Genomic DNA, 72,089 nt, shown 5'->3' with positions numbered 1-72,089 from the left:
TAAATGATAGTTTGTTAATGTTAATATAAAGATTTACAATTAGGCGTCCCTATAAATTACCATATACACTCGATCGGACACGATGGGCGGGGTATTTATATGTACGAATAATCGTTCATTTAACCGGACACGGGAATGGATTAATAGCCACTAGAATAATTAAAACAGGGGTGAAATTATGTACAAAGGACACTTGGTATAATTGATAACAAAATATTAAAACCTTGGGTTACACTCAGTCGACATCCTGGTGTAATTATTAAACAAAGTATTAAAATCTTGTTACAGTTTAAATCCCCAATTAGTTGGAATATTTAACTTCGGGTATAAGGATAATTTGACGAGGACACTCGCATTTTATATTTATGACCGATGGACTGTTATGGACAAAAACCAGACGGACATATTAAATAATCCAGGACAAAGGACAATTAACCCATGGGCATAAAACTAAAATCAACACGTCAACCATCATGGTTACGGAAGTTTAAATAAGCATAATATATTTTATTTCATATTTCCTCGTACTTTTATTTATTGTCATTTTAATTATTGTTATTTATTTTATTGTTATTTAAATATCATCATTTACTATACGCTTCGCTTAAAATATAAATCGACAAACCGGTCATTAAACGGTAAACCCCCTTTTATATATTATTATATATAATTATATATATTTTGTACAAATATAGTTGTTTAAAAATATAGTGTGCAATAAGCCCGCTCCCTGTGGAACGAACCGGACTTACTAAAAACTATACTACTCTACGATTAGGTACACTGCCTATAGTGTTGTAGCAAGGTTTAGGTATATCCCATTTGTAAATAAATAATTAAAACTTGTGTAATCTGTACCGCTTTTCGTATCAAAAATATAATACTATTTCGTACCCCCACGCTACATCATCAAATACATCGGAATAGTCACTAATAATTGGCACATCATCGATGTGCTTCTCATCGGACTCGACTTTCTTAACGTGAGCAAGGATCGCAAAACAACCCTTACGGAGTAGTTTTCTAACTTTAATACATGAAACGAGGTTGAGTCCGGTGCAACTCTTATCGCCATAGACGATCAAAGGTTCACCATTCTCGATAGGAATTCGGATTGCGTTAAGATCACAAAGGATGTGAGATTTCATTTTGGCTAGCCAATTCATACCGATTATTACATCGAAGCTTCCTAGTTCCATGGGTATCAAGTCAATTTCAAACTCATTACACAAAATGTTTAATGTACACCCCCGGTAATATGTGTCGGCACTCAATAGTTTTCTGTTGGCCACTTCAATGGTATAAGTGGTATCTAGTGGAAGTGGTAGAGTGTTAAAAGAATGAGTCAAAGTCTTGGATACAAAACTCTTATCGGCACCCGAATCAAATAAACAAGTAACATAAGTGTTGTTGAGGAGAAACGTACCCGTGACTAATTCATTGTCATCTCGGGCTTCCTCGGTGTTGATGTTGAAGGCTCGTCTGCGCGTGTTGGTGTTGGCTTTCTTCTTCGGACACGCATTTCTAAAATGACCCGTTTGGCCACATTCATAACAAGTACCCGGTTTTGGTGTATTGGGCACCTTTTGAGCGACGGGGGCGGCACTTCTACAATCGTTGGCCACATGACCACCCCTTTGGCACCGATGGCAAAATAGATTGCTACATTCACCATAGTGGTGTTTGTGGCATTTGTTGCAAAAGGGTTTATTTTCGCCATAACTTTTCTTGGCGTCGGAGGTGAAAGGCTTTTTGGTGAAGTTGTTATTGTAGTTGTTGCTTGATTGGGGGGCTTCCCATTTTCTTTTGTTGCCGCCCGATTTATCCTCAGCCTTAGGTGCCGGAACTATGATTTCGTCAACCGTTTCGATCAATTGGCGGGCCATGTTCAAAGCTTGTTGTAAGTTAGCGGGTTTGGATGACATCACTCCTTGTTTGATGCTCTTTGGTAGACCATCCATATAGAGTTCAACCTTTTGAGATTCGGGGTTCACGAGGTTGGGACACATCAAGGATAGCTCGGCGTATCATTGATTGTAGGCCTTGAGATCATTTCCGATCGCCTTCAAAGTTCTTAGCTCTTGTTCGAGCTTTCGGGTTTCTTCGCGAGGGAAAAATTCAACGAGCATCCTTTCCCTCAAATCGGCCCAAGAGAGGGCGTGAGCTTCATCGGTACCCACCGACTGTACATACGTGTTCCACCACATGAGGGCGATACCGGCAAAGGTGTGGGTGAAATATTTGACTTTATCTTGGTCTCGACAACCGCTTATGCTAAAAACGGCTTTCGTTTGTTCGAACCATCGAGTGAGTACAACCGGTCCCCCGGTTCCATCAAAAGTGTGAGGTTTGCACCCCATGAAGGCTTTGTAGGAGCACCCTTCGCTTGAGTTACCGGCCCCTTGATTGTTGTTGTGGTTGTTGTTATTGTTGGAGGAGTGATCGGCCATGGCCACTTCCACGGCGGTGGCTATCATTCGTTGTAGTGCTTGTTCGGGAGTCTCATGGCGTGGCACACGACGAGGAGGCATTGTTCCTTCAAAACACAAGAATACCGTTGATTAGTATTCTTAATAATACTAACCATGATATGGAATAAGGATAGAGAGAAATTTTCCTTGACTCGCCTTAAATTCTTTATGTCATAATGTCAGAATGGTCATATGAGTCACCGAAATATAATCCCGGAAATTATATTACCCTAATTCATATGTGCATTCGACACTAATTCATATAGTCAAGGTGGCGCGTCAATTAAATCAAGTAACGTGAGATTAAGATTGAATAAGAATTAGATATGATAGACGAGTTCGAGTATAATGAACAAGTAGTCAAGTAATTCCTACTTCAAGTCTATATGCCGGTTGTAGTCTAGACTCACCAATGTACCCTATGACTTGGGGTTGACACCAATGAACTCTAAATCCCTACAACCAACCCTCTGATACCATATGTAGCAACCCGACCAAATCATGTTTGACGGCGCCGACTACTTAGGTCCCATTACGTGGTCATAAGTCTTTAACATGACGTTTGACCAAAATATGTCGCATTCATTTCATAAGTATAAGGATGTTTCAAGTTTACAAATGTAGTTCAAAAGACTAGCTACATTACAAAGTTTAACGTACGAATGAAACCTATGCGACACAATTTAAGGTAGTCAAAAGACGCTCCAACTATGCATGTATACTCGACATCTAAGCAAGTATCAAAAAGAGTACGGAAGCATGTATCAAGTAGCTTTCAAGGACCTGAGAAAACATATAGAAAACTGTCAACGAAAACGTTGGTGAAATCATAGGTGTTTTAGTAAACGTTGCATTTGAACCACAAGATTTAATATAATATGATTATCTAAATCATTTGCATTCCAAAGTTGTTATTTGTTTCGTAGGCACCCAATTATCAAACTTAACTGTTTTGCACCCTTTGCGTAGTGTTAGAACATACACTAGACCCGAAAATATATTTCATCCGCTAACGGTAGCGAACCGTCCGAATGAGGCTCGTCAAGCCCATGTGATCACATAATATAAGTTCACGTTTACACCCTGCAAGTGTAACTAATGATAATTAAATTGGGGATTTTCGTTCAAACCCGTACGTGGAATGTTCGTTTTCGTACTTGTGTTCAATGTGTAAAAGTATGATACGTATATGTTTCTCATCCCATAGTTTAAAGCATAAAAGTTGTTTGAATGATGGGACTATGATCTCACCTTGAGTGCACGTATGAAAAGTACTTCACAAAGTAACGTTTGCGAAGGATAGTGCTAGTCTTGACCTAAACAAATAGGTCGTATCAATATCGGTAAACACGATAGGTCAAAGATGTTCAATTAGTCCTATGGCTCGTTACGACTCGATTATGTAGCATGTGAATCAAATTGTCAAGTTTCATGCAAGATACAAGTATAGAAACAAGTTAGGAAGGTTGCATAATCATTTGGTTAAGTTTGACAAAAAGTCAAACTTTGGTCGGTCAAAGTCAACGAAAAGTCAACACGTTCGGGTCGAGTCCCGAACTATTTTTCTGAGGTTTTTATTCATATATAAACATGTTAGAACAAGTCTCATGTGAATCGGAGGTCCATAGGTTGCCAAACATTTTTCATAATTTGACCAAAGAGGTCAGAACCTGGACACGGCTTAGGCCGCGCCGCGACCCAGGATTGTCGCGCCGCGACAATACACGGGAGCTGGTACCTGGTCAGTCTCAAATGTCCAAGTCTCAATTCCAAACACTTTCAAGTATAACTCGCAAACCGCTAATACCTAGAACTCGTATCTTATATCGTTAGAAAGGTAATTTGACAAAGAACACACCTAAACACATTTCATCAACCAAAAACGTCATTTGCAATAACCGACTTTCCAACATCTAATGCTCAATTAATACACAAGTTCATAAATGCACAAAATAGGATTCGGGAATTAAATGCATACATATGGCACGCCGTTTCGTAGGTAATCAAGCATACAATCTAACTAACCACTTACCAACCACAATTCATGGCATTCAATACATTAAATGTTCACATTCAATTCTATCAAACCCTAACCAACAACATCAAAATCACTAATCATGTTTATGAAGTTTTCTAAAACAACCTACACATCAAATTGAAGCTAGTGATGTTAGGAACACATTTAATACATGCATTTATAACATTTAACAACATTCAAATAACCAAATCACCAAACCAAACACACCAAAGTTCATACTCAAGCTAGTTACTTCAAATAACGAAATCGAGCATATAAATCATATATTCATGTTAGACTTGAGCCATAGTCACTAATTAACAACTTTATAAGTTAAAAACATCAAGAACACAAAATCTAGTGATTTTAGAAAGTTACCCAAACTTGATGAAATCGGTATGGAATCGAAGAGAAAGTTGCAAGGATTCCAAATATGTAATTTGTTTTGCAAGACACCCACTAGCTTGGATTTAGATGATGATTCTTTGATATGGAGTTTGAGAAAAAAATGGAAAGTAGTATAGAAAAAGAGAAAGTGAATTGAAAAAGGTGGGAGGAAGGGGTTAACTAGTCAAATGCTAGTCACCTCTTTGGCACTTTGGCGAAACTTGTCCCTCAAGTTCGGTTGCGGGTACGTGAATTACCTAAACGAGATATTTTAAAACGCGTATTAACGAGGGATGTCATAATCATATAACGGACTTTAAATAGTTAAACGGAAAAGTAAACGAAAAAAGGCGGGATGTTACACCGGTCTCACATCCTCAATCATTACCTCCTACACATCTAAAGGATGTGGATTGTAAGTCAACTTTAACCGATAATGAAAATATTGATGTTAAACTCCATTGGCGGAGGTGGTTGAGAATATGCCCAACTATGGGAAATTTTTGAAGACACTCATGGCCAAAAAGGGAGATGTTGAGAAAGCATCCACCACTTTCTTAAAAAAGGAGTGTGATGGTATTTTGAAGAAATGTAACCTACCACCAAAAATGGGTGATCCCGGACCTTTCCTTATACCATGTAATGTAAACGGGTCAGAGATGCTTACATCTTTAGCCGACTCGGGGATGAGTATCAAATTCATGCCCTACTCCGTTTACAAAAGGTTAGGCCTAAGTGACCTTTCACCCACCACAATGAGAGTTAAACAATTTATCAATCAATTAACTCTAGTGTGGGAATTGCCGAGGATTTAATTATTAAGGTAGGGGACATGGAATTTCCCATTGATTTTGTTATTGTTGATATAAAGGAAGACCCGGGTGTACCTCTTGTTTTGGGATGAGTTTTGTTACTAACACATTTTGATTTTTGTAAATGATGTTTTTAATTAATGAAAGGTGTTTAGTTGTGTTCCTCATTAAATTACCTTTCAAACGATATAAGATACGCATTTTAAGTGTTTACGGTTCATAAATTATGCTTGTTTGAAGTTTGGATCATTTTGGACACTTGAAAACTGCCAGAATTGCTGAACAGATACCTGGAGCGGCACTCCAAACCCTTGAGTGGCGCTCCAAACCCGGCTGTCCAAAATTTCACTTTTTCGTTTAATTCTAACTATGCTACGCACCTCCGATTAACATGAAACTTGGCCAACATGCTTATATATGATTAAAAACCTCAGAAAAATAGTTCGGGACCCGACCCGAACGTGTTGACTTTTTCATTGACTTTGACTTGACCAAAGTTGACTTTCATTCAAACTTAACCAAACACTTATGCAATCGTTCTAACATGCTTTTATACTTATATCTTGCATGAAACTTGACAATTTGATTCACATGCTATATAATCGAGTTGTAACGAGCCATATGACTAATTGAACAACTTTGACCAATTGTGTTTACCGTTATTGATACAACCTACTTATTTAGGTCAAGACTAGCAATTGTCCTTGCACACGTTTACTTGTGAAGTACTTTATTACTCGTGCACACAAGGTGAGATCATAGTCCCACTTTTACTCTTTTAAACTTACATTTGGGATGAGAAAACATAAACATTTCGTTTTACAAAGTGAACACAAGTACGAAAACAAACATTCTACATACGAGTTTGAACAAAAATCCTCAATTCGATTATCATTAGTTACACTTTCCGGGTGTAAGGCAGAACTTATGTTGTATGGCGATATGGGTTTGACAAACCCTCATTCAGACGGTTCGCTACCATTTTTGGATGAAATATATTTTCGAGAAACAGTGTATGTTCTAACACTATTGTGATGGGGTTCTATGGATGGAAAGTTAAGCCTTGATAATTGGGTGCTCGTGATAACAAATTTTAGAATGGTTTACTATTATTTCAATGTTATAAATCTTGTGGTTCATTTGTACTTACTTACTTACTTAAACCTATGATTTCACCAACGTTTTCGTTGACAGATTTCTATGTTTTTCTCAGATCCTTGAATGTTTTGTGATACATGCTTCCGCTCATTATTTTGATACTTCCATTGGATGTCGAGTATATATGCATACATGGAGCGTCTTTTGGCTACTTTTAAATTGTGTCGCATAGGTTTCATTTGTACTTTTAACGTTGTAACGTAACTTGTGGTTGAACTATTCTTGTAAACTTTGAAACCATCTTTACATTTGAAATGAATGCGACATATTTTTTTTGGTCAAACGTTATTTTAAAGACTTACGACCACGTAATGGGACCTAAGTAGACGGTGCCGTCAATGACGATTTTGTCGGGTCGCTACAAATACCTCACCGGATGAAGAATCAAGATATTGCCTCGTTAAAGTATGACAACCTCGATAAAATGTATTGATGTACTCCTTCTTCGTCAAACCGTGCGGTGGGCAAGCTCTTAGTAGCTTCTTGAAGCATACCCATGCATCATACAAACTTTCATCACCCCATTGGGTGAACCCATTAATCTCCATTCTAAGTCGCTCTACTTTTGACAGTGGGAAGAAGTGATTGATAAAATCATTTGTTAATTCTTGAAAAGACCTTATGGAATCGGATGACAAACTTCTCATCCAAGCTTTTGCATCTCCTTGAAGTGTAAAGGGGAATGCCCTTAACTTAAAAGCATCATCGGTGACATTTTTGGTTTTGTAAATATCACAAAGATCATTAAAGTGTTGAATGTGTTCAAACAGATTCTCATCTATCAACCCATGAAAGTATGTATCCTTGATCAACGTGAAAAAGTTACCCTCGATCTTCCAATTATCCGCTTCAATTGGTGGTTTTGTAATAGCCGGTGCTATCAACGTTGGTGCAACCAATCTAGCGTTCAACATTGGTGTGTCATATGGATCATTCAATAACTCTTTATTAACCGGAGGACCATTAGGATTGCCCTCTCATTGAGAATCAGTTGACTGTTAGGATCCATGTTTCTAAACAAAATGGCAAAGCTTCAAAATTCTTTCTTAATACCCTTGCTTCTCTATGATTATAAACACCGTGCACGTGTTTTTTCGGATCAGAGAATGGATGTGTGAACTCTTAATCCTTGCGAGACCTTGTTTTCATACACCAAAGGCACCTATCCTTCAATCACAACGCAAACACAAGCGGTTTTTCCAAACAAAAATAATATATAAAATGCAAAAAGTAACTTCCGTAAAGGTAAACCCTTACGAAAGGATCGAACAATTAAAAGTTTAAACCAAACACCTAATTTAACGCCTTGATTCGAGTAAAATTTTTTTTTTTTTTTTTTTTTTTTAAAGTTAAGTTACTGGCCGGACAAGGCATTTGCCGCGGCGCGGCCTGCCTTGTCGCGGCGCGACACAACACATAAAATTTTTATCTCCTTAACCCAACTTCTGTTTTGAACCTTAGTTCATTGCCGCGGCGCGGAGCCCTTGGCCGCGGCGCGACATAACACTGGTCCGGGTGCCTGACCTGCAACATTTTACTTAAACCAACTTTTGCACATTTCATCATTCTCAAACACATTTAAAACAGCATAATTCATCCACCAACATAAAGATTCAGTTTCTAATATCTTAGACCATCCATAAACAACATTTAGACTTCAAAACATGTTTTCATACTCCAACCATCATTAGGTCCCAAGTTTGACAACAACAAACATGACTCATACCAAAACACTAGGCGTTGATAAGCGGTAACCATGGAGCGTGTTTACAATAAGGGACTTGCAATACCACTTACTCTAATGCCAATGCTCCTCAAGTGCTTCACACGGGTTCCTTACCTTCACGATGGACTTTAGTACCTAAAACATAAAACATCATGGGGGTAAGTTTTTACACTTAGTGAGTTATAGGAAAGTAATAAAACACAAAACACAAAACATTTGGGCACAAATCATAACACTTATCCTTCAACCCATTGGTTGCTTGCATACATTCGGATCCAATTCATTCATACCATAGACATGACTTACTAGGCCGAACCTAGTAATCATGCCTAAGCTAACCATAGACATACTAAATATGCCTAAGCTATCATCATCTCATACATAGACACTTAATGTGTCTAAGCTAACACAAACCATAGGCAAGATTACTAGCAATGTAATAACCTTGCCTAAGCTAAACATCAACCATAGATACAACTATTAGGTTAACCCAATAGTTCTATCTAAGCTACATAACTAGTGCACTTAGTCGTTTCTCTCTTGCACGGATGCAATCCGAGAACACTAAGCCACTCTTGACCCGCCCATATTACCCCCTATGAACTCACCTTGCTTAATTGAATTTCCTTGATCACTTGAAATCTCTTTTCCTTGATTAGCACCTATACATGAGCTAATCCCATTAATCACATAACTCAATCAAAACACAACTTTCTTGAATCATTACATCTTTTCATACTTACACACACATTTAACCCCCTAATCACAACAAGCATACAAGTAGCCTTAAAATCTCATTTTTCCTAAGATGACAATGTTACCAATTCAACATCACATTTTAATCATGTACATTACTAACTCATCCCTTTTAGCTCTATCATGCAACTTTTTCTTTAATCCTTTCATTAATCATCAAATGTGCATAGTAATCCAATTTCATTACTAACACCATTAAATTATCAAATTATCAATTTCTATAACTTACAACTATAACAAAAGTTCATACATGAACATCCTTCATCACAATTTCTAGCTAGAACACATAATCATCTCTTTGAGACATTTTAACAAACACTTGGTGTGCATGACTAGAAACTTAACTAGAACATCACCAAATTCACCATATTCATAACAAAAAAATCCATCATGCAAGTCTATACATAATTCCTCTTCCAAAATCAATAACAATTACATTCTAACTCAAACAATTGTGCACAATTCAACAACTAGCAACTATTTAAGCATAAAACTCATCATAAACACACCATATAAGCAATACTTGGACACAAAATCCATACCTTGACTTTTAGAGTTTAAGAACCCTAATTGTGCACAAAGAGAGTGAAATTGGAAGATTAGAGCTTGCTAAAGTGATTAGGGTGTCTTAGATTTCACTAATTCAAGATTGCATGAGTTTAATTTTAACAATTGATGGATCCTCCTCTTCCCTTTGCAAATGTCGACACTCACAAGAACTCCAGGAAGGTTTTCTGTATTTTGCACTTAATAATTTATTTTTCCAGCATTTTAATCCCTTTTATATAAAATAACTTTGGCTTATTAGCAATTTCTACCCTCCCCACCACAACTATGGTTAGAGAAGTCCTTATTCTTAACTTTTCACCCTTAGTCCTTCCTAACTTAACCAATAAACTTAACTTTTATCCATTTAACATAAAATAACCTTTACCATTTAATTTCTTAGCAATAAAAAATTTACATAAAATAATACCTTAAATATTTGGGATGTTACAACTCTCCCCCTCTTGGATCGTTCGCGTCCTCGCGAACCATTCTTGATGCAACGACGGATAATACTTCAAGAGCCATTCTTCGGGTTCCCATGTACACTCGGAACCTTTTCTAAATTGCCATAATACCTTCAATAATATTACCGACTTATTCCTCAAGTGCTTAACCTTTTGATCCATAATTTTTATCGGCTTTTCCGCATACCTTAACTTATTATCGACCTCAATTTCATTCAAAGGAACATAGGTTGATTCATCCGCCAAACATTTCCTCAATTGTGACACGTGAAACGTGTCATGTATATTACTCAATTCATCGGGTAGAGCCAAACGGTAGGCTACCTTCCCAACTTTCGCCACTATCTCAAATGGTCCCACGAACCTTGGACCCAATTTTCCCCTCTTTCTAAAACGAATGATGCCTTTCCATGGAGAAACTTTTAGCATCACTTTATCACCTACTTGAAATTCTATCGGTTTTCTCCTTTTATCTACATAAGACTTTTGTCGATCTTGTGCCGCCTTTATTCTTTCACGAATTTGGTCAATCATCTCGGTGGTTTGTTGTACTATTTCCGTGCTTCCTAATTCCCGTTGACCTACTTCGCCCCAACAAATCGGGGTTCTACACCTCCTTCCATACAACATCTCATATGGTGCCATTCCAATTGTAGAGTGATAACTATTGTTGTATGAAAATTCAACTAATGGTAAATGAGCATCCCAACTACCACCAAAATCGATAACACATGCTCTTAACATATCCTCGAGAGTTTGTATAGTCCGCTCACTTTGACCATCCGTTTGCGGGTGAAACGCGGTACTTACATGTAACTTAGTACCCATTTCCTCTTGAAACTTTCTCCAATATCGCGATGTAAATCGGGTGTCTCGATCCGAAACAATAGAAACCGGCACTCCATGCCTTGCAACAACTTCTTTCATATATAACTTTGACATTGCTTCCGACGACGAAGCTTCTCTTATTGCCAAAAATAATGCACTCTTAGTCAATCTATCAACAATAACCCAAATTGCATCGTGTTGTCTAGGGGTCTTAGGCAACTTAGTCACTAAATCCATCGTAATATGCTCCCATTTCCACACCGGTACCTCTAAAGGTTGCATTTTACCGTAGGGCATTTGATGATCGGCTTTCACTTGAAGACAAGTAAGACACTTGTGCACATACTTAACTATATCCCTCTTCATTCCCGGCCACCAATAGTCTTTCCTTAAATCTCTATACATTTTCGTAGCACCGGGGTGAATCGAATACTTAGACTTGTGAGCTAAGTCAAGGAGCTCACTTCTAACATCACTTTGCAAAGGTACCCAAATTCTCCCATATCTAAGCCTTAAACCACGAGAATCTACCACAAAATCGTCAACTTGCCCCTTGATTCTTTCTTTTCTCACGTTTTCGGGCGATAATGCTTCACCTTATGCAACACGAATATCATCAAATATTTGAGGTGATATTACCATAGCCAAGCTTGTTATCTTAATCGGTTGATGACTTGACTTCCTACTAAGAGCATCCGCTACTACATTCGCTTTTCCGGGGTGATATAAGATCTCACAATCATAATCTTTCACCAAATCGAGACCTCTCCTTTGCCTATCGTTCAAATCCCTTTGATCAAACAAATACTTTAAGTTCTTATGATCGGTATAAATGGAAAACTTAACACCATAAAGATAATGACGCCAAATCTTTAGAGCAAAAACCACGGCCGTCAATTCTAAATCATGCGTAGGATAGCGTTTCTCGTGTTCCTTCAATTGTCGGGAAGCATAAGCTATGACCTTCCCATTTTGCATCAATACACACCCTAAGCCTTTCTTAGAAGCATCACAATAAACCGTCATGTTCTCATTCCCTTCCGGTAAAACCAATATGGGAGCTTGAACGAGCTTCTCCTTAAGGAGTTGAAACGCTTGTTCTTGCTTTTCTTCCCATCTCCATGGCACACTTTTACGAGTCAACTTGGTGAGTGGGGTGGCTATTCTAGAAAAATCTTGTATAAATCGCCGATAATACCCCGCTAAACCTAGAAAACTCCTAACCTCGGTAGGATTCGTAGGTGGTTCCCATCTCATAATTGCCTCTATCTTCACCGGATCAACACAAATACCCTTCTTGTTAATGACATGGCCCAAAAATTGAACTTCACGAAGCCAAAACTCGCACTTAGAGAACTTAGCAAACAATCTTTCTCTTCTTAAAGTCTCTAATACTTGTCTTAAATGTACCGTATGTTCCTCTTCACTCTTAGAATATACCAAAATGTCATCAATGAACACAATTACAAACCTATCAAGCATCGGTCGACAAACTCTATTCATCAAATCCATAAACGCGGCCGGAGCATTTGTTAATCCAAACGGCATAACCACAAACTCATAATGACCATACCTTGTTCGAAAAGCCGTTTTAGGGACATCTTCTTCCCTCACCTTCAATTGATGGTAACCCGACCTTAAATCTATCTTTGAAAAGAAACTAGCACCTTGTAGTTGATCAAACAAATCGTCTATCCTTGGCAACGGGTACTTGTTCTTAATAGTGACTTTATTCAATTCTCGATAATCAATACACATTCTCATAGTTCCATCCTTCTTTTTCACAAATAAAACCGGAGCTCCCCAAGGTGAACTACTAGGACGTATAAAACCTTTATCTATCAAATCTTGTAATTGAGTCATCATTTCTCTCATTTCCGACGGGGCTAATCGATAGGGAGCTTTGGCAATTGGCGTGGCCCCGGGTATCAAATCTATTCTAAACTCTACCTCTCGCTCGGGAGGTACACCGGGCAATTCACTTGGAAACACATCCGGAAACTCGTTAACTATTGGTACATCATCTAATTCAACAACCTTTTTCGAATCATCAACAACATGTGCCAAAAACGCACAACACCCATGAGACAAAAATCTTTTAGCCTTAGCATATGTGCATATAGGAATTGCACGCCTAGCTCGTTCCCCATAAATCCATATAACTTTTCCACTTGGTGATTGAACTAACACTATTTTCTTACGACACAAAATTATCCCCTCATTGTCATCTAGCCAATCCATGCCCACAATTACTTGAAATTCCCCCATTTGCATGGGTATTAAATCAATGACAAACTTTTCATCATCCAAAATAATTTCACACCCCTTAATGATACTATACACCATCACGGTCTTATTATCCGCTATTTCAACCTCTAATGGGTGTTCTAACATACTTGGGGTCATATTAAAATGCTTACAAAAAGAATATGATACAAACGACCGCGTAGCACCGGAATCAAACAAAACATGCGCAGGTAAAGAGTTTACAATAAAGGTACCTGACACCACATTTTGGGACTCCTTCGCTTCGAGTGCGGTAATCTGATGAGCTCGGGCCCTTGGTCGGCTATCACTAGTCTTCGGTTCCGTCTTAACCTCTTTCTTAACACTACCACTAGCTAAATCCTTCTTGTATTCCGGACATTCGGCTTGAAAGTGACCTTTCTCAAAACAATAATAACATTGCTTACCTTTCTTAGGACATTCGGCGGCCCTATGTCCCGGCTTTCCACAAGAGTAACAATCGGAGGTACCCGCTTTACATTCACCCGTATGATTTTTACCACATCTAGTACACAACTTGGCTTCTTTCCCACCGCTCTTACCCGACACAAAACCCCCTTTTGACTTGTGCGGGGATTCGGAACCAAACTTACCCTTCTTCGGACTAACATTATGCATCGCCTTAGAGTCTTGATCTAACTTCCGTTTAAACGCCGCCTTCTTCCTAAGTTCATGCTCTCTAACAAGTGCTCTATTCATCATCTCGGCTAAGGTCTTATAAGTGCTCTTGTCGATAAATTCACTTATCTCGGGATTTAACTTTTCATGATAATGATCCATCATCAACTTGGGACTTGACACGAAGTCCGGACAAAAACGAGACTTGTCATTGAACTCAGCATTAAACTCGGTCACCGACTTACTTCCATGCTCTATATTCATAAACTCGGATTTCAACCTACTAACCTCGGCGGGCGGAGCAAATTGAGTCATAAACATTTCACGGAATTTGTCCCATGAGAAACTTGTAGCCACGTCTCGCCCATGAGACTTAACTATAAAATTCCACCACTCATAACCACTACCCTTCATTTGATGTGCCGCGTAAATTACCTTTAAATGCTCGGGGCATTCACATAACATAAAAGTTTCTTCAATTTCATCTATCCACCTTTGACTAACGATTGGGTCAACCTTACCATGAAACTCGGGGGGATGGCAATTTGCAAAGTTCTTGTATTCAAAACGATCATCCTTCTTCTTTGGGGCTTCTACCTCTTCTTGTCTTACCCCACTACCGCCTTCACCTCTTAAGGTAGGGTTATTAGCAATAAGAGTCTTTAACTTCTCATCTAATTGATCATTGATCAATGTCTTGATCTTTTCTAACAAGGTTGGGGTATAACGTATCAAGGCTTGCCCTATTTGCCCCGAAATGTCATTTGGCATGTTAACTTCTTCCGATTCGTTTTGAGAGTCTTCTATAGACTCCGTGGATGGGGTGCGGACGTACTCATCATCCTCATCTTGACCTCGGTTTGGTGATACAATAGCCATTCTGAAAATTACATTCAACTCATTAGTTCAAATACCGGTAACACCATTATTCATCAAAACCAAACAATCTGAAAGAATTCCTAACTCGATTCACCATGACCATAGTAGACGTCCATGTGTACTAGAATGAAGTAATAGCAATGGCCTGTTGTTATTACACCATTTCATTACACATCTAGTCTACCACGACATCATGGCTAGCGAGTATCAAACTCCTTACATAAACCAATTCGTAATCTTATTCATTATTCTATGGGTCTTCTCAATGACTCTACCCTATGGAGCATGGCACAACTATACGACTTAAACACTTATGCAAGTCCTAAACCGCTTATCCTTTCACAACAATGGTTTAAGCCTAGATAATCCCTATCGTGGGTTATCCAAGTCCCTTAAACCTCAGCTCTGATACCAACTTTTAACGCCTTGATTCGAGTAAAAATTTTTTTTTTTTTTTTTTTTTTTGAAAAGTTAAGTTACTGGCCAGACAAGGCATTTGCCGCGGCGCGACACAACACATAAAATTTTTATCTCCTTAACCCAACTTCTGTTTTGAACCTTAGTTCATTGCCGCGGAGCGGAGCCCTTGGCCGCGGCGCGACATAACACTGGTCCGGGTGCCTGACCTGCAACATTTTACTTAAACCAACTTTTGCACATTTAATCATTCTCAAACACATTTAAAACAGCATAATTCATCCACCAACATAAAGATTCAGTTTCTAATATCTTAGACCATCCATAAACAACATTTAGACTTCAAAACATGTTTTCATACTCCAACCATCATTAGGTCCCAAGTTTGACAACAACAAACATGACTCATACCAAAACACTAGGCGTTGATAAGCGGTAACCATGGAGCGTGTTTACAATAAGGGACTTGCAATACCACTTACTCTAATGCCAATGCTCCTCAAGTGCTTCACACGGGTTCCTTACCTTCACGATGGACTTTAGTACCTAAAACATAAAACATCATGGGGGTAAGTTTTTACACTTAGTGAGTTATAGGAAAGTAATAAAACACAAAACACAAAACATTTGGGCACAAATCATAACACTTATCCTTCAACCCATTGGTTGCTTGCATACATTCGGATCCAATTCATTCATACCATAGACATGACTTACTAGGCCGAACCTAGTAATCATGCCTAAGCTAACCATAGACATACTAAATATGCCTAAGCTATCATCATCTCATACATAGACACTTAATGTGTCTAAGCTAACACAAACCATAGGCAAGATTACTAGCAATGTAATAACCTTGCCTAAGCTAAACATCAACCATAGATACAACTATTAGGTTAACCCAATAGTTCTATCTAAGCTACATAACTAGTGCACTTAGTCGTTTCTCTCTTGCACGGATGCAATCCGAGAACACTAAGCCACTCTTGACCCGCCCATATTACCCCCTATGAACTCACCTTGCTTAATTGAATTTCCTTGATCACTTGAAATCTCTTTTCCTTGATTAGCACCTATACATGAGCTAATCCCATTAATCACATAACTCAATCAAAACACAACTTTCTTGAATCATTACATCTTTTCATACTTACACACACATTTAACCCCCTAATCACAACAAGCATACAAGTAGCCTTAAAATCTCATTTTTCCTAAGATGACAATGTTACCAATTCAACATCACATTTTAATCATGTACATTACTAACTCATCCCTTTTAGCTCTATCATGCAACTTTTTCTTTAATCCTTTCATTAATCATCAAATGTGCATAGTAATCCAATTTCATTACTGACACCATTAAATTATCAAATTATCAATTTCTATAACTTACAACTATAACAAAAGTTCATACATGAACATCCTTCATCACAATTTCTAGCTAGAACACATAATCATCTCTTTGAGACATTTTAACAAACACTTGGTGTGCATGACTAGAAACTTAACTAGAACATCACCAAATTCACCATATTCATAACAAAAAAATCCATCATGCAAGTCTATACATAATTCCTCTTCCAAAATCAATAACAATTACATTCTAACTCAAACAATTGTGCACAATTCAACAACTAGCAACTATTTAAGCATAAAAATCATCATAAACACACCATATAAGCAATACTTGGACACAAAATCCATACCTTGACTTTTAGAGTTTAAGAACCCTAATTGTGCACAAAGAGAGTGAAATTGGAAGATTAGAGCTTGCTAAAGTGATTAGGGTGTCTTAGATTTCACTAATTCAAGATTGCATGAGTTTAATTTTAACAATTGATGGATCCTCCTCTTCCCTTTGCAAATGTCGACACTCACAAGAACTCCAGGAAGGTTTTCTGTATTTTGCACTTAATAATTTATTTTTCCAGCATTTTAATCCCTTTTATATAAAATAACTTTGGCTTATTAGCAATTTCTACCCTCCCCACCACAACTATGGTTAGAGAAGTCCTTATTCTTAACTTTTCACCCTTAGTCCTTCCTAACTTAACCAATAAACATAACTTTTATCCATTTAACATAAAATAACCTTTACCATTTAATTTCTTAGCAATAAAAAATTTACATAAAATAATACCTTAAATATTTGGGATGTTACACCTAATTAGGCTAACCACTCCCCGGTAGCGGCACCAAGAAAGTGATGATGTGTTTGCATGATACTATGTATAACTTTTACCCTCTATATTTATATTTGATTCAAACAATAACAAATAAGCACACACAACTAACGAGCACTTAGAACCCAATTATTATAGCACTTCAATATAAGTATTCTTATCAAGTTCGTCCCAAGGGAGCGGTACAAGTCAAGTGTTTGAAAATATCGATTGTCCTAGAAGTTGTTTGATTTGGGGGTTTCGATTAATATTAACTAACAACTAAAACTTGTTCAATTAAACAAACTTAAACTAAACGAGTAAACTAGTAGCAAGAAACAAGTGGCAAAGTATTAAGACTTAAATCAAATTAACTAAGAAGCGTTCACTTATCTAATCCTCTCTATGCTTGGCTTTCCCCGTTTTGCCTATTTTGCTTTCTCATTAGTTGTTGAACTATTAAATGTTTAGAATCACTTCCAAACCTCAAATCAAATGACACCCCGTGAATTCACATAAGCATTGTATCCTAAGATCGAGTTAAGCATGATTTGGTCATTAAGATTGAGCTTGAGTTAAAATCACTTAAAACCCCCAACTATCGAAATCACTTAAGATAATCGGCACTACTATGTTGACTAAAGGCCAATTGAAAACCAACCTAGATCAAGAACACAATCACTTGCAATTCCCTAGATAGTTGTCTAGATCACCAAAGGTGTTGAAGCACACATTGATTAACTTCTCAAATCACTAAGCGAGCTACTCAACATATGTAATCAAAGTCAAACCTAAAACAAACTTATAGCAATGGATCTTTAGCTAACTCAACAACACATGATCATGTAATTCATTTAAAAACAATATTCAATTGGTTAGGGGCAAATACTAGCATTAGAGATTCATAGATAAGATCAAACTAATAATAAGCAAAGAAACATAAACAATCATCATCTTTAAGCTATTACAAATAATCAATGCAAAATATATAAAATTAAAGTGATGATTACAACCCAAAATGTAAAGAAGATGAATATCTAAGCTAAACAATGATGGATCTTGAGCAAACTTCCTTGAATCCTCCCTTAAACACCAATGGATGATGAAATTAGGGTTTTGTGTGTGAAATTCGGACCCTAAGCACCTTATCTCTAAAGATACATAAGAAAATGACTTAATCTCATTCCTTTTATAGTGCTGAAAATCTGCGCTAAAACAGCGACAGAAGCGCCGCTTCTGGCTCAGGAGTGGTGTGATATGATCGAAACGGACGGTTTTATTTTGTGCAGTGTCGTTAAGTCGCAGCGCGTCAGAGTCAGCCACCAAGAGGGAGGTACTTGTTTTAAATTTATATTTAGCGGGGACTAAATCATACTACTCCTTATTATGAGTAAGGGAAGTATGACCTAGAGTCGTATTTTTGAGATATCAGTAGAATCGAACCTATATCTAAAACTTAAGATAATTCTAAGGTGCAGGAGTAGTGGGTGATTACCTAATTTTGGATTTTCTAGAGTAAATAAGTAAAGTAAAGTAAATACGATAAAATTTGTAATTCATATAAGGCTAAAACAAGTGCATGTTACGATTTCATCAGTTACTTTTCCAATATTATAGAATAATGGCTCATAGATAGGCAGTGACCTTGTATTTACTATACTAGTCCTAAACGCCCCTGTCATAAGACATATCACCGGGTAATGCAATAGGCTTGTCGATTCTGAATAGACAGCAACATCCCTTACCCCCGACGCCCGTGCAATCTGACTACAGGCGTACACGTTCAAACGGCTCATCCAATTGAGAGACTCGGTTGGGTGACGTATTAACATTCCAAAATGGTCTAAACTTTCTTAAGTATAAGAGAATACATGTTTTTCCATATCCGAGAGACGTGATGGGTCTCGATGCTTTTGTTAATGATTGGTTTAAACGGTAGTTAGGCCCTTAAAAGAATTCAACCATAAAGAACACCATGGCCAAGTCAGGCTGACTTCCATGAATACGTTCGGTTATCCTAACGGTCTAATCCTTTATGTGTTCGAACAAACAGTTCCATAATTAACCAATCCCTTAAGCGGGGTACAATGCTTGAGACCGCGTTATGGTGAAGTGTACTAGTCAACACTAACCGTGTTCCATAGCCCTACTTAGCAGAGGTGCAGCTTACAACAACCGTTGTGCTTTAGCATGCACGTACGAAGTTTATATGCTTGGTGACTAAACCAGCATGGTCTTAAGACCGACAATGTACTAGGGGTCTAGTTACATGTTTCACTATGAAAGAGTCCTCGGTCGGAATCCAAGGCTCGGTGGACTTACTACAACCGGTGTACCTCAGTTAAACTCATGTTGTATCCGATAGACTTCTCTTACCAAGGGGTGACACAGATAGTGTACTCTGAATCGGGGTTCGCGACTTCCCAATAACAGAGCCAATAACTACGTTCTATTAGTTGGAAAAATGATTGAGTTCAAAGCATAATCGGAAAGCATTTTGACAACATACACAAACCATAACATAACTTCGGCATTATAACTGATTACGTCATAACATACACTAAAGATAACTACTAGCTAATCATGGCAACAATATCACAAAGCATAATAATGGAAGACATTATATAAAGACAAGGGATAGAAGTACCAGTAGATTAAACGAGCTCTGAATACAAAAGTGACAACTTAAAGACTCCTGACCACTCATAATACAATCTTCAGCGTTCTTCTCAGGGTACTAGGTTTCTCGCACGAAGTCAAAGACCTTGAAAGTATGACTAATATTGTACAAGAGAGAGAAGAAGTGAATTGAAGTGTGTGTTGAAAATGAATGACAAATTCCCTTTAAATAAACCTAATTTTTGCCTGCAAACGGCTGGCAGGCCGTTTGCCAAGCCAGCCCGTTTGCTGGGGCCGTTTGCTGAGCCCGTTTGCTGAGCCCGTTTGGCAGGCCGTTTCTAAGCCAGGCAAGCCATTTGGCATGCCTGGTCAGCCTGATTTACTGGATCGCAACTTGATTTCTTGTCTTTCACCGTTTTCGCTCTAGAATCTTCGTTTTAGCTCCGATTCTCTTGATTCTTTTTGCATCCTCTTCGTATTACTTGTTCTTCAATTCTAACCGACGAAGTAGGTATTTTGCCGATAAATTTCAAATCTTTCTTGTTTTTGGGCCTTAATACCGGGGTCAAAACGTGACTTTTTAGCCGATATCAAATATCTCACACTTAGACTTTGCTTGTCCTCAAGCAAACTTCTCATTTTTACATCAAGAAATCTTTTCGGAGTTTTTTTCTAATAGCCTAAGCGGTTTGCTTTTTATTATAAGAGCGAAAGATAAGGTGAGTCATCTATGTTAGGGTTGAAACTATCTCTGCAAGCATGCGAGGAGGTTACATGACTTAGGCTAGCTTTCACGGGTCACTCAAATCACTCAAGTGTTTAGGGTTCCCTATGAATCTAAGAAATGAATTTCGCTCATAGCCAGTCATGTTGTACTCTTCGTCATAGGCTTGATAAAGACTCAAATCCTTGCTACTAATGTGAAATCAGTAGTAACCATTGCCTCTAGGTTATTTGCAGTGATGGAAAGGAATTTTGGAGTGGTGATGAAGTTGTTTTAAGGGGTGAAAAAGAGGAACATAGTCTCAAAAGACTTTTATTTCAGAAAATTTTAGATAGATAGGAGTGCTGGTATTTTTGAGAAGCATTTTTGAACTATTCTTCCTTGAAGTGATAGGCATTTGTGGTTAAGTTCTTCTTCGGCGTTTCTCTTTATAAGTTCTGCTCCTTTTCTCAGAACTTTGAAAACAACAATTTTTTTTTTTAGAGATTTCATCTCGAGAAACTTTTTGCCGGTAAACTTTTTCAAGACCTTTGCCGTGATACTTGACAAGTTCATAACGTTGGGTTTACGGAGGGAATCTCATTTTTCTGGGTTTTCGGGTGATAGTAAAGATGACATGGATGAGGTGGTGTGGTAGAAGTAGCAGAAGTGTGAGAGGATTGTTTGATAAATGGCTAGCTCTTCTGATTATAATCGAATCACATTTCGTTACTTCGAAATACAGATCTAAAGCAAGTTCTGATTTCGAGCACAGACATCGACACTCTCAACGGAAAATAGTGAAGCATTAAAGATGAATGATGGTCTTATTTGGGTGCCTCACCATAATCAATTTAGGTCGATAATGCCTAGTCATGCAATGCTCTTTTAGAGATTTGGTTCGTCCTAACAAGATTTCCACCTTATTTAAGCCTTATTTTTATTTACAAACATTTCAGGTTTTCAAAAATACTTTTTCGAAAAGGCTTTCTTTTGTTAAAAATTTGAAATTTGGCTTAAAAACTTGGAATCTTTGTAATGGTCTTTTTTAATACAGCATAAAAGGATTATACCAACATCCCACACTTAAACGAACATTGTCCTCAATGTTCCTAGTGTATCCCACACTTAGGAGTTTTAGTTGAAGATTTGGGATTATTCGTTTAGTGTTCATTCGGGTTGGAATCCCACACTTAGTGATAAGCTTAGGATGTGGCATAAAAATTTGAACTAGTAGCGGAAAGTAAGGGTACCCCCAGTAGACGTGGTTGCTTGTGAAGAGCTTGGCTGTCCTGGAAGTTCCGTCCTTAATTCATCGGCTTACTTGTCATCCTTTATTTTTCTAACTACTTTATTGCACGGGTTGCCTCCCGAGAAGCGCTTTTGTTTAAGGTCGTTGGCTTGACCATAATGATGCTCAAAAAGTCATCATTCCCCTCTGGTAGTTGTGATCTTGGTCTTCTCGAGGGAATGTGAGTCTTGGTGGATAAATCCTGAGAAAGTGTCGGACCAAAAGTGGTAACAGGTCCGGTACTTCTCTTGAAGATCTTCTGAAAGAAAGATAATGTGCGGTTTCAGCTCGTGACAAATCTTGAAGTCCGATAAGAATATGATCCACTGCTCTGCTGATTGATCCATGAATGTCAATCATCGAAGCAGTGCTGGTGGTGATTATTTCTATGTTAGGATGCTCATTTCGGAGATGTTCAAATAGTGTCGAAAATTGTATCTTCAGTATTTCAAAATCTTCTGATCGGTGTTCTCCACATTAGGAGTCTGTAGCTTTGCACAGAGTAGTCAAAAAGCGAAGCTGAAAAGAAGTGAAGAACAGCCCTGACCCAAGCATTAATGTCATCGTATTTGAGTATATCTCCCTACATCCGGCTTTGAATGTGAAACTAGGATCCGTGGATTCTTGGAAGATACGTGCTATCTGTTTTATAACGTGGGTGGCAATGTTGACTCGGTCTGGTTCAAGGTGAGAAAACGAATTGTTGCGTCTTACTTCCTCTGTGACTGCATCTTGTAACTCTTTGATAATTAGATCGGCGTGGTGATCAATTGTTACGTAAATTACTAGCCTCTCTGGTGTGCTTTCAAAATTATCCCTCTCCAAGAGGGCGAAAAAGCTGTGAATATCCTCGATCATTTGCAAGTCGGAGTGATAAGTCGGGCGTCCGGTGGAAAGATCCATATGCTTCCGGATGAGAGTCAGTAGTGCTTTGGTTTGCTGAGAACGGAAGTGCAGATCTGACCAAGGCATTGTAAACCTTAGAGTAAATGATCCTCTGATCTCGACAAAATCTCGTTTCTAGAATAGTGCGAACTACTGAGTCGTGCTCTCGTTGCCTTTCTTCGCGGTAGATATGATCGTGAAGGGTGTTTATAAAGTCTTGAATGCGTTCTTCTAGGATTTCAACATTAATGTCTTCTCTCTAGAGATAACGATCGTATTCGTTCCTAATAGCCGTGATTCTCTCAGTTAAGTGTAGCATGTAGTTAATTGTTGATTTATGGATGGCTTTGAGAATCACTTCAAATTCATCGGTGTCATTGATGAAGGTTATCATGTCGGCATGAGTGGATATGATCGGAATTAGATCTGAAGAAGAGTCTGGCTCCTCCTGATCTGATTCGGATGGAGAATATGAGTTATCTAAAATGTCTTTGTGTTGCTCTTCCTCGTCACCATTGGTAGAGTAATCGTCTGAAGATTCGTCCGATGAACGGGTCTCTATAGTATCCTTTACTTTGACACTTTCGGGATCAATTTCTATGTCCTTAACGTCAACCTTATCAGTCTTCTTCTTGAAGCGAATGATTAAACTGAGATCTTTAGTCTCAAGCCTCATTAATTCTTCATGACGCTCCGGGCTTGGAGATGGTATTATCGCAGTTTCTTTTACATCTTCCATTTCCTCTTCCTCCTCAGATTCTTCCTCTTCCTCTATTTCTTCGATGGGATCCTCTTCTTCCATTTCTGGGTCGTCAACAGACTGTGATTCGACACCCATCTCGATATCTTCGGCTGGTGGTGGGGACTCATCATCGGAAGCGATCCGTCTGGTGGAAATTGCAAACATCTCTGCCTGTCCAGAAAGATCGGTAGGTTGGTCAATTTTGAATGTAATGCTCTCCCCATGTGATCGTAAGATCAGGGTTTGATTGTACACATCAATGACTGTCCTAGCCGTATTCATGAAAGGTCTTCCTAACACTATTGGTGTGTGTAGGTCTTCCTGAATGTCCATCACTACGAAATCCGTAGGGTACAAGAATTTGTCGACTTTCACCAAGACGTTATCAACTATGCTTTTAGGATATCGAATTGTATGATCGGCAAGTTTGATTGTCATTTTATTTGGTGACAAGTCTCCTAACTCTAATCTCTTGTAGAGAGAGTAGGGGATTAGGTTGATACTTGCTCCTGAATCTGCTAGTGCATGAATGGTTCCAGATTGGTAGATTGAACATGGGAAAATGAAGCGGCCCGTATCTCCTAGCTTCCGTGGTAGAGAGTTTCTGAGTACTGCTGAGCAGTCTTCACCCAGTGGAATTTTGTTAGAATCTGATATCTTTTCCTTTGTAGAGAGAAGCCTTCGGATATATCTCTTTTGATTAGGCACTTTGGACACGGTGTCCAGGAATCTTCCATCAAGTTTGAAAGAATCAAGCTTAGGTGGTTCCTCCTGTAACCTTCCAGGGTAGGGTACATGAACCGGTGTTGCGGTGGACAACTGCTGAGTATACGTTGATTTGTTTTTTATTCTAGCTGACCTTCTCCGTGGTTCTTCTCCTGGGATTACTAAGCCCATTTTCTTAGCTTCCTCTATGTGGAGATTTTGGATAGTATCACTAGGTAACCTTCCTTGTGGTCGGGTTTCAAGGCATTGTGATAACTGTCTGAGCTGCGTTTCTAGAATTTTGAGCAGAGCCAGTTGATTTCTCATCAGGATTTCTTTCTGGTCTTGTCTAGATGCGGTTCTCTGATTTAGCTGTTGTTGTCCTTGAATGAACTGTGTCAACTAATCATCAGTCTGAGAGTAGGGTTGGCTACTTTTGTAATTTGGGTGGTTGGGAAATTTTCCTCAGCTGGTGGACCAGTGAGTGGAAGTGGTTGATCGTAGGTCAATTGAGATTGTTGGGATGGATAAGGTGGGTAACGATAGTGAAAAGGTTGGTTGTTTCTTTGGAATTGGTTAACCCTAGGTTGTTGATTGAAGTCGGGATTTGATTGGCGAGCTGGGTATTGAACGTAACAGACTTAATCGTCAGGGTTTTCGTACTCAACTTGTATTCTTCAGTGAGTTGCGGGTTGGTACAATTAACACAGGCCTGGACCTGGTTAACTTGCTACGGCTGTGTCTTCAATTCTCCGAGTTGTTTGGCAAGAGACTCCATCTTGTCTGTGAGAGATTTGATGGCCTCTGTTTGATTATTGAGTGCGGAGAGTGGTGCAGATGATGAAGTTGTTTCACCACTGTTCCAGTCATGATGATGCAATGCCATGTTTTCGAGCAACTCCCATGCATCGTCTGCAGTTTGGTTCATTAGATTTCCTTGAGCGGCGGCATCGATCGTTGTCCTATGATTTACCGTAAGACCATTGTAGAAGGTGTAGATTTGGGCTGACTGTTCTAACTGGTGGTTAGGGCATTTCTTCAGCAGGGTTTTGAATCGCTCCCATCCAGTGTAAAGAGATTCATCATAACTTTGTTTGAAGTTAATGATTTCCTTCTTAAGCTTGGTTTGTTTAGAAGGAGGAAAATATTTGGTTAAGAATTTAGTAGCCATCTCCGTCCAAGACATGATGGAGTCTTTTTCCAGTCCTTCGAACCATGTTTGTGCATGATGAGTAAGAGAATAGGGGAACAAGTATAGCCAGACTATATCTTGTCCTATCCCTGGCTGCTTGTAGGATTTCAAAAGAGATATGAATTTATCGAGGTGAGAATTAGGATCGTCATTTGGTAATCCATGGAATTGACAGCCATTTTGGATGAGTTGAATGATATGATGTTTTAACTCGAACGAGTGTCCTTGAATCTCTGGGAATCTGATCGGTCCTCCTCGACCTTCAATCGAGGGTTTAGTGTTTTCTGCTAAAGTAACGCGTAACGCCATTTGTTTTCTGATTCTTGCTTCCTTGCGTGCTTTAGAGATTATGGCGTCTGGATCAGGTACGAATAACAACGGCCCTGGTCTAGATCGAGTTTGGGTCATACTGGGTATGCCTCTTTTTGTTGTTTTAAATTTTAAACGGATAAACTAGGTTCCTAATTATCCTAAGGGAATCTAAGATTTAATCTAAGGTAATCTAAGTGAGGTATTGTAATGACCCAGAATTTTTCGACCAAATTATACTTATGAGATTAATATTTACATAAATTAAACCATACCAACATGATAAGCAATCCAAATTGTTGAGACTTTTGTTTTTGAAAAGAGTTTTACACAACGTTTGACCGTCCAATATGACCGATGATATCACGAACTATATAACATACGAGAATTATACGTTTGTGTATATATATATGTATTTATATATATTTAACATGATCTAAGGATGGTTTAACATCTCATTGTGTACTAATGACAATGAGTTATAAGTATATTTTGAAACTACTAACTTAAGTTTTCAAAACGATAACTATACGTAACATTCTTTGATATATATACTTATAATATATAATGCTTATACACGTATCGTATATATAATATATTTAATCACTTTTTAAGGACTTAAATACATAAAACAATATAAGTATATTCACAAAAGATAGCTATATTTGAATTCTCGTTCCGTTTCCTCAAGATTTCTATACGTATATCTAGGGTATATGTACCCGTATCATACCCAGCTTCTATACGTATTTACTATTGGTATATACATATCAAATAAACATCCTAATCAACATTATTACTGCCCTAGATATGAGGTAACTAAGATTTGTCAAGTAGTATGAATTATTAGTAAGAAAACAAAATTAGGAATCCTTTTCTTTCTTTATAAACTAAAAACGTTTTTATAAATGAACACCATTTCTTCAATCCATTTTCTCATACCTACACCCTCATTTCTCTCTCAAAATACTCCTAACTTCATACTTGATCATCTCAAAGCATTTTTCCCATCATTTAGCTTCAATTACAAGCCTTAAACACCATAAGAAAACTCTTTCAAGAACATATCAAAATAACCACCCATTTGAAGAAGTTTACTTCCAACCTTTTGATCTAACTCCACCACTCTTTGAATCCAAGATTATTTCTTATCTTTTGTAGTAACTTTGTCCAAGTAACTTGAGGTAGTAACCTTGTTCATAATCTTATTCAATTCATATTCATATAGCTATCTTATTTTGTGGTATAAAATTTTAACAACAAGAACATAGTTTGAATGATTTCAAACTTGTTCGCAAACTAAATAGATCCTTCTAACTTGACTTTTAAAACACTTCAAGACCTGTAATATATCATAATTATATGCTAACCTAACAAGATATAACTTGGTTTTACAAAGAACATCTTAAAAACTGAATCTACGTCGTCGGAGTGCAACCGGGGGCTGTTTTGGGTTGGATAATTAAAAACCATCTTGAACTTGAATTGGAAGTTCATGTTCTGGAAAAATGATATTTCTTATGAATATGTTGACACATAAAAATTTCATGGTTTAACTCAAAGTGCAAGTATTTTTAGAAAAATGATCATTAAATGTTGTTTTTATGATGGAAAATGATCACTTTCATAAGTTTCACCAAAGTTTGACCTATAACCTATGATTTCGAATACAAACTAAGGTATTTTCAGTTCATATTCTTAAAATTTGACTCGATCCAAGGAAGTGGCAAGTTGAACCAACAAAAACGGAGTTGTAATGAAGAAACTACGACTAAAACAAGATTGGGTATCCGAAGCTAGTTTAGCTACGAAAATATTTGGAGAAAAAGTAAATTAATCATATCTTTTCTAATTAATATGATATTTTATATATAATTACTTATGATTTGATTTTATATATTTCAGGACCACCCGTAAACAACACGAGAAGATTAATCATAAGACCTCATGATTGTACGCAACACGTCATTTGACAACACGGTACTTTATGTACGCAACACGTCATTTGACAACATGGTACCATGGGTTGAGATTAATTCTGATCAATACAAATACAATGGGGTCTTTATTTATTTTATTTAAGCAACTAATTGTGGACCACTAACATCGGACTGCTAACTATGGACTAAGAAAATATTAAAAGTATTAAAAGTATATATATATGTAACGATTACTTAAAAAAGAAAATATGTTGATATATTATATATATGGTTAGATTCGTGATATCTATCGGAGACCAAGTCGAATTAAATACCTTCAAGGCAAAAGTGAGTTTCATTACTCCCTTTTTATATATATTTTTGGGCTGAGAATACATGCGCTGTTTTATAAATGTTTTACGAAATAGGCACAAGTACTAAAACTAATTCTATGTGGGTTTAAACCAGAAATATATCCTTAGCTTGGTAACATTAAACTACTTGTCTATGTACGGTAGGCGCGAATCCTAAAGATAGATCTATTGGGCCTGACAAACCCCATCCTGACTATGGGATGCTTTAGTACTTCGAGGTTATTTTAAACACACCCGATCTGGTGTACTTCAGAGGGTAAAACATGAATGTTAAGACTTGTTACCGGGTGCCTACAACTTATAGAATACTTTTATACACTTGCGAGTGTACATATATTTATAAACGGAAATCTTGTGGTCTATTAATATATTGAAATGATTGATATGATAAACCTATGAACTCACCAACCTTTTGGTTGACACTTTTAAGCATGTTTATTCTCAGGTATTAAAGAAATCTTCCGCTGTGCATTAGCTCATTTTAAGGATATTACCTGGAGTCATTCATGACATACTTTGAAAGACGTTGCATTCAAGTCATTGAGTTCATCAAGATTAATATTAAGTCAATTATAGTTGTATGTAATATGAAATGGTATGCATGCCGTCAATTTTTTATGTAAAGAAAGTTTGTCTTTTAAAAATGAATGCAATGTTTGTAAAACGTATCATATAGAGGTCAAATACCTCGCGATGTAATCAACTATTGTGAATCATTTATAATGTATATGAACGGGTCCTTTCAGTTGGTATCAGAGCGGTGGTCGTAGCGAACCAGGTCTTGCATTAGTGTGTCTAACTAGTAGTTGTTAGTATACATTAATGAGTCTGGACTTCGACCGTGTCTACATGTCAAAAGTTTTGCTTATCATTTCTAGTCGTAAATCATCTGCTTATCATCCTTAGGAAATTACCTGCTTATCATTCATAAGTCTAGACACGTTTTACTGCATTTACTGCATTGATAGTGTATAGACGAATTCTTATCTTAGCATATCTGTATTGCGAACTTTGACTGATATCTTTTCAAAGATTTTCCGTAATTTACGGGATTTTGGTATTATATATACATATGTAAATTATGTATTGAAGAGTACCAAATCTAACTCCTATAATCTATTCCATATAAAAAAAATTCATTTTCCCCATTATACAAGATGGATTCCGCATCTAGTTCGAATTCTTCAGATTCCGACAGTTATGCCGATATGGATTTCCATTCAGGCTCCGAAAGCAGCGTCACCGGAATGGATCAACCAATTTCCCATCATCTATTCTGGATGAATTGGGGATGGGTTCGTAATCTACTTAACCATTGGAGATAAGAAGAAGGTGATCCCTTTCATCCACCACATTGCCCTCTTGGCAATGAACCTGAATAACTTACCGGCGAACCTGTCCGAAACACCATTTTCTCTCTCATTTCCAGAGTATCTCGTCATGATTATATACTACACCAAATTCTAGATCTTATTTATCCGCTCGTCCGAACCGACAATCACCCCGGTGTAATAGAAGAAGTCAACGAGCTTCGCGCTCGGGTAGTGGCTTTGGAGAATATGGTGCAAAGGTTACAAACACCAGCAGCAGCACCAGCAGCATAACCAGTACCACCATCAACAACATCAATAGTACCATTACAACCACCAACAACAACCGCATCGCAAACCTCAACTTCACAATCTGTCCCACGAGCATCGACGTCATATGCCATGTAGATACCAAGGAATACCACAACGATGAAGTATTGATTCATAACTTCATTGGGGAAACATTCTACGGCTATTATGTAATTTTTAAAGTTTAAAAATTATCTATCCTAGCCTTAACCATAAATCAAATGAGTTTAATTTAATATTAACTCATTAAATCTATATTACATCTGAAGAAATATACACATATATATTTCCATAAAGACTGTAATAAAATTCTTTTGTACAAAATATTAATTGTGAAATTTTTTTTTAACGGGTAGGTAATACCCGAGAGATATATAAATTCACAATTAATATGTTACATTCTTCGAATCTGATTCAGCAAGTCATCCATTATACTCCCTACTTTCACAACAATATACATTCTTTTATAGAAATCAAAACAACCATACTCATTCAAAATCTAATTACATATTCTGATTTTGAAATCTCAGAATTCGATTCAAGATATAACCAAAATCATCACTCTTAGATTCATACATCTTTCAAAACTATACTTTGACTTCAAAACTGTCCTAGAACCTCATTTCTATTCATGGAACTCACAAAAATATTTGTATCATTCAAAATCTTAGAACATCATATGTATATTAACAATTACAATATGTGTTCAAACACTTCGAAATTCCTAAAGACATGCGAGATGATGATCCAACCACACATTACCCACTGTCATGCACCTGAAAAGCTCTCAAAACCAAAGTTATAGTTTAACACGTATCCGTGTCAGATCCTTTGATATTTATTACCAAATATAATTTTTCAATCTCTTTCCAAAATAGACAGTTTTGTCTCAGCTCCAGCAAATCACCTTCATTTGTTTATACGAATAAACCCTTCATCATGGTTACTGGGGAACCTTTCATATCTCGCCACATTAGCAGTAAACTTATCAACAACTTCATTAACCTTCGACTTAAGCCTCTCCGAAAAGCCACTATACTTATTCATTAAAACCCCATCATGTACTCACCTACATCCTGTAACAATATTTGTCACACCAACTACTGGGAATTAGCAATCAGTATTTTGAATTTCGCGACAATTTTACGTCAAAAGTTATATGTATACATATAACGTCTATCTCCTAGACTTACATACTTCGAATGTGAATTTTCTGAAAAACATCCCAGACTATGAACTAGTTCTCCGAAATTGGAAAAATGCTGATGAAGCAGCAAAAACTGTAAACGACTTTAACAGTCAAAAGTTTGATGATAAAGAATAGTATGATGGTAAAGCTGAAAAAAAAGAAGGTTTGAAACTGGAAAACGGATTGAGCAGACCATGAAGGAGGCTGTGGACAAATCACAAAGACTAAACCTGCCTTCAAAGGATCCAAATGATTCAGTGTCTACTGAAATCGTTAGCAAACACCTTACTTCTTATTCTAAACCTTCACAAAAAATCTTCTTCATCATCCATCTATGTTAAGAATTCTAAGATATTATCGTATCTTTTATTATAAATATCTTCGATATTCCAGAAGATATTTTCACAACTATTCTTATCCAAAATCTTTTATCTCTTCGCAATATCTGCGTTACAACATAAAAAGAAACTGTGTTAGTTTTTAAATTCTGAAAAGAAAAAAAATTCGAATTTAAAATAGGAATGTTTTTAAAGTAGTGTTGGGAACTGAAGCATGAGTTAGTATAATATAATGACACTTGATCAACGTGATTATATTACAGTAAGTCATGCTGCGTTTCTAATGAAGCATGATGATTCACAGTACCATCATCATGTGCCATTTACATGACTCTTACATTCTATCTAATCTCTAAACATATCAAGAGAATATTTTTCTGGATGACTCGGTCTTCTCCAGGGTATTCTGGTAATTTAACAAATCAAAATCATTCTATTACCATTTTCTTCTTAGAGCATTAGCTATGTTCATTCTGAATTTCATATCTACGAATTCCGGACCATTACTCGCTTGACTCGAAGTCGGGAAGAGAAAACAAAAGCATGAAGCTCCGAAAAATAATGAAGAATATAAAATCTGATAATAACCCCGAAATTACAAACCGTGTATATCGATGCAGATAGCAATATAGAGACACGGGAGAATTAGAAACACTATAAACACAAGAGTATAGTAGAAGTAAATAGATTCTTCTGGTGGTAGATGAAAAAGAAGAATGACAAATATAAAATTTAGGAGTATATCAAGAATCAGGACTGGATGGAGCATATTGATGAATGCTTTAAAGTAAGAATCAAGGGAGAAAGAATAGAAGGTGTGAGTCATGGAAAATAAGGAAACGAATGGGTGAATTTATAGTGAAATATCCGACAGAGCAATCGAAACAGATTATTGCATATAATCAAAGAAGATCCTAATTTCCTTAATCACCAAAGAACCAAATCTTATTACGTAAGATTCTCTTTAAATCCCTTAAATCCCGGAAATCAATCATAACTACGTCATCGGTTAAGACGAATATATTTTACTCATCTCACTCTTTTACGGTAGTCTCATTTATATTCTTCGCATAATCGAATCGTTTTATCTACATTACTCAATGATGATAAAACTTCATTATCACCTTATATTTGTCATGAAAACCTTCTTATTGTTATCCATAACAACCTCTATCAAATTTCGGGGACGAAATTTCTTTAACGGGTAGGTACTGTAATGACCCGGAATTTTTCAACCAAATTATACTTATGAGATTAATATTTGCATAAATTAAACCATACCAACATGATAAGCAATTCAAATTGTTGAGACTTGTATTTTTGAAAAGAGTTTTACACAACGTTTGACCGTCCAATATGACCGATGATATCACGAACTATATAACATACGATAATTATACGTTTGTGTATATATATGTATTTATATATATTTAACATGATCTAAGGATGGTTTAACATCTCATTGTGTACTAATGACAATGAGTTATAAGTATATTTTGAAACTACTAACTTAAGTTTTCAAAACGATAACTATACGTAACATTCTTTGATATATATACTTATAATATATAATGCTTATACACGTATCATATATATAATGTATTTAATCACTTTTTAAGGACTTAAATACATAAAACAATATAAGTATATTCACAAAAGATAGCTATATTTGAATTCTCGTTCCGTTTCCTCAAGATTTCTATACGTATATCTAGGGTATATGTACCCGTATCATACCCAGCTTCTATACGTATTTACTATTGGTATATACACATCAAATCAACATCCTAATCAACATTATTACTGCCCTAGATATGAGGTAACTAAGATTTGTCAAGTAGTATGAATTATTAGTAAGAAAACAAAATTAGGAATCCTTTTCTTTCCTTATAAACTAAAAACGTTTTTATAAATGAACACCATTTCTTCACTCCATTTTCTCATACCTACACCCTCAGTTCTCTCTCAAAATACTCCTAACTTCATACTTGATCATCTCCAAGCATTTTTCCCATCATTTAGCTTCAATTACAAGCCTTAAACACCATAAGAAAACTCTTTCAAGAACATATCAAAATAACCACCCATTTGAAGAAGTTTACTTCCAACCTTTTGATCTAACTCCACCACTCTTTGATTTCAAGATTATTTCTTATCTTTTGTAGTAACTTTGTCCAAGTAACTTGAGGTAGTAACCTTGTTCATAATCTTATTCAATTCATATTCATATAGCTATCTTATTTTGTGGTATAAAATTTTAACAACAAGAACATAGTTTGAATGATTTCAAACTTGTTCGCAAACTAAATAGATCCTTCTAACTTGACTTTTAAAAAACTTCAAGACCTGTAATATATCATAATAATATGCTAACCTAACAAGATATAACTTGGTTTTACAAAGAACATCTTAAAAACTGAATCTACGTCGTCGGAGTGCAACCGGGGGCTGTTTTGGGTTGGATAATTAAAAACCATCTTGAACTTTGAATTGGAAGTTCATGTTCTGGAAAAATGATATTTCTTATGAATATGGTAACACATAAAAATTTCATGGTTTAACTCAAAGTGTAAGTATTTTTAGAAAAATGATCATTAAATGTTGTTTTTATGATGGAAAATGATCACTTTCATAAGTTTCACCAAATTTTAACCTATAACCTATGATTTTGAATACAAACTAAGGTATTTTCAATTCATATTCTTAAAATTTGACTCGATCCAAGGAAGTGGCAAGTTGAACCAACAAAAACGGAGTTGTAATGAAGAAACTACGACTAAAACAAGATTGGGTATCCGAAGCTAGTTTAGCTACGAAAATATTTGGAGAAAAAGTAAATTAATCATATCTTTTCTAATTAATATGATATTTTATATATAATTACTTATGATTTGATTTTATATATTTCAGGACCACCCGTAAACAACACGAGAAGATTAATCATAAGACCTCATGATTGTACGCAACACGTCATTTGACAACACGGTACTTTATGTACACAACACGTCATTTGACAACATGGTACCATGGGTCGAGATTAATTCTGATCAATACAAATACGATGGGGTCTTTATTTATTTTATTTAAGCAACTAATTGTGGACCACTAACATCGGACTGTTAACTACGGACTAAGAAAATATTAAAAGTATTAAAAGTATATATATATGTAACGATTACTTAAAAAAGAAAATATGTTGATATATTATATATATGGTTAGGTTCGTGATATCTATCGGAGACCAAGTCGAATTAAATACCTTCAAGGCAAAAGTGAGTTTCATTACTCCCTTTTTATATATATTTTTGGGCTGAGAATACATGCGCTGTTTTATAAATGTTTTACGAAATAGGCACAAGTACTAAAACTAATTCTATGTGGGTTTAAACCAGAAATATACCCTTAGCTTGGTAACATTAAACTACTTGTCTATGTACGGTAGGCGCGAATCCTAAAGATAGATCTATTGGGCCTGACAAACCCCATCCTGACTATGGGATGCTTTAAACACACCTGATCTGGTGTACTTCAGAGGGTAAAACATGAATGTTAAGGCTTGTTACCGGGTGCCTACAACTTATAGAATACTTTTATACACTTGCGAGTGTACATATATTTATAAACGGAAATCTTGTGGTCTATTAATATATTGAAATGATTGATATGATAAACCTATGAACTCACCAACCTTTTCGTTGACACTTTTAAGCATGTTTATTCTCAGGTATTAAAGAAATCTTCCACTGTGCATTAGCTCATTTTAAGGATATTACCTGGAGTCATTCATGACATACTTTGAAAGACGTTGCATTCAAGTCGTTGAGTTCATCAAGATTAATATTAAGTCAATTATAGTTGTATGTAATATGAAATGGTATGCATGCCGTCAATTTTTGATGTAAAGAAAGTTTGTCTTTTAAAAACGAATGCAATGTTTGTAAAACGTATCATATAGAGGTCAAATACCTCGCGATGTAATCAACTATTGTGAATCGTTTATAATGTATATGAATGGGTCCTTTTAGGTATTCTAAGCTAAGGTATTCTAATTATCCTAATTATAGATATGTTTTTGTTTCTTGCTACTGATTCCCTGGTATTTCGATAACAGAGCTTTGCACGAACTATTCAACAAACCAAGTGGCCAGGCCGACTACAGAGAGGCAGGATCCTTTTGGTTCCAATATAATTGGAGACTATTCGGAAAATCCAACAACCAAGTCTGTGTATAATTGTCTTTCTTAGACACCACTTAAATGTTTGTGAATGAGTTTCATAGAGAGCGGTATTGTCTGATACCAGTTCTCCAGCAGCGGCGCCAAAAACTAGGTTCCCTCTTGATATGACTGAAACGGACGGTTTTATTTTGTGCGGTGTTGTTAGGTCGCAGCGCGTCAGAGTCAGCCACCAAGAGGGAGGTACTTGTTTTAAATTTATATTTAGCGGGGCCTAAATCGTACTTCTCCTTATTATGAGTAAGGGAAGTATGACCTAGAGTCGTATTTTTGAGATATCAGTAGAATCGAACCTATATCTAAAACTTAAGATAATTCTAAGGTGCAGGAGTAGTGGGTGATTACCTAGTTTTGGATTTTCTAGAGTAAATAAGTAAAGTAAAGTAAATACGATAAAATTTGTAATTCAGATAAGGCTAAAACAAGTGCATGTTACGATTTCATCAGTTACTTTGCCGATATTATGGAATGCTAGCTAATGGATAGGTAGTGACCTTGTATTTACTATACTAGTCCTAAACGCCCCTGTCATAAGACATGTCACTGGATAATGCGATAGGCTTGAAGATTCTGAATAGACAGCAACGTCCCTTACCCCGACGCACGTGCAGTCTGACTACAGGCATACACGTTCAGACGGCTCATCCAATTGAGCGACTCGGTTGGGTGACATATTAACATTTCAAAATGGTCTAAACTTTCTTAAGTATAATAGAATACATGGTTTTCCATATTCGAGAGATGTGATGGGTCTCGATGCTTTCGTTAATGATTGGTTTAAACGGTAGTTAGGCCCTTAAAAGAGTTCAACCATAAAGAACACCATGGCCAAGTCAGGCTGACTTCCATGAATAAGTTCGGTTTTTCTAACAGTCCAATCCTTTATGTGTTTGAACAAAGAGTTCCTTAATTAACCAAGAATCCCTCAAGCGGGGTGCAATGCTTGAGACCGCGTTATGGTGAAGTGTACTAGTCAACACTAACTGTGTTCCATGGCCCTACTTAGCAGAGGTGCATCTTACAACAACCGTTGTGCTTTAGCATGCACGTACGAAGTTTATATGCTTGGTGACTACACCAGCATGGTCTTAAGACCAACAATGTACTAGGGGTCTAGTTAGATGTTTCACTACGAAAGAGTCCTCAGTCGGAATCCAAGGCTCGGTGGACTTACTACAACTGGTGTGCCTCAGTCAAACTCACGTTGTATCCGATAGACTTCTCTTACCAAGGGGTGAAACAGATAGTGTACTCTGATTCGGGGTTCGCGACTTCCCAATAACAGAGCCAATAACTACGTTATATTAGTTGGAAAAGCGATTGAGTTCAAAGCATAATCGGAAATCATTTTGACAACATACATAAACCATAACATAATTTCGGCATTATAACTGATTACGCCATAACATACACTAAAGATAACTACTCACTAATCATGGCAACAATATCACAAATCATAATAATGGAAGACATTATATAAAGACAAGGGATAGAAGTACCAATAGATTAAACGAGTTCTGAATACAAAAGTGACAACTTCAAGACTCCAGACTACTCCTAATACAATCTTCGATGTTCTTCTCCGGGTACTGGGTTTCCCGCACGGAGTCGAAGACCTTGAAAGTATGACTAACATTGTACAAGAGAGAGAAAGAAGTGAATTGAAGTGTGTGTTGAAAATGAATGATAAATGCCCTTTAAATAAACCTAATTTTTGCCTGTAATGGCTGGCAGGCCGTTTGGCAGGCCGTTTGCCAAGCCAACCCGTTTGCTGGGGCCGTTTGCTGAGCCCGTTTCGCAGGCTGTTTCTGAGCCAGGTAAGCCATTTGGCAGGCAATTTGGCAGGCCGTTTTGCTTGCCTGGTCAGCCTGATTTCCTGGATCGTAACTTGATTTCTTGTCTTTCGCCGTTTTCGCTCTAGAATCTTCGTTTTAGCTCCGATTCTCTTGATTCTTTTTGCATCATCTTCGTAATTACTTGTTCTTCAATTCTAACCAACGAAGTGGGTATTTTGCCAATAAAGTTCGAATCTTTCTTGTTTTTGGGCCTTAATACTGGGGTGAAAACGTGACTTTTTAACCGATATCACGGTGCTTTTGGCTTTAATGAAGAGCGGCGATTTTGATGAAGAACAGCGCTTTTGGCTCAAATCAGGGATGACACTTTTGTTGTAGGAGCGACGCTTTTGACCAGATAGGAGCGGCGCTTTTGCTGTAGGAACGGCGCTTTTGCTCACTTATGAAGAATGGAGCAGAAATGTGCATGAGAACGTCGCTTTCTCAATAGGTGCGACGCTTTTACTCCCCAGGAGCGGCGCTCTAGGATGAGGAGCGGCGCTTTTGATGCTGATTCTGCACTTTTTACTTCCTTAGCCAATTTTGCCCAGGATTTGGTCAATTTTATACCAAATTAACTCCTTAGCCCTTAATTTACCATTTAGCTCGATAGCACACAAAATAGGCCCCGAGATAGTCAAAAACCGAACAAAGTGAGGTAGATATCACGAAATAAAACATATATAAATGGAACGATATCAACCGGTTAGATAATACCTCTTAAAAGTTACAATTAGTAACTGTAAAATTACTCGGTGGAGTTGTATCTTCAAGTAACTCGTGAAATTAATTAGATTCATTACTATAAAATCTGGAATTAGCTAGGGATACGACCAAGAATTCCGTCCCAAAATACCAACGATTTTTCGATGACTATCCAACGAACATACAAATTATTAACTTGATACATATTTGCGACGGTTTAACGAATGATTAGCTACGGCAACACGTCCGTCGGTGATCCGTCCCTAAATTTGATCGTTTATGACTGTTTAGTGATGGATTAGCTACTACCACACACCCGTCGATAATCCATCCTTAATTTAATCTTTTATGACGGTTTGGTGGCGGATTGTTGGATGTGTGAAGGATATCAAAACAACAAGAAAAAGTGCATTTTAGTGTCAAGGCCCGTTGTGGCTCATTAAGGCGCTTCATGGCTCAACACATGGATTGAGGTTTGAAGGTTACAATTTTGTCAGTTTCAAAATCATGCTTTAAGCCACGGCGTGGCTCTCTAGCAGCGGCGTGGCTTAAGCCTATCTGGGAGCCTGACGAGGAAAAACGCATTTTCTTGCTCTTTAAGTTGTTTCCTTTTTTAGATTTTCCTATATAAACACCCTATTGTAACCCTACCATGTGTACACCAATATAATAAAGAAAAATCTCTAGTTTGCGCCCGTAGAGTAAACCCTTCTCTATGTTTTGGAGTTGGGATATTACCACGTTAATTTCCGTGTTGTTTTATGCTTTTATTTATCGTTATGCTTTATTATTCGTTTGTCATTCGTGGGTATGGTGATTAGTATAAATCACCTGTCATGTTTGGGTCCTAAATCCTAACAAGTGGTATCAAGAGCTCAAGGTTTCGACTTTCGGAGCGATGGCGAATTTGAAAGCAAGTTTCTTCGATATGGTTGATGATTCAGTTTTTTCATCAAAGTTAGATCAAACGACGGGCTGAGGGGTTTTGTTTGCAACATATATCGAGACTAGGTAACTTAGTTGGTTGCGATGAACTCATAGATATGTCTATGTATCCGGGAGAGTTGATCACACAAAATTCGGGTGACGGTTCTTGAAAGTTATTTTGTAATCGGGACGCTAATTGCCTCATGATGGTGATTTTTTTCACGAAGGGTTACGGAGTCAAGGTAGGGTCAATGGGTTCGTTGCGAAGAGATTTTTTGGGAGATCTGGGTGTCAGATCTGAGGTCTCTTTCTTTGCGATCTCGTGCGAAAGAATGATTGAACTTTCAAATTCGAAGTTCCAAGAGCTGCTGTAGTAGACAATTTGTGGCAGGTTCGTTAACCGTTGGATCGACTTTATTATTTGTGTGTTGATAGTATACTTACTAATCTACACGTGGTAACAATTTGAGGTTGATCTGACCGTTGAATCTTGAGATATGATTTTTCGAATCCGAGCAGTTTTCAGGATGAAGTTTTTCAGGTTTGAAGATGTGAGTGCGAGATGATTTTTTCTCGGAAACTTCGAGCGATGCGAGCTATGTTGTCAGAGATGTGAGTTTGTTATGGAAGCTCAGGAGGGTGTTTTTCTCTCTGGTTAGAGCGGTTGAATAACGAACAAGATGCATCGGGTTGAAAGTTGATAGTTGGAGTATCGGGGAAGTTTGGTGCTTGCGGGGTTTGGAAATGAGATGACCAATGGTGTTGGTCATTATTCTAGTGTTTATGGAATATGCGGGTGGATTAGAGTTCCTAGTCACCAAGGAAAATTGATTGTCGAAGGGTATCGGATAGAACGGGTTCAACGCTTTTTCGGGCTTGGTTGATGTTTTAACAAAGGGAGCGGTTCTTCTTCAAGGGTGATCAATTAAAAGTCTTTAGGTGATGGAAGAGGGGTGTATAATCTTGTAAGTCCCAGAACTTGAGCTTTCTAGGATCATTGGGGTGTTGGGAACTTGGTGTGAGTTTGGTAACCGATGGAAGTTATCGAGCTAGTGGGATTTAGTCGACTAGTGGAGTTGTGGAGATGATAATGCGACGTTGTTCTCTAATGTTCACAAAATTAATGTGATGATTTCGGGTAACACTAGGGCTTCGAGTACTTATTTTACTCTCCGATGGGAAAGAAATTTGTGACTGACTGGTGGTTCGCACCAAGTTTCTTCTCGAGTAGCCGCAGTTTTATTTCTTACTCGTACAGTGTGAGCGTGCTTGGGATGAGAAGATGAGTTTGTGAAATTCTTAGCTATGAGGAGGTCAGTGTACCAGCGAGAAAGCGGAACGTTGAAAAGTTAGTAGATTTTGAGGTTGTGACTGCGTTCTCACTGGAGTCTTGATGAAGAGTCTACGAAGGCGTCTGTTGGATTTTCTGATTGCTGGAAAGGAAAATCATAGATAGACGGTGAAATCCTGTACGAGGGTGACATTGACATGTGTGTTCGGGATTGGACATGTCTATAGTGATCGGTGAGGCGATGTAGTCTCATAAAGAATCCTATAATTGAAAAGTCGCATACTTCAATTGGTATTCTGGTGTAAGAAGGTGATCTTTGTGTTAGAAGATGGTGGCGATAGAGACCGAGATGGCCCAAGCTAGTAACTATGAAATTGGAGTATCACTCAACGGTGTTTTTGGTGTCGAAAAACTTCACTTGCTTGTAGGCTAACGAGTGAAGTGCAGCGTGATTCGGGTATCTCATCCGGCGGTATTAAAAGGAATTGGTAATCGACTAGTCTAGATTTATTGTGGGTTTTGTTTAAACAAAGAGATGGGTTGATAAAATGGGTTGTGTTTAGATCATCCTTCAAGTGGGAGATTGTTAGATGTGTGAAGGATATCAAAACAACAAGAAAAAGTGTGTTTTAGTGTTAAGGCGCGCCGTGGCTCATTAAGGCGCGTCATGGCTCAACACTTGGATTGAGGTTCGAAGGTTGCAATGCTGTCAGTTTCAAAATCATGCTTTAAGCCATAGCGCGGCTCTCCAGCCGCGGCGCGGCTTAAGCCTATCCGGGAGCCTGACGAGGAAAAACGTGTTTTCTTGCTCTTTAAGTTGTTTTATTGTTTAGATTTGCCTATATAAACACCCTATTATAACCCTAACATGTGTGCACGAATATAATAAAGAAAAATCTCTGGTTTGCGCCCGTGGAGTAAACCCTTCTCCGTGTTTTGAAGTTGGGATATAACCACGTTAAATCTCGTGTCGTTTTATGCTTTTATTTATCGTTATGCTTTATTATTCGTTTGTCGTTCGTTGGTATGGTGATTAGTATAATTCACCTGTCTTGTTTGGGTCCTAAATCCTAACATGGATTAGCTACGGCAACGCACCCATCGATGATCCGTCCCTAAATGTAAAGTTTTTTGACCGATTTACAACGGACGATTATACTAATAATTATAATGTTAAATACATATTATTGTTTTATTGTCATCCCTAATCCGTCAAAAAATAGGGACGTAGTTCCATGAATTTTTTAAGTCACTTAACATTTTATGTATAATCAATATAAGGTCATCAAAAATGCGTCAGTAAATATGAGATTTAGGGACAGAATTTGGACGAACTGTTTTGTAATTGTCGTTTTATTAAGTTTTCGACACATATAAGTACCGATATATCTTGGTATATATATATTCTATCAACTATAAGATGCATTTAGGAATGGGTTTCCAATCTGTTGGTTTATTTTTGATAGAAAATGATATGGTTACTTGTCCCACATTAGTAGATGGAAGAAAAGAGGTGTAACCTCTTTGAATATAAAATGATGTTGTCCTACATCGGTGGGAGGAAGAAGTTAGAGGTGGAAGACTTGGTTATAAAAGGAGCTCATGGGATTCATTTCAACTTGCACCAATTAATACACTTTAAGTATTTGATTATTTCTTTCTTTCTTACTCTTGTTTGAGAGTTTAGAGAGTGTAGTTGGTTTAAGAGAGTCGTCTATGTCATTGTAATAATTTGTGATATAGTGTAAGTCTCTCTTTGGGGGCCCGTGGGTTTTCTCTTGTTTTGGAGTTTCCACGGTAAATTCTTGTGTTGTGGATTGTTCTTATTTATTTACTGTTTTTCTTTGGGCGTTTGTTGGGAATTAGTGAGGCCATAATTTCCCAACAACTGGTATCAGAGCGTCAGGTTTGACGGGGGGTCTCGGTTATAGGAGTCGGAGTATGCTATGTGGTTGCCACGAGAGTGAATCGTCCACATCAGAAACGAGTTCTATTGATCGTATAGGGTATCTGGTTAGACAATATTTTTTCTGATTCGGAGTAAGTGGTGTCGAGAATTTGTTGTGGACCGGGTGTTGGATTTTCCAATTCAACAGATCTTTTGCGCCACTCCACTACATCTGTCGACCAGTCGAAACGTGGGAAAAATCAAAGAAAGTGTTGTTCTTAGGATACGGATACGATGTCGAAGTTCAGTTCAATGAGGTTTGATGTAGAGAATTTGATGGGAGGATCAATTTTGGCTTGTGGCAAGTTCAAGTCAATGATGTGTTGATTCAATCCGGTTTACACAAGACTTTGAAAGGTAAACTCACCTTTGTTTCCGGCAGTGATTCTTGCTGTAAGTTCGATGAAGAAGAATGGGATGAAATAGTTTTGAGGGCGGCAAGTGCGATTCGTTTGTGTCTTGCAAAGAATGTGCTTGCAAATGTGCAAATGTTATCAACGGCTAAGGAACTTTGGGATAAGTCAGAGAAGTTGTACCAGGGCAAGGGAATCTCAAATCGGTTGTCTTAAAGAACAATTTCATACTTTGCGTATGGATGGGGGTTCAAAGATTTCAGATCATCTGAGTATTCTGAATGGTATTGTTTCGGAACTGGAGGCTATTGGAGTTAAAGTTGATGACGAAGATAACGCTTTAAGATTGATATTATCTTTATCATTATTCTATGAGCACATGAAACCTATTTTGATGTATGGGAAAGAAACTCTGAAGTTTGAATACGTTGCTAGCAAGCTTCTACTTGAGGAGAAAAGACTGGAAGGTAACGGGGTCTCGTCTTCAGAAAGTACGGTACTGTTGTGTTCGGATAAACGGAAGAGAAACTCCGAAAAGAATCTGGTATGCTGGAAGTGCGGGAAGACTGGGCATGTAAGGGTTAATTGTCCAGGTTGAGCTAATCCGACAAATGGCTCCAGAGACGCTAACATTGTCTCCGTTGTTACGGGGAGTGACGAATTCCTCTAAAGTCACGTCATCCTCATGGTGTGTCCGCGCCACCATGGAAAGGGATGTTCGTTAGCGGTTCTACAATTGCACATGGGCATTGGTTTGGCGTTGATGCAGGTTGTGTGGTGGAAACGGATGTTGTAGCTGATGAAACTTTCTAGGGAAAGCCAAACAGGAAGTTACACCATAACTGTTCAGCTGGTTATACAACATGTGCCAAGGTGAAATGCTTGGAATGTGATATTCTAAGTGTGATACTCTTTATGGTGGGGTATGATAATTCTGTTAAGAGTTATGATTGTCTGTGAAGACAATGATTGTCGGGTCTTGACAATGTTCGATGAGGATGCAACTTTTGTCTCTTGGGAGATAATATCAATGGCATGAAGATGAGGATCTTGAAGTTGTTGTTGAGGAAGCATCTGCGTCGGTTATCTTTGCAATATGGAAGTATAGTTATCTTTTTCTATAAAAAAAGGTGGAGATTTGTTGGTTTATTTTTGATAGAAAATGATATTGTTACTTGTCCCACATTGGTAGATGGAAGAAAAGAGGTGTAACCTCTTTGAATATAAAATGATGTTGTCCCACATTAGTGAGAGGAAGAAGTTGGAGGTGGATGACTTGTTTATAAAAGGAGTTCATGGGATTCATTCCAACTTGCACCAATCAATACACTTTAAGTATTTGATTATTTGTTTCTTTCTTACTCTTGTTTGAAAGTTATATTAGTTAAATACTTTGGAGAGTGTAGTTGGCTTAAGAAAGTCGTCTATGTCATTGTAACAATTTGTGATATAGTGTATTTCTCTCTTTGGAGGCCCGTGATTTTTCTCCTGTTTTGGAGTTTTCACGTTAAATTCTTGTGTTATAGATTGTTCTTATTTCTTTACTGTTTTTCATTGAGCGTTTGTTGAGAATTAGTGAGGCCGTAATTTCCAACACAATCTAATTTACAAAAGAAAATGCATATTGTATTACTAAATATAATATTTGTCTAGTGGAGCTTTTGTTAAAGTGAGACGGGGTAAAATTTCAAGACTCCAAAACTTCTACCTCTATGAAATCAAATACTACTAGTTCACACTTTTTTGATGGTGTCGTATGACTCCATCAAAGGACATGTGGCTCCGCCACTGAATTGATATGTTTTTGTAAGTTTATGTAATAGATGTCAAAAAGTGGTCTAGTAGGATTATGCTTGTTTCCCTCAATCATTGAAGCGAAATTTTTGTATGTACTAGTGTAGTGAGTTCACACAAACTCGCACAAAATTTGTGTGAGTTCATGGGTCATACATTTTAATTTATACATGGTCTACAAATTGTGAAAAATATGTATGAGTTCGCACTACCTGCGAACAAGCGCAAATTATGTGTGAGTTCGCGCGATTCACTACACTAGTACGTATCGAAAAAAAGTCAACCGACAATGGATCCAAATGGTTCAATTACTCTAAACTCGAGTTCACACAAATCTTGTCCAAACTCGTGCGATGCCAACCCGCCAGTACATTTAAAAATTTCCCAGCCATGGTTGAAAATCGGTCATGACGAGTTCACAAAAAATTTGGACAGGTTGTATGAATGGATACCGTAAAATCTCATTTAAAAAAAAATATATATATATTATCTTATTATTCTTAGAAAAAAAATATTTTCATTTATTTCACTCAATTATACAAATACAAGCTTCAACATTTTTACTTCTAAAACTAAATTTGAGGCCCAAAATATATGGAAGCCCATACTATTTACAAACCCTTAATGATATTTCGAATAAAAAATGTCCATCTGAATAAGGTTCGAACCTTTATACGCATTAATTAATTAATTTCTAGAAAAGTCTACGATATATGTGCAAATTATGCCATCGAACATAGTTTAAAATTTAAGTGGGGCCCATAATTTTGAAATAAAGTACTCCGTAATGCATTTATTTTAATTTTATGTATAATAGTTAAATATTATTCAAACAAAGATTTTACATTGTGATTAGCTAGTTTCATATTATGAGCTTAGAAAGATAGTAAATTATTGTTTCAGCCCAACTACTAGATATAACAAGCTCAAGTTAACATGTCTCTTTTATCATTAAGTGATGGAGTTTGAATTATTATTTTTTTTTTTTTAAAAGAGCCAGATATGATATGTTTTATTATAAAGACAAAAATGACTTTAGCGTATAGTATAGACTTTAGCGTATAGTATAATTTTTAGTACGTTAGTGATATCTTTGACAAGATAGGGCCTCTACCGGACGAGGCGATCTGAACTTAAGGTAACCTCAAAATAGAAACTTGTAGCATTTTAAGTTACAAACATTTGATCTTTTGAATCAACTAATTAATTTGAATTCGTATGAAGGAGATATGACCAAAACAATGACAATTATTATGCGTTCACCAATTTGATATTTTTTTGGAAAGCAAGAATTCTATAAAAATTAGCACGCAAGAAACGTGTAAATTTCATGGAGCTAATTGAAATAAGAAACAAATCAAACCACCAGATCAAATAAACTACACGATTTACATCCTTTATATTGGATTCATTAATTTTCGGGGATCAGTCTTCCAATCTTCAAACACTCCATTTACCTTCTTGCCTTTACTCGATAGCCATAAATGAGAAAAGATCTGTAGTTTGATCATATATCCTTCATACACACTCTAATTTAGTTGATTCAAAAAGCTCAAACATTTTCAATTTAAAGGATTACAAATTTCATTTTTTTCGGGGGGCTACGACCCCTCCCTATTCCTGAAAAGCTCCGCATTTGTCCTAAACAATAAGGGCCCATATTTACATCTCGAAAGGAGACGACCCTGCTAATTAGCTATCTTTTAGTCGAGTACTTCCACCCATTAATACGAACCTAACCCAAACTGTGACGACCCGAAAATTTTCGACCAAATTTAAACTTAATCTTTATATGTTTCCGTTTAACGCCTTGAAACGAGTAATTTTTTTTTTTTTTTAAAAAAGTTAAACATCTGGCCTGACCACGGCTTATGCCGCGGCGCGGCCCATACTGTCGCGGCGCGACATATCACTGTAAAAATTGCCTTCTTAACTCAAGTTCTGATTTCAAATGCTTTGTATTGCCGCGGCGCGAAGCCTCTTGCCGCGGCGCGACCCAACACGGGTCCAGGTCCTGACCTGCAACTTTGAACTTAAACCAAAATTTTCACATTTTAACATTTCATCATTTCTCAAACCGTTTCGACAACAGAATACATAAACAAGCTAAACTTCTAAGACTTACATTCATCATTTAGAAACACGATTATTACTTGGTCGCACACGACCCGTAGTCCAATATAAACGTGTCTCTTTTGACCCAAAATACCGAATTTAGCACTTAGTTTCAAAACATGATTTAAACATCTTTTGTCTTAATACACATTTGACTCTTGGCGTTCATAAGCGGTTATCGTGAAGCTAGATTCAATTAAGAGACTTGCATACCACTTGATAAATGCCGATTGTTCTCCTACAACCTTGATGTCCCAAATCTTCGCAACGCATAAGAACCTAGCAAACATTAACAACATAGCGGGGTAAGCAAAACGCTTAGTGAGTTAAGGGTAAGTGCGTATCTTAAACTTAAAACATAAACATAATCGTAAACACAACCATAACCTTCCAACCCGAAGGTTGATTTCGTAATTCGAACTTGATCAACTTGCCTCCTAGTCATAGCCAATTCTTGATACATAACATATACATATTTCAACCTTAAAACATTATCATATGTGTAAGTTCAAACTAACACGTTATATGGACATCGTCCAAGCTTACTCATAACATGGATATGAATCCAAACTCATTACGTAATTTAGACATAGACAACAAGTCTAAGCTTTACACCTTAACATAGACACAAAGTCTAAGCTTTACATCTTAACATAGACACAAAGTCTAAGCTTTACATCTTAACATAGACACAAAGTCTAAGCTTTACATCTTAACATAGACACAAGGTCTAAGCTTTACACATTAACATAGACGCAAAGTCTAAGCTTTACATCTTAACATAGACACAAAGTCTAAGCTTTACATCTTAACATAGACACAAAGTCTAAGCTTTACATCTTAACATAGACACAAGGTCTAAGCTTTACACATTAACATAGACGTAGAGTCTAAGCTTTTTAACTAGTGAACTTAATCGCCACCCTCTTGCACGGATGCAATCCGGGAGTATTAAGTCACCCTTGTTACCATATATCGTATCCAAAAACAACCATAAGTACTCCTGCATAGTTAAGCTCAAAGCATAGAACAATTTATAAAAATTTCTATTACATAACTTGTGATCATGGATTCTATGATCACCTTTGACCCGCCCATATTACCCCATATAACTCACCTTGATTAAACGAAGTTCCTTGGTCACTTGAAGCTCCCTTACCTTGATTAGCACCTATACATGAGCTAATCTCATTAATAACACAACTAAATCAAAATCACAACTTTCACAAGCTTTTAACACATCCATTCATTTACACATTTACTTAATTCCCTAATTACATCCAAATACACATGAACACATACAACCATAGCATTATAACTTCCTTATAACATCATTATCAAGTAAATCTCATTTCCTTAATCATGCAAATCTCAAATTCATCTATTATGAACATAACATGCAATTTCCTTCAATTCTTCCATTACTCATCAAATATGCATAAATCCATTTCCATTACTAACAACCCTAAATTATCAATCATCCAAATTTCATAGCTTATTACATTAACCACAATTCATACATGAGCAATCTTCTTCAAAATTACTAGCTAGAACACATAGACTCTTCATTGAGGCATTTTATCAAACACTTGGTGTGCATTACTAGAAATTAAGCTAGAACACCACCAAATTCACCATATTCATATCCTTTACTCAAAATGCAAGTTCATACTTGAACTCACTCCCAAAATTACCAACAAATTCGTTCTAAATCATTCAAATGTGCATAGCTTCAACAAACAACAACCTTTAAGCATAAAACTCATCACAAACACTCAATAATTGTGATACAAAACTTAAGAATATTCATACCTTGTCTTTTAGGATTCAAGAACCCTAATTGTGCACAAAGAAGAAGAATTTGAAGAAATAAAACTTGCTAGGATGCTTAGAGTGCCTTAGATTTCACAAGTTTATAATTGCATGAACACAATTTCTTAGTTGGAGCTTCCCTCTTCTTCCTCCTTGCCAAAGTCGACATATACACACACACATTCACACTCTCTGTATTTTTTTTACAACTGATAAAATGAATTATCAGTGTTTAATTTTTTCTTTTATTAAAACAACTTTGCTCAAATTGCATTTTCTACCCTCCCCACCAAAACCATATTAAGGGAGGTCCTTAAATTAACTTTGCATCACTAGTCCCCTTTCAACTTAACCAACAAACATTAACTATTGTCCATTTATTTCATTAAACCATACCATCCATTCATAATAATTATTTCACATAAGATAACACTAAAACAAACTAAATCATTAATAAATTCTCATAAAATATTATCTTAAAATTTTGGGATGTTACATTCCGACACGATAAGCAAAGTCTGTATATTGATTCTCAAAATTTTTGAACTAATGTTATATATTCAGTTAACCTTTGACTATTAACCGACGATTCACGAACATCTATATATATATATATATATATATATATATATATATATATATATATATATATATATATATATATATATACACACAATAAGTTGGAATATTAAGTATTCACAAATAACTTGCAATGCGTATTTAAAAACTGATTTATGTATATTAAATAAAGATATATAAAGATATATAATTTTAAGTTATTTAGTAAACGATGGTAACATTCGTTTATTGATTCGATTGATATTTAGATAAGTTAACTAAAACGTTTAAGATGAACAAGTAAAACACTATTTGCTACAGTAAAACACTATTTGCTACAGTAAAAACGACTTTGCTTCAATAAATACTATTTGTTACAGTAAAACACTATTTGCTACAGTAATGACGACCTTGCTTCAGTAAATACTATTTGCTACAGTGAAACACTATTTGCTACCGTACTATTGCTACAGTAAACACTATTTGATACAGTGAATACTATGTCGACAAACAAGAAAACAAAACATATTGGGTGCGTATCAGCTGGCCATGCGATCACATAGCAAATGGGCATGAAACCCATGCGATCGCATGGGGATCAATCTCAGCAAACATCTATAAAGCTCGCACATTTCTGCTTCGACACACACACACACATAAATTACTCTGTATTATATTATTATTATTATTATTATTATTATTATTATTATTATTATTATTATTATTATTATTATTATCAGTAGTATTAATATTATTATTATTAGTATTATACATAAAATACTACGACGAAGTACTGCTCAAATGATTTCAAACCGAGTTTTCAAATGAGTCAAAGCTAAGGAAACTATGGGTTATAGCTATGGAGGTTATGGGTAATGTTCATGGGTATTATTCGCAAGTCAAACCTAGTGTTTATCATCTCCGTTGCGCCTACGTACTTTCCTACAATATTGAATCACAATATTGATACGTTGAGATCTACGGTTATTTTGCATTCCAAGTTTCGGTCACATTTCGGTGAATGACCATATGTGCTGCTAAGGTGAGTTTCATTTGCTCCCCTTTTAATTGCTTTTGCAATCTATATTTTTGGGCTGAGAATATATGCACTTTATTTTAAACGCAATGGATACAAGTACATACTAAATTCTACACCGAGTTTGAAATGAAAATCCCTTAGCTTTGGTAACTAGTAACTGCCGGTTATAAGAACTGGTGGGCGCGAGTAGTTATATATAGATCCATAGGGCTTGACATCCCCGTCTGTTCCAGTTATAGAAACCCTAGCCTGACCTATAAAACAGACGTATACTATTTGAGGTTAGTACACGTTGGATTGTGTGTATTATACATGTTGGTTGCATGTATGTTAAAACAGGGGTACTTATTATAACGTTAAAGTTTAGTTACCAGGGTGCTCTGTTACGTAGAATCTTTTGATAAACGTTTCGGATGAAACAACTGAAATCTTGTGATCCACCTTTATATACAGATTATGCGCAACATTAAAACTATGAACTCACCAACCTTTGTGTTGACACTTTTAAGCATGTTTATTCTCAGGTTCCTAGAAGTCTTCCGCTGTTTGCTTATACGTTATACAAGCTATGTGCATGGAGTCATACATGCTTTATTCGAGAAAACTTTGCATTCACAAAATCATCACCATGTATCTTATTTTGACTGCATTGTCAACAGATGTAGTATTGTAAACTATTATTTACGGTGATTGTCTATATGTAGAAATCATCAGATGTCAAAGACCTTGGAATTAGATATTCATTTATGGTGTGCCTTTTCAAAAGAATGCAATGTTTATAAAACGTATCATATAGAGGTCAAAACCTCACTATGAAATCAATGAATGATGTATTCGTCCAAATGGATTTGGACGAGTCATTTACACAAACACATTGTTGCAAATGACGGATGCAATGTCTGCTGCCATAGCCATTGCGGTTGTTTGGTAACTAGACCGATTTGTTTCACCCAAAACGTATTATTAGTCGGTCAACTCAAAAAGTTAGATCAAAGTCGGGAAAATTTGGCCGACTTTGATCAAAAGTTGACTTTTTATCTGGCCTTGTTCTAGTGTAAACGAAAATATCAAGCTTTCAAAATTAGCTGGAAAAAAAAAATACCAACTTACATATTTTTTCACAAAGATTATTATAATTATATTATTTATATTACTTATACAAAACATTATAAAAAACATATATAATATTTATAAGTTAACGTTCGTCAAAGTCCATCTCGACTCGGTTTTAACCCATTTAACCTTTCAAAGTCATCACCTATTTGCTCCATCTCGTGTGTTTTAAAACCTTGCCCAAACACCGCTGCTAGTTTGGGTCTTGGTCTTTTTATACAAGATATAATATAAATTAAATTCACTTTCCCATAAATTTCCACGCGCAAAGTCTTGGTCTTTTTTCATTACTTTCTCCTTCCACTTGTTCTTTAACATTTTTCAGAAGGAATCTACAACGAAAAAATAATGCAACTTCAAAACAGTTGACTTGTTCAATCCAATTTTCTTCATATCCCTTACCCACTACTTGTCTCCAATCATCATCTCTCAAACACTAAAATCAAGAATTTCAAAAAATATGAATAATAATGATCATGTTATCACCATGGATCAAGAAGTGGAGCTCATGACTACCCAAATGAAACAACCACCAAAACTACTTCACAAATTAGCCGGGAAAAGTTCTTGTTGCATATTTAGAGTCCCTCAAGGTCTAGTAGACATCAACAAAGAAGCTTATCGACCTCGAATTGTTTCGATTGGCCCATATCATTATGGAAACAAGGATCTTGAAATGATACAAGAACATAAATGGAGGTTTCTCAATGATATGATCACAAGAATAGGTAAGCCACTTAAGAATTTCATGGATATAATAGTGTCGATGGACGTTCAAATTCGAGAAAGCTATTCAGAGTCACTTGATCGCTTTAGTACCAATGAACTTGCGAAAATGATGGTGCTTGATGGGATTTTTTTGATTGAATTGTTTCGAAAAGTTGGGAAATTGGTTCAATCTGATCCAGAGGATCCTGTTTTTAAAATGGGGTGGGTGTCTCCATTTCTAACGAGAGATTTATTGAAAATTGAAAATCAAATACCATTTTTCGTTTTACAAAAGTTGTTTCACGAGTCTAATTCCGATGCTAAAACACTTCCATCTTTAATCCTTGACTTTTTCAATCACATGGTTGATAGACAACAACAAGTATTGAAAAAATATAAAAATCTTGATGGAAAGCATTTACTTGATTTTTTTAGAATGAGTTATATAAATGCTAAAAATAGGATTTCGGATGAGAACTCCGAAAAACCTCCCCTTACACTCATCCAGCCCGCGACCAAACTTGTGATCGCGGGGGTCAAGTTTAAGGCTAATCATCAAGCCGATAGTTTTTTGGATATCGAGTTTCTAAATGGTACCCTTTTAATTCCTAAAATAAATTTGGATGATTTTTATAGCTCATTTATATTGAATTGCGTGGCTTTTGAGCAATGTTATCATCATTGCTCGAAAGACATTACAACATATGTTGTGTTTATGGGATGTATCATGAACACCTCAACTGATGTAAGTTTACTTACTGAAAATAAAATTATTGAAAATTATTTTGGTACGGATAAAGAGATTGCAAAATTCTTCAAATATGTTGGGAAAGATGTAGCATTTGATGTCAAGAAGAATTACTTACAAGGGTTGTTTAGTGAAGTAAATGACTATTGTAAGAATGGGTGGCACGTGGGCTGGGCCGGGTTTAAGCATACTTATTTTGAGAGCCCATGGGCTGCAATTTCGGCTTTTGCGGCTTTTATGTTGCTATCTCTTGCTGGTCTCCAAACATTTTACACTGTATATCCGTACTATCATAAATGAGATGGCTGTTTCGATCAGGTGGTGCTACTACGTGGTTATGAGCATGTTTAAATTTCTAGGCTATTTTTTACTATGTTAGTCAAATATGAATAAGCTCATGATGTAACTATATTGATTGTATTCAGTAGTTTTTGTTTTAAATTTATTGCAACTTTGTAAATACTTTGCTATTCAAGACATATAGTTTATGTACTTTATCAATGAGTCGGTAGTTTTAACGATATATATGAATGCACTCAACAAATGAGTCTTCAGTATTCACTTAAAGTCTAGACATACCTCTATCATTAGTGTTAACCATTATTCTTGGCACTTACCTTTGTTAGAAGATTGACCATTGACTAGTCAATCTACTCATAATTATTGTTATTATTGTGTCCATGATTATAGGAGATAATTAGGTCGGTTTAACCTATATATAATAATATCTCTATGTAACATGTTTCTCAAGCAATAATATGATCAATCTTAATCTTTCATGGTATCAAGAGCCGTACCTACCTTCCTTCCCAACACCTAAAAATATTTTTCTTTCTTTACTGATATTGCTACTCCGATCATACCTTTAATCCTATTTTTTTTTTTTTACGTTTTTTTAAGAATACAGTGGGAACCTTCATCTATCTATATAATTCATTATCCAATAGTAGTTTTCCACTTCATCCTTATCTTATTATACCCATGTGCCAGAAAACTAAATCACAATTTTATTGATTCGATCCATCATTAAAATCAACCAATCCCTTTCAACCAAAACAAAGATATAAATCGCCTTTTTGTGTGTGTGTACGCGCGCGCGCGCTACACCACAAATACCAACTGCAATTAACTCTACTCATTGATTCATTACCATGAGAAGTAGAAGCAAGCCGCAAAAGCCTACTCGATTAACTCACGCACAACTGTTCCAGGTTATACAAGCCCAACAAAGTTTATTAGAGCTATATGGAAAATCCCAACAATCACAAATATTAAACGCTTCTGGGCCTCCTGGATTTGAGCCACAATAAGTTTTTTACAACCAACAAACTCATCAACGCACAGCACCTCAATCCACTAATTGGGGCAGTCAGTATAGCAATTCTGCGGATTGGACTATGGACACAGGTGCATCTTCTCATCTTACATCAAGCACTAATAATTTAAGTACTATACTCTGTCATGGTAGGTGATGGGAATCCAATTCCTGTCACCAACACTGGCCATAGCTTGTTGCCCAACATCCATCGCCCCCTTCACCTTAATAATGTCCTTGTCACTCCTAAGATTGTCAAAAACCTTATTTCTGTTCGACAATTGTATCGTGATAACAAAGTTTATGTTGAATTTGATGAATTTGGATTTTCTGTAAAAGATTTTTTTACTCGTCAACTCCTCCGATGTGATAGCACCAGAGATCTGTATCCTTTCACTACACCTGTCTCGAAGCCAGTTCAACAAGCTATTCTCACCACACCAACAACTTGGCACCAACGTCTTGGTCATCCAAGCGGTGATGTATTTCGTCGTCTCGTTTCCAGTAATGCAACAGTTTGTACAAAAACAAAATCTCCATTGCTTTGTCATGCTTGTCAGCTTGGAAAACATGTCAGACTTCCTTTTTCTATATCTACATCTAAAGTCAATTCTTTATTTGAAATCGTTCACTCGGATTTGTGAACTTCTCCCATCCCGAGTCTTAGTGGTTTAAAGTACTATATTATTTTTCTGGATCACTTTTCTCATTATTTGTGGGTTTATCCCTGTTTGTACGATTTTTCGTATAGCGGGTGTAAGGTACCAGTACAGAACAATATCCGCCTAGCGTAGAGTGATAGTATGTTGATTGATGTTTGCCCTCAGGAAGTAATCCCTGCAGACCCAGAACACGGATGAGAGATCCGTGGGGTGGCCTCAATCAATCTGTGGATCAATCTGTAATTGATCCGTCTAGCTTTCTGTTGCTAAGCGGTTAATGTGCTTTTAGAGTGAGAAAGAACTGTGTGAGAGAGAAAGTGTACTTCTCTCTGACTGAAGTTCAGATGTGAAATGTGGTGACCTAGGGGGTCTATTTATAGGAGTAGAATGTCCGAAATTCTCGAGAACACGTGTTAAACGCTGATTAATTCAGTTATGCGAAGTATCCGGAACCGACTTTGGCGTGGCTGCGTGCTGCCCACGCGCCTAGTAGAAGGGCTTAAGCATAGAAGCTTCCTGCAGGGCTTACGCATGACACTGGGCGGCCTGCTATGCGCTGGACGAGATTCACTAAAAAACTGCCAAGTTTTATTATCTTTTATGCTTTTTGATCCATCTTTCTGTATAAAAATAATTTTTTTATGCGTGTATCTCCTAGGATACACCATTAAGTCCCCCAGTTTAATGTCTTTATTTTTGTAAAAAATAAAGTCATTAAACTAAACATAAAAGATGTCTTTTTCCTCGAAGACATAAAACTGTTGTAGCCGTCTATTTCTCTGTGCTGATGTCACATTTCCAATTATGAATTTGCCCCAAAACCATTTTTGATTTATTTTCGAAATTTAAATTGTTTACCCAATTAATCAGGTTCATACACGTGGCATAATCACATCCTTTCATCGTCTATCAATTTGACTATAAATTATCTGTTCCCCTTTCATTTTTCCTTTTCCGAAACTGATCATTTGCTTTGAAGAATATCTGTGATTGCTTTCTAGGGTTCATAGCGATTAATTTGCTCAAGGTTAGTTCTCGATTTTCCTTCTCATATGTTTCTATTGTTTTTGTTTTTATTGCTACCATGGCCGAATCCAGTAGCACATCTTCATAGAAAGATACAGCTGACGTAAGCACAATTCCTTCCAGCATAACCGAAACAGAGATAGACAAACTATGTAGAGAGCATAGAAATCTTACATTGCTGAATCCCATGATTCCCTCATCTAGCGATAGAGCTAAAAAACCACCAAAGAAGATGATTACTCTGTATAAACTTCAATTAGCTGTAGAAAATCTCCGTATTCCTCTCTCCACCTTTCTTCAAGAAATTCTTGCCCACTACGGGATTGGTCTTAGCCAAGTTCGCCCTCGTGGGTTACAAAAAATCATTCTTTTTGAAATGTATTGTAATGCTGTAGATAGAGTACCAAATGTAAATATTTTCATGAGTTGTTTAGAGCTCGATTAGTTAGTAAATGCTGGTATACATTTGACTGCAAGCCAAACAAGGTTTTTACTGGTGATAAAGAAACTTCTTGGAAAAACTGGAAAGAACCCTACTTCTTTGTTAATGAAAGGGTTGTTCAAGATTCATGGGCATGTGTTCGCGAATGGAGGAAAACTAAGAAAGGGGTGAGTAAATCCATCACTTTTTCTGATGATGTAAAGGCAACCATTGAAACCTGAAAGACACTGCAGCTTCCACAAAGGTCGTACGCTGATTATGAAGCCATCTTAGTCCTCTGCAAAATGAGTGACAACTGGCGTGCTGGACATATGCTAGTGCTGATCACGCGCCTAGTAGAAGGGCTTAAGCATAGAAGGTGCCTACAGGGCTTACGCATGACGCTGGGCGGCCTGCTATGCGCTGGACAACAGTCACTAAAAAACTGCCAAGTTTTGTTATCTTTTATGCTTTTTGATCCATCTTTCTGTATAAAAATGATGTTTTTATGTGTGTATCCCCTAGGATGTACCATTAATCCCTTACCAAATAAATCTGATGCTTTTAATAAAATTCTTCAGTTCCGCGCTCTTGTGAAGAACCAATTTAACTGCGAATTTAAATCCTTCCAATGTGACCATGGCGGTGAATTTGACAATACCTCTATACATCAATTATTTCAATCTAATGGTATTCATATACGATTCTCATTTCCGCAAACATAACAACAAAATGGAAATTCTGAACGAATGATACGAACCATAAACAATCTCATACGCATGCTATTGTTTCAAGCCCACATGGCTGCCCATCTCCTAAACTTCCTTCCATCCACTACTATCAATAACTAAGTACCTCACACGTGTTTGTACAAATATCCACCAAACTACTCCACTCTTCGTGTTTTTGGATGTCTTTGCTATCCTCACCTCAACATCGCCAACAAGCTTGCTCCTCGTTCTACCCAATGTATCTTTCTCGGTTACCCATCTAATCATCGGGGCTACCGTTGCCTTACTCTAGCCACCAATAAGATCATAATCGCTTATCACGTCACCTTTGATGAAACCACATTTCCTTACGGTTCTATGACACCAAACCAACCACCTTCTTATACATTTCTTGATCCTCCACCAAACACGTTTTCTCACACCCTCCTTCAGCCTACTTCCTCTGCCCCAACTCAGGCCCAACAAGCCCCTGCCATTCACTTTTCAACTAGCCAACCAATTTCCCCTTCTCATGCATCACCCGCACCTCCGTCACCACATGCTCCTTCTGCACCACATGCACCTCCACCCAATCTTTTCTCTAGATATTTCCATCATTCCGCTTTTACTTCGGAGACACAACCTCCTCCCACTGAGGCTACCCAAAATCTGCAAGCTACTACAAACTCTCTCCCCGAGACATAGCCTCCTCCCAATGAGGCTACCATCACTACCACCTCCCAGTCAACTCATCCCATGATCACACGTACTCGACCTGGAACTATAAAACATGTTCAAAGCCTTAATCTTCAAACCTCTGTCATATCTCCTATTCTACGATCTTACTCTGAGGCTCTCCACGACCCTCACTGGAATCAAGATATGACTGAGGAATACAATGCTTTAATTAACAATAGTACTTGGAACTTATGCCTCGCGCATCGGACACGAACATAGTTCTCTCCATGTGGATATTTAAGCACAAGTTTAATGCAGACGGTAAATTAAGCATGTATAAGGCTCGACTAGTTGCTAATGGTCGCAGCCAGCAAGTTGGTGTTGATTGTGATGCGAGATTTAGTCCGGTTGTCGGATCGACCACCATTCGCACTCTCCTCAGCTTAGCAATTTCTCGAAATTGGCATGTTCATCAACTAGATGTCAAGAACATATTTCTTCATGGACACCTCTCTGAGACGGTTTACATGCATCAGCCTTCTGGGTTTCGGGATCCCCGATATCCCGATCATGATATTGTGTTGACATCATCCTCTACTAGTTTACTTCGGCAGATCATTAATTCCTCACATAAGGAATTCGCTATGACTGATCTTGGCCCGTTGAACTACTTTCTTGGTATCTCTGCCTCCCGTACAACATCTGGGATATTCCTGTCCCAAAAATAGTATGCCATAGAGGTACTTGAGCAGGCCAGTTTGACTACTTGTCAACCATGCAGGACACCAGTCGAGCCGGAGGCCAAACTCACCACTCACGGCCCCTCTGTGCAGGACCTGACTCTATATCGCAGCCTTACAGGTGCATTACAGTACCTCACCTTCACCCGCCCATACATATCTTACGTTGTTCAGCAAATTATTCTGTTCATGCACGATCCCCAGGCGCAGCACTTACATGCTCTTAAATGGATTCTTCGCTATGTTCAGGGGACTATAGACTTGAGATTACAGTTATATGCATCGTCTCCTACCACATTGGTTGCTTACTCTAACACTGACTGGGCAGTTGTCCTACTACCAGACGCTCCACATCTGGTTATTGTATTTTTCTTGGCAACAATCTTCTCTCATGGTCTTCGAAGCGGCAACTTACTCCATCTCGTTCCAGCGCCGAGGTAGAATATCGTGGGTTGCAAATGCAGTTGCCGAGACCTGCTGGATACTTAATTTACTACGAGAGCTTCATTGTCCTCTCACATCCGTTACGCTGGTTTATTGTGATAATGTCAGCTCGGTCTATCTCTCCTCTAATCCGGTTCAACATCATCGTACCAAACACATTGAGATCGACATGACATTCACTTTGTCAGAGATTTGGTTGCTCAGGGACAAGTCCTGGTTGTACATGTTCCATCCATATATCAGTTTGCCGACATATTCACCAAAAGACTACCGTTTGCTTTATTTGACGAGTTAAGATCCAGTTTGATTGTTCGGCGTACTCCTGCTCCAACTGCGGGAGGATGTTAACCATTATTCTTGGCACTTACCTTTGTTAGAAGATTACCATTGACTAGTCAATCTACTCATAATTATCGTTATTATTGTGTCCATAAAAATAGGAGATAATTAGGTCGGTTAGCCTATATATAATGATATCTCTATGTAATATGTTTCTCAAGCAATAATATGATCATCTTAACCTTTCAATTAGTTCATTATTACACATTTACACTTGATAACAATACATATGTGGTTTAGAGTATATATTATACATGTAACTAAAATGTTGAATTTAAACAAAGATTAGATATTAAAATTCAACCTTAAATTAAGTTGCCGAAACTCAATTTTGAGAAAGAAAGAATATTACTCCCTTCGTTCTAAATCTCTAATATTGCTCCCTCCATCTCATATCTATTATCTCCTAACAAAAGACATACAGTTTAAGATATATCATTATCATTATTACATTGTATTTTCTGTCCACTTTTCAGTTTTACCCCTTACTTTTTACCTATCATTTTATCTTACATTTATAAGGTAGATGGCCGACCAGCATTCCTTTCAATGCTTACCTCAATTTCGTTTCTACCTCCCATACTTCTCCTTAGTTTCTAAACTATTAAAACTGTAGACAAGATTAGCACTGTAAGTATTGTACTTCATTATTCTTATCTTTTATGGACATAGACCATTAATTCAAGACATCTCAAAATGAGTAATGGTAAACAAAATTGGAAAAACGGAAAGAGAGTGTTTTACATGTGTCTTCCCAATATAAATTTTAATAATTTCGGCATTGACTAATATTCAAATAAATCTATAAATATGGAGATTTTGGGAGAGTAATACAAGCGTTGTGCTGCTAGGCAATACAACAGCTCCGGATGGAAGGGGGATTAGATCACTAAGAAAAGGAATTTTCCCAAGATCTAAATTGTACTCCCTTTTTGGAGCCAAATACCTTCGATAAAATAATCGGTCTACTCGCTTTCCTTTCGGTGGTGACCCTCAACTACGCTTTCTCCTCGTGTACTTCTTTAGCTTTTAAACTATTAGAATCGCATGCTGAATTGTCACTATAAGGGCTGTTGAAGGTGTGAAGAATTTGATCAAAGGAACAAGGCTTGGACTTGGTGAACAAGTCGTAGAGAGCTTGACTTGGTGAACAAGTTGTATGGAGCTTGACTTGGTGAACAAGTCGTAGAGATTCTCTTGCCTTAATTAAATCTTCTAGTAGGAATGGAGTATGGAGTAAGTAACAGATATTTATGGAATATCTTTTACTTGAAGGACAAGTTTAACTTGGTGGACAAGTTTAACTCTTCCTATAAATCGTAACCCCTAGCCTCATTGTAATGTGTGCAAAATTAATAGTAGAAAATCTCTGGTTTGCGCCCGTGGAGTAAACCCTTCTCCGCATTTTGGAGTTGGGATATAACCACGTTAAATATCTGTGTCGTTATGCATCTTTATTTTATCGTTATGCTTTAATTATTCATTTTTTGTTCGTGGGTTAGTGATTATGTTCAATCACTTGTCTTGGTTAGGGCCTACAGAATTCCTAACAATTGGTATCTAGAGCTCAAGGTTCGAGTATGGGCATGATGGCTAATTGAAAGTATGGTGAACGAACGATGGGTATATGATGTTATGCAACATGTACCATGATCATGGGATCAGTCAGTCAACGGGGTCGATGATCGGATCGACGAGTCTTGTTGCTGAGAGATTTTCGGGAAGATTCGGGTATTGGATCTAAGTTATCATTCCTTGCGGTCCCGTTCGAGGGAATGATGAACTTTTAAAATTCGGATTCTACTACGCAGATGCAGGAGAAAAATCGTAACAGGTTCGTTAACCGTTGGATTGGTTTGAAATTTTTACCGAAGGTGCTAGATACATAGGTCTAGTGGCCGTAAAAATTTGAGGAAGATCGAACCCTTAGATTTCAAGATATGATTTTTTGAATGCTTCTGTTCAAAGTTTACTTACGGAGCTGTTAGAGAAGAAAAATCATTACGGGTTCGTTAACCGTTGGATAGTCTTGAAAATTTTGCTGTAAGTAAAATACACATAGATCTAGTCGTGGTCAAAATTTGATAGTGATCAGACCGTTAGATCCGGAGTTCTGTTTTTTGGAAGTTGCAGTTGTTCGGGTTTGGAGCTACAGTGAGAGAAAAATCATAGAGGGTATTGGATCAACGTGAAACTTAGACTGTAGGTTCCAGAAGTACTGATCAAAGATTGTTAATATTTTCGTGATGATCGGACAGTTGGATCTTGAGACACGATTTTTTAAGTTGCGGCAGTTTTATGGGAGAGTTTCCGGGTTTGATGTAGCGAGTGGCGAGACAGTTTTCGTTTTGCTAAACTTCGGGCGATAATGGCTGGATTTTCTGAGATATAGGTTTATTACGAGAGCTAAACTATATGCCGAATGTGATGGACGGCGCTGTGGGTGCACCTCTCAACGCGTGTGCGTTCCCTTGTTAACATTGAGTTGATCCTGAAGCCTTGTATCGAAATCTCACTGGTCCGCACACAGACAGCTTGAGGTTTCTGTTTGGTGGCGGTAAAGGTTGGGTCTGAACTATCGTTGAAGGGGAGGCTCATATGGACTTTGGGTTTAAGGGGAGGTTTGTTATGGTGCAAACCATAGTCATACATCGGATATGGGGAAGAAACAAAAGTGTGCTTTGGAGGTGGTTTCTCTCAGGTTTGGGCGGTCAAGTAATAAACAGCAGGGGACATTCTTTTCGAAATTGACAGTGGGAGTTATCGTGAAGTTTAGATACTCGAAGTTTGTAGTCTGGATGTGTGAATAGCGCAACGTGACATTTGCAGCATGTCAACGGTTGGCTTAACCCCTTGGTTGGCACACGCGGTTGTGCACCCTCAGTGGATGAGTTGATTTTGGAGCCTTGTACCGTAAGTAGACTTGATGTGGTCCCATTCAAGTTGTGTTTCGAGGTTGCAGCAAATACTAAAGAAGGTTGGATCTTGACTATCATTGGAGGGATTCCGAGTTGAACTTGGGTTTGAGGGGAGTTTTGTTATGGTGCAAACCAAAGTCTAACATCAGATTATTGAACGGGTCGACTAATGTATTTAGTCGAATATTCTATAGTATATGGAATATGTGGGCAGGGTTAGAGCTTTTCTCACTAAAGAAATTGGTGTGAAGTTGTCGGATATGACGAGTTCGACTTGCGTTTTGGGTTTGGTTGACATTAGTACAACAAAGCACGCGGGTTTTCTTCAGGGTGACCAATTAGGAATCTTCAGGTGATGGTAGAAGTGGATAATCTTGTAAGTCCTGAAACTTGAGCTTTCTAGAGGGCGTCGGGAATTCGATGGGAGTTTGGTAATCGACGGAAGTACTGAGCTAGTGGGAGTTTGACAACTAATGAGATTTATAGAGATAGTTATGCAATGTGAGTCTTTGGTATTCACATGATTAGTGCGTATAAAATTGGGGTACTTGGATGCTGCAAGTATACCCTCGAATGGCAAAGAGATTTGCAACTGACCATGGTATGAACCATATTCTTCTCGGGTAGCCGCAATTTATTTCTTACTCATACAGTAGGAGCGTGCTTGGGAATGAGAAGATGTGTTTGTGAAATTCATAGCTATGCGGTGGGTCAGTCTACCAGCAAGAAAGCGGGAAAAGTTCAAAGCCGTAGATTTCAAGGTTATGGTTGCGTTCTCATTGGAGCCTTGATGAATAGTCTACAAAGGCGTCTGTTGGGGTTTTCTGATTGCTGGGAAGGAGAATCGTAGATAGACGGAAATTCTGTACGAGTGATCGTTGACATGGGTTTGATGGGACTGGACGTGTTTAGTGAAATGTCCCGTTCATATTGATTATAAAAGTTCCGTATTAATTGATTTCGTTGCGAGGTTTTCACCTCTATATGAGACGTTTTTCAAAGACTGCATTCAATTTTAGAACAAACCATAACCTTTAAAATATTACGACGATTATCAAATAACGATAATCTAAAATATAGCGTTTTTCACACGACCATTATATAATGGTTTACAATAATATTACACATCAACATAAGTCTTCAAATGCAGTTTTTAAACAATATTATACAAGCATGGACTCCAAATCTTGTCCTTAATTTAGTATGCAACAGCAGAAGCTCTTAATAATCACCTAAGAATAAACATGCTTAAAACGTCAACAAAATTGTTGGTAAGTTATAGGTTTAACCTACATATTATCAAATCATAATAATAGACCACAAGAAGTCATTTTTATAACACATCTCATATCAGGCATTTCGCAAACTGCATAGAGATAAAAATCATTCATATGTTGAACACCTGGTAACCGACCTTAACAAGATGCATATAGAATATCCCCATCATTCCGCGACTCTCATCGGATATGATATATCGAAGTACTAAAGCATTCGTAACCCGAATGAGGCTTGTTGGGCCACATAGATCTATCTTTAGGATTCACGTCAATTAGGGGCCATTTCCATAATTCTTAGGCTACCAAGCTAAAAAGGGGCATATTCGGTTCGATAATAAGTATTTTCAATTACTTGTTTCTATTTTGTAAAACATTTATAAAATCGCATGTATTCTCATCCCAAAAAAATAATAGATTTTAAAAGTGGGACTATAACTCACTTTCACAGATTTTTACTTCGTCGGGAAGTAAGACTTGGCCATTGGTCAATTCACGAACCTATAACAAATATGTATATATATATCAAAGTATGTTCAAAATATATTTACAACATTTTTAATACGTTTTAATGTTTTAAGTTTATTAAGTCAGCTGTCCTCGTTAGTAACCTACAACTAGTTGTCCATAGTTAGATGTACAGAAATAAATCGATATATATTTTCTTGGATCAATCCATGACCCAGTGTATACACGTCTCAGGCTAGATCACAACTCAAAGTATATATATTTTTGGAATCAACCTCAACCCTGTATAGCTAACTCCAACATTACTGCATATAGAGTGTCTATGGTTGTTCCAAATAATATATATACATGGGTCGATATGATATGTCAAAACATTTGCATACGTGTCTATGGTATCCCAAGATTACATAATATATTAGAATACATATAATACAATATAAGTTAGCTAGGATATGATTAATATAGATTTGTTACCAAATTTCACTTAGCTACAACAAGAAAAATTATCCAAACTTGTTTTACCCATAACTTCTTCGTTTTAAATCCGTTTTGAGTGTTTCAAGTTGCTATGGTTTCATATTGAACTTAAGTTTATGAATTTAAACAGAAAAAGCATAAGTTTATAGTCGGAAATACAGGTTACAAGTCATTTTTGTAAAGGTAGTCATTTCAGTCGAAAGAACGACGTCTAGATGATCATTTTGGAAAACATACTTCTACTTTGAGTTTAACCATGATTTTTGGATATAGTTTCATGTTCATAAGAAAAATCATTTTCCAAGAAGAACAACTTTTAAATCAAAGTTTATCATAGTTTTTAATTAACTAACCCAAAACAGCCCGCGGTGTTACTATGACGGCGTATATCCGATTTTACGGTGTTTTTCGTGTTTCCCGATTTTAAATCATTAAGTTAGCATATCATATAGATATAGAACATGTGTTTATTTGATTTTAAAAGTCAAGTTAGAAGGATTAACTTTTGTTTGCGAACAAGTTTAGAATTAACTAAACTATGTTCTAGTGATTTCAAGTTTAAACCTTCGAATAAGGTAGTTTTATATATATGAATCGAATGATGTAATGAACATCATTACTACCTCAAGTTTAGTATGTAAACCTACTGGAAGTGATAAGAAATGATCTAGCTTCAAAGGATCTTGGATGGCTTGAAAGTTCTTGAAGCAGAATCATGACACGAAAACAAGTTCAAGTAAGATTATCACTCGAATTAAGATAGTTATAGTTATAGGAATTGAATCAAAGTTTGTATATGAGTATTACCTTGATTTAGAATGATATCATACTGTAAAAAACAAGGATTTCTTGAGGTTGTATGATCACTTTACAAGATTGGAAGTGAGCTAGTAAACTTGGAAGTATTCTTGATTTTATGAAACTAGAACTTGTAGAATTTCTGAAGAACACTTAGAACTTGAAGATAGAACTTGAGAGAGATTACTTAAATGAAGAAAATTTAAGAATGAAAGTGTTTGTAGGTGTTTTTGGTCGTTGGTATATGGATTAGATATAAAGGATGTGTAATTTTGTTTACATGTAAATAAGTAATGAATGATTACTAATATTTTTGTAATTTTATGAGATATTTCATGCTAGTTGCCAAATGATGGTTCTCACATCTGTTAGGTGACTCACATGGGCTTCTAAGAGATGATCATTGGAGTGTATATACTAATAGTACATACATCTAAAAGCTGTGTATTTTACGAGTACGAATACGGGTGCATACGAGTAGAATTATTGATGAAACTGAACAAGGATGTAATTGTAAGCATTTTTGTTAAGTAAAAGTATTTTGATAAGTGTCTTGAAGTCTTCCAAAAGTGTATGAATACATATTAAAACACTACATGTATATACATTTTAACTGAGTCGTTAAGTCATCGTTAGTCGTTACATGTAAATGTTGTTTTGAAACCTTTAGGTTAACGATCTTGTTAAATGTTGTTAATGAAATGTCCCGTTCTTATTGATTAAAAACGTTCCATATTAATTGATTTCGTTGCGAGGTTTTGACCTCTATATGAGACGTTTTTCAAAGACTGCATTCATTTTAAAACAAACCATAACCTTTATTTCATCAATAAAGGTTTAAAAAGCTTTACGTAGATTATCAAATAATGATAATCTAAAATATCCTGTTTACACACGACCATTACATAATGGTTTACAATACAAATATGTTACAACAAAATAAGTTTCTTGAATGCAGTTTTTACACAATATCATACAAGCATGGACTCCAAATCTCGTCCTTATTTAAGTATGCGACAGCGGAAGCTCTTAATAATCACCTGAGAATAAACATGCTTAAAACGTCAACAAAAATGTTGGTGAGTTATAGGTTTAACCTATATATATATCAAATCATAATAATAGACCACAAGATTTCTTATTTCAATACACATCCCATACATAGAGATAAAAGTCATTCATATGGTGAACACCTGGTAACCGACATTAACAAGATGCATATATAAGAATATCCCCATCATTCCGGGACATCCTTCAGATATGATATAAATTTCGAAGTACTAAAGCATCCGGTACTTTGGATGGGGTTTGTTAGGCCCAATAGATCTATCTTTAGGATTCGCGTCAATTAGGGTGTCTGTTCCCTAATTCTTAGATTACCAGACTTAATAAAAAGGGGCATATTCGATTTCGATAATTCAACCATAGAATGTAGTTTCACGTACTTGTGTCTATTTTGTAAATCATTTATAAAACCTGCATGTATTCTCATCCCAAAAATATTAGATTTTAAAAGTGGGACTATAACTCACTTTCACAGATTTTTACTTCGTCGGGAAGTAAGACTTGGCCACTGGTTGATTCACGAACCTATAACAATATATACATATATATCAAAGTATGTTCAAAATATATTTACAACACTTTTAATATATTTTGATGTTTTAAGTTTATTAAGTCAGCTGTCCTCGTTAGTAACCTACAACTAGTTGTCCACAGTTAGATGTACAGAAATAAATCGATAAATATTATCTTGAATCAATCCACGACCTAGTGTATACGTATCTCATTATTGATCACAACTCAAACTATATATATTTTGGAATCAACCTCAACCCTGTATAGCTAACTCCAACATTCACATATAGAGTGTCTATGGTTGTTCCGAAATATATATAGATGTGTCGACATGATAGGTCGAAACATTGTATACGTGTCTATGGTATCTCAAGATTACATAATATACAATACAAGTTGATTAAGTTATGGTTGGAATAGATTTGTTACCAATTTTCACGTAGCTAAAATGAGAAAAATTATCCAATCTTGTTTTACCCATAACTTCTTCATTTTAAATCCGTTTTGAGTGAATCAAATTGCTATGATTTCATATTGAACTCTATTTTATGAATCTAAATAGAAAAAGTATAGGTTTATAGTCGGAAAAATAAGTTACAAGTTGTTTTTGTAAAGGTAGTCATTTCAGTCGAAAGAACGACGTCTAGATGACCATTTTAGAAAATATACTTCCACTTTGAGTTTAACCATAATTTTTGGATATAGTTTCATGTTCATAATAAAAATCATTTTCTCAGTATAATAACTTTTAAATCAAAGTTTATCATAGTTTTTAATTAACTAACCCAAAACAGCCCGCGGTGTTACTACGACGGCGTAAATCCGATTTTACGGTGTTTTTCGTGTTTCCAGGTTTTAAATCATTAAGTTAGCATATCATATAGATATAGAACATGTGTTTAGTTGATTTTAAAAGTCAAGTTAGAAGGATTAACTTTTGTTTACGAACAAGTTTAGAATTAACTAAACTATGTTCTAGTGATTACAAGTTTAAACCTTCGAATAAGATAGTTTTATATGTATGAATCGAATGATGTTATGAACATCATTACTACCTTAAGTTCCTTGGATAAACCTACTGAAAAAGAGAAAAATGGATCTAGCTTCAACGGATCCTTGGATGGCTCGAAGTTCTTGAAGCAGAATCATGACACGAAAACAAGTTCAAGTAAGATCATCACTTGAAATAAGATTGTTATAGTTATAGAAATTGAACCAAAGTTTGAATATGATTATTACCTTGTATTAGAATGATAACCTACTGTAAGAAACAAAGATTTCTTGAGGTTGGATGATCACCTTACAAGATTGGAAGTGAGCTAGCAAACTTGAAAGTATTCTTGATTTTATGTAACTAGAACTTGTAGAATTTATGAAGAACACTTAGAACTTGAAGATAGAACTTGAGAGAGATCAATTAGATGAAGAAAATTGAAGAATGAAAGTGTTTGTAGGTGTTTTTGGTCGTTGGTGTATGGATTAGATATAAATGATATGTAATTTTGTTTTCATGTAAATAAGTCATGAATGATTACTCATATTTTTGTAATTTTATGAGATATTTCATGCTAGTTGCCAAATTATGGTTCTCACATGTGTTAGGTGACTCACATGGGCTGCTAAGAGCTGATTATTAGAGTGTATATACCAATAGTACATACATCTAAAAGCTGTGTATTGTACGAGTACGAATACGGGTGCATACGAGTAGAATTGTTGATGAAACTGAACGAGGATGTAATTGTAAGCATTTTTGTTAAGTAGAAGTATTTTGATAAGTGTATTTAAGTCTTTCAAAAGTGTATAAATACATATTAAAACACTACATGTATATACATTTTAACTGAGTCGTTAAGTCATCGTTAGTCGTTACATGTAAGTGTTGTTTTGAAACCTTTAGTTTAACGATCTTGTTAAATGTTGTTAACCCAATGTTTATAATATCAAATGAGATTTTAAATTATTATATTATCATGTATGAATATCTCTTAATATGATATATATACATTAAATGTCTTTACAACGATAATCGTTACATATATGTCTCGTTTAAAAATCATTAAGTTAGTAGTCTTGTTTTTACATATGTAGTTCATTGTTAATATACTTAATGATATGTTTACTTATCATAGTATCATTTTAACTATATATATATCCATATATATGTCATCATATAGTTTTTACAAGTTTTAACGTTCGTGAATCACCGGTCAACTTGGGTGGTCAATTGTCTATATGAAACATATTTCAATTAATCAAGTCTTAACATGTTTGATTGCTTAACATGTTGGAAACATTTAATCATGTAAATATCAATCTCAATTAATATATATAAACATGGAAAAGTTCGGGTCACTACAGTACCTACCCGTTAAATAAATTTCGTCCCGAAATTTTAAGTTGTTGAAGGTGTTGACGAATCTTCTGGAAATAGATGCGGGTATTTCTTCTTCATCTGATCTTCACGCTCCCAGGTGAACTCGGGTCCTCTACGAGCATTCCATCGAACCTTAAAAATTGGTATCTTGTTTTGCTTAAGTCTTTTAACCTCACGATCCATTATTTCGACGGGTTCTTCGATGAATTGAAGTTTTTCGTTGATTTGGATTTCATCTAATGGAATAGTGAGATCTTCTTTAGCAAAACATTTCTTCAAATTTGAGACGTGGAAAGTGTTATGTACAGCCGCGAGTTGTTGTGGTAACTCAAGTCGGTAAGCTACTGGTCCGACACGATCAATAATCTTGAATGGTCCAATATACCTTGGATTTAATTTCCCTCGTTTACCAAATCGAACAACGCCTTTCCAAGGTGCAACTTTAAGCATGACCATCTCTCCAATTTCAAATTCTATATCTTTTCTTTTAATGTCAGCGTAGCTCTTTTGTCGACTTTGGGCGGTTTTCAACCGTTGTTGAATTTGGATGATCTTCTCGGTAGTTTCTTGTATAATCTCTGGACCCGTAATCTGTCTATCCCCCACTTCACTCCAACAAATTGGAGACCTGCACTTTCTACCATAAAGTGCTTCAAACGGCGCCATCTCAATGCTTGAATGGTAGCTGTTGTTGTAGGAAAATTCTGCTAACGGTAGATGTCGATCCCAACTGTTTCCGAAATCAATAACACATGCTCGTAGCATGTCTTCAAGCGTTTGTATTGTCCTTTCACTCTGCCCATCAGTTTGTGGATGATAGGCAGTACTCATGTCTAGACGAGTTCCTAATGCTTGCTGTAATGTCTGCCAGAATCTTGAAATAAATCTGCCATCCCTATCAAAGATAATAGAGATTGGTATTCCATGTCTGGAGATGACTTCCTTCAAATACAGTCGTGCTAACTTCTCCATCTTGTCATCTTCTCTTATTGGCTGGAAGTGTGCTGATTTGGTGAGACGATCAACTATTACCCAAATAGTATCAAAACCACTTGCAGTCCTTGGCAATTTAGTGATGAAATCCATGGTAATGTTTTCCCATTTCCATTCCGGGATTTCGGGTTGTTGAAGTAGACCTGATGGTTTCTGATGCTCAGCTTTGACCTTAGAACAAGTCAAACATTCTCCTACGTATTTAGCAACATCGGCTTTCATACCCGGCCACCAAAAATGTTTCTTGAGATCCTTGTACATCTTCCCCGTTCCAGGATGTATTGAGTATCTGGTTTTATGAGCTTCTCTAAGTACCATTTCTCTCATATCTCCAAATTTTGGTACCCAAATCCTTTCAGCCCTATACCGGGTTCCGTCTTCCCGAATATTAAGATGCTTCTCCGATCCTTTGGGTATTTCATCCTTTAAATTTCCCTCTTTTAAAACTCCTTGTTGCGCCTCCTTTATTTGAGTAGTAAGGTTATTATGAATCATTATATTCATAGATTTTACTCGAATGGGTTCTCTGTCCTTCCTGCTCAAGGCATCGGCTACCACATTTGCCTTCCCCGGGTGGTAACGAATCTCAAAGTCGTAATCATTCAATAATTCAATCCACCTACGCTGCCTCATATTCAGTTGTTTCTGATTAAATATGTGTTGAAGACTTTTGTGGTCGGTATATATAATACTTTTGACCCCATATAAGTAGTGCCTCCAAGTCTTTAATGCAAAAACAACAACTCCTAATTCCAAATCATGCGTCGTATAATTTTGTTCGTGAATCTTCAATTGTCTAGACGCATAGGCAATCACCTTCGTTCGTTGCATTAATACACAACCGAGACCTTGCTTTGATGCATCACAATAAATCACAAAATCATCATTCCCTTCAGGCAATGACAATATAGGTGCCGTAGTTAGCTTTTTCTTCAATAACTGAAACGCTTTCTCTTGTTCATCATTCCATTCAAATTTCTTCCCTTTATGCGTTAATGCAGTCAAGGGTTTTGCTATTCTGGAAAAGTCTTGGATGAACCTTCTGTAGTAACCAGCTAGTCCTAAAAACTGGCGTATGTGTTTCGGAGTTTTCAGGGTTTCCCACTTTTCAACAGTTTCTATCTTTTCCGGATCCACCTTAATACCTTCTTTGTTCACTATGTGACCGAGGAATTGAACTTCTTTCAACCAAAATGCACACTTTGAAAACTTAGCGTACAATTCTTCCTTCGTCAATACTTCTAACACCTTTCTCAAATGTTCACCATGTTCTTGGTCATTCTTTGAGTAAATAAGTATGTCATCAATGAAAACAATGACAAACTTGTCAAGGTATGGTCCACACACTCGGTTCATAAGGTCCATGAACACAGCTGGTGCATTAGTTAAACCAAACGGCATGATCATAAACTCGTAATGACCGTAACGTGTTCTGAAAGCAGTCTTTGGAATATCATCTTCTTTCACCCGCATTTGATGATACCCGGAACGTAAGTCAATCTTTGAATAAACAGACGAGCCTTGTAGTTGATCAAATAAGTCGTCGATTCTCGGTAGTGGGTAGCGGTTCTTGATGGTAAGTTTGTTCAACTCTCGGTAGTCGATACACAACCTGAATGTACCATCTTTCTTCTTGACAAACAAAACAGGAGCTCCCCACGGTGATGTGCTTGGTCGAATGAAATCACGCTCTAAAAATTCTTGTAATTGGCTTTGCAGTTCTTTCATCTCGCTGGGTGTGAGTCTGTAAGGAGCACGAGCTATTGGTGCAGCTCCTGGTACAAGATCTATTTGAAATTCAACGGATCGATGTGGGGGTAATCCCGGTAATTCTTTCAGAAATACATCGGGAAATTCTTTTGCAATGGGAACATCATTGATGCTCTTTTCTTCAGTTTGTACTTTCTCGACGTGTGCTAGAACAGCATAGCAACCTTTTCTTATTAGTTTTTATGCCTTCAAATTACTAATAAGATGTAGCTTCGTGTTGCCCTTTTCTCCGTACACCATTAAGGGTTTTCCTTTTTCTCGTATAATGCGAATTGCATTTTTGTAACAAACGATCTCTGCTTTCACTTCTTTCAACCAGTCCATACTGATTATCACATCAAAACTCCCTAACTCTACTGGCATCAAATCAATCTTAAATGTTTCGCTAACCAGTTTAATTTCTCGATTCCGACATATATTATCTGCTGAAATTAATTTACCATTTGCTAATTCGAGTAAAAATTTACTATCCAAAGGCGTCAATGGACAACTTAATTTAGCA

General features: G+C 36.7%; 1 protein-coding gene and 1 non-coding gene across 2 annotated transcripts; both read left to right on the top strand.

The window, feature by feature from the left end:
• The first annotated feature begins 7,295 nt into the window (after positions 1–7,295).
• On the top strand, positions 7,296–7,402 carry LOC139856562 (small nucleolar RNA R71). The gene has a single exon (XR_011762035.1). It is a non-coding gene; the product is annotated as a small nucleolar RNA R71 (small nucleolar RNA).
• A 44,031-nt stretch (positions 7,403–51,433) lies between these two features.
• On the top strand, positions 51,434–53,143 carry LOC139852560 (UPF0481 protein At3g47200-like). Its single transcript, XM_071841856.1, has one exon. The coding sequence runs from the start codon at positions 51,604–51,606 to the stop codon at positions 52,897–52,899; it is 1,296 nt and encodes a 431-aa protein (XP_071697957.1). The 5' UTR covers positions 51,434–51,603; the 3' UTR covers positions 52,900–53,143.
• Positions 53,144–72,089: the final 18,946 nt, after the last annotated feature.

Source organism: Rutidosis leptorrhynchoides, chromosome 6, assembly GCF_046630445.1.
Source record: "Rutidosis leptorrhynchoides isolate AG116_Rl617_1_P2 chromosome 6, CSIRO_AGI_Rlap_v1, whole genome shotgun sequence".
Taxonomy (NCBI): Eukaryota; Viridiplantae; Streptophyta; class Magnoliopsida; order Asterales; family Asteraceae; genus Rutidosis; species Rutidosis leptorrhynchoides.
This window is presented reverse-complemented; position numbering and strand designations above follow the sequence as displayed.

What these genes read in the sequence shown, in the direction of transcription:
- LOC139852560 (XM_071841856.1), top strand. Translation starts at nt 51,604, where the DNA reads ATGAATAATAATGATCATGTTATCACCATGGATCAAGAAGTGGAGCTC.